General features: G+C 42.6%; 1 long non-coding RNA gene across 1 annotated transcript; it reads right to left on the minus strand.

Moving 5' to 3' along the window:
* Positions 1-19,479: 19,479 nt before the first annotated feature.
* LOC132344324 (uncharacterized) lies at positions 19,480-43,697 on the minus strand. The gene is made up of 3 exons (XR_009493576.1): positions 43,208-43,697; positions 38,510-38,674; positions 19,480-20,276 (listed from the first exon to the last, which is right to left on the minus strand). It is a non-coding gene; the product is annotated as an uncharacterized lncRNA (long non-coding RNA).
* Between the last annotated feature and the right edge of the window lie 28,392 nt (positions 43,698-72,089).

Raw genomic sequence — 72,089 nt, forward strand, 5'->3', positions numbered from 1 at the left:
AACGGGTTGGGGGTGGGGGTGGGGGGTGGGGCTGGGGTCTGGCCCTGGAGAGGCCCTGCAGAATCCTGCTCAGTATCAGAACCAAAGGTTGTCTTTATTATACTTATCAGGTTTTAAGAATGTAAGAGGTAAAGTAGGATAAGAAAGAAGTACAGGCGGTGAATGTGAAGAAAAACAGATGACTATATCATCATGGGGAGACTGATAAAATTCACAGTGTAAGGGACTTTGCATCTTAACAGATGTAGGTTGAAAAAGGGTTCCACCTCTTCCATTGCTTGCTAATCCTCTCTGATCCTCCGTTACCTCATGTGCAAATGGGAACAATAATATTATCTATCATCCCACCCCCAGGAGAAGCCGTTCCTCACCACCTGGGTTCTGGGGTTGTCTCGTCTGTGCTCCCAGCATCTGCTGGCTCTTGCTGGCCATAGCTCTCATCACACTTGTTTCTACACCGTCTTCAGTCTGGCTCCCTGCCCAGCACACTGTGTGCTCTTCGAGAACCGTTTTCCTGCATCAAACATTCCTGTGTGCAGAAAGCCTGCCAAAGCATAGGTCCTGGAGCCTGGTACCCAGCAGGTGCTTAGAACATGTTTGCTGTCTTGTGAGTGATGATAACATGAGGTACACACACAGAGCAGTGTAGCTGCTGCTATGTCGTCAATTTGTTTGTTGCAAACAATATATCAGAAACGAGTGGCTAGAACAAAGCTCTCGGCTCATTCTCTGTAGGTCCAGAGGTTGGTTGTGTCTTTTATCCCCACATTGTCCAGAACCTGACTGTACCAGAGTGACACCCACATTTTCCCCCTTCATAACGTATCTTGGACAATGCAGGTTGGGCCTGCAATTGATGAATTCCCTGAAGCTTTCCTACCTACAGCAGGCTGATGTAGCAACGTGAGCCTTCCATAAATATTTATTGAAATAATGCAACCCTAAAAATCACCTAAAATAAAAGTAGGTTGTTTTACTTTATAGATGGGAGGCCTAGGTGACATATAGGCTTATCTCAGCAGCTTCAAGAAATTGAACCAAATGATCTGTGGACTTGGAAAGTCCAGGTGACCTTTTTCACTTCCACAGCAAGGCCAAGCTCTTTGGTTTTCTCCTGCTTCTTTGGTCACTCCTTCTCAATCTGTTTTCACTGAGTCCCTTCTCCTTGCCCTTAGGTATATATGTAGTCAGGTATTTCAGTACTCTCTAGAGTTCTTACCATCCAGTGTGTCGACTGGGTCCTCCCTCTGACACTCATCAGTGATACCAGCGATATGAAAGTGCAACATCTCCACTCAAGCAAAAGTTTTCAGATATTTCCTGTCTCCCTTCTACATGGTGGCCTAAGAATAGGCTCTAGCCTTTTGCTAGATCATGCCAGAATAGAGATTTATCATTGGTTCAAAATTATACTGAAAAGTGAGAAAGAGGGATCTGGCCTATGCTTGAGAAATAATAGGAAATCCCTGCAATGTGGTGGGCAGAAAGAATTAGATTGACAGAGAAAATCCTAAGCAAAGACTAAACAGGCATAGAAGAGGACAGCTGCAAAAGTGTGGAGTAGCTCAAGCAGGAGTTCTAAACATGAGCTGGGTTCAAAGTCAGGTCAGAAGTCTGGGTACTGAAGTAAGAACAGCATTAGGGACAGCCAGGCAGTGTGGCCCCACTCCCCATTTGGGGAAGCAGTTGGATGCAGAGGTCCCTGCTTACAGATGCGAGCACCTTCACGTTAGCACTGGTGTCCTTTGCTTAAGTGCTCCATGTTCCATTCTTTGGTCTCCAGGGCCCACTCTTGACAAATATGAACAGTGCTCCCATGCCTCTAAGATGGGACCAAGAGCATCCGGTGCTATTTTGAAGTGGTGTCAATGTTTAGATGTGTGTCTTGCCTTTTGTGACATGTAAAGAAAGGACTTGATCTGTTTTCCCTGTAGAGCCCTCTGATAAGAGCCAAATCGGTCACCACAACAGTCTCTCAATGAGAAAATAAATATCGTACTAAGCTGGGAAGATCTGCCTTCAATGATATAACCAGAGCTGTGTTCCAGGAAAACAAAAATCATCAACTTCTTGGGTACCCAGAAGGGACTTCTGAACAGGTAAGTTCATGTGAACTCAGTTTCTCCCTTGGGATCTCAACAGGGACTTTGGGAATTAAAATGACCTGGCATGGCCCTTTCCTTATCTTGGGGAAAGATGGGAAAGACAATGTGCTCATAATTGACAGGCCTAAATTTGAGCAGAGGACTCAGGCTGTGTATATGCTGCAGAGATGTTATTGATCATAATAATAAGTTGCCATAAGCTGAGGAATACTGATTGTGTCCTGTATGCTAGGCACGCTGCAGAGTACTTCACATGCTTTATCTTGTTTAATCATCGCTGACAACTCTATATGAGGCACTCCCAATTGAGGAGTGAGTTTATGAGGCCCAGAGAGGCCACACAGAGACACACAGCTTATGAATGTGGGAGCTGGGTTACAAACCCAGGCTGTGTGGCCCCAGAGCTGGCATCCCCGATGGCCTTCACCCACTGCCTCTTTAAGGAAATAGACGTCAAGTGCTAAGCGAGGTCCTATAAATCAGGTTACATCTGAGACCACCAGCATTTATATTCCTTCTCTCATTACAGTTATCAATACAATGCAAGAGGTGGGGGCATATAATCTATGGTCACTTTGAAGTCAGTCTCAAGATATTACAATGTGGGGAGCTGAGGCTTAGGCTCTGTGGCTGCATGGGATACTTCTCCCAACACCAGGCAGCTCTGTAGGGATCTACCGTGCCACTCTGGAAGCCACACCGTGTCAGACAGCCAACCTTTGTTTATCTCCTCTTCTTTGGACTCAAATGCTTTGTATCTATTCTGCCAGATATTTGTTGGGGCAAAGCCAGAACCAGAAAACAACATGGTCACTGTCCCTGGGATGTAGATATTCTGTTCAGGGGCTGAAAATGAACACATATAAATGAATCAGGGAAATACTTAACTGATCCTTGGTGTGTCACATTCCAGTAGGTCAGAAGAGCTACGTAAAGCACTTAGAATAGTCAAAACTATTAGATGTACTGCTAATTCTGCAGTGAGATTTTATGTCAACTGTTGCATAAAATACTTTCTCTTGGCATTATTCTCCCAAATCAGTCTGGCACCATCCTGTTCTTTCCTATATCCCCCAAAGCCCAAATAATTAAAGCACTTATTTAAATGCATGTCTCCAGCATTGGTATCATCAGAATGTCCCTCTTTTTTGTTGTTCTAATGTGTGTGTGAGTCTGTGTGTGTGTGTTGTGTGTGGTGTGTGTGTGAGAGAGAGAGAGAGAGAGAGACAGAGACAGAGACAGAGAGACAGAGAGACAGAGAAGAAGAAGAAGGGAGGGAGAGAAGAGGGAGAGAAAGGGTGCACCAGTCAACATGTAATGCTGATTAGATCTAATTTTATAATACTCTGTTTTTCTTCACTACTATGGACCTCATTTAACAGTTTTATTAAAATAAGTGAAAAAGCAGCAGATATATAATATTTAAAGAACTAATGTATCTTTAGGTGACAGTTTTTATTGGAGTAGAATACATTCTAGTAGTGGAAATACTCAGTGATCAGGAGTTTGGTAATATCACTGATCTCTTCTCACATTTCAACTATCACATGCCTATACATACAAACGGAGAAGGCAATGGCACCCCACTCCATAGTCTTGCTTGGAAAATTCCCGTGGACGAGGAGCCCGTTAGGCTGCAATCCATGGGGTCGCTAAGAGTCGGACACGACTGGAGCGACCTTCAACTTTCACTTTTCACTTTCGTGCATTGGAGAAGGAAATGGCAACCCACTCCAGTGTTCTTGCCTGGAGAATCCCGGGGACGGCGGAGCCTGGTGGGCTGCCGTCTATGGGGTCGCACAGAGTCGGACATGACTGAAGTGACTTAGCGGTAGCAGCAGCATAGACTTTAAGAATAAGTACAAGCCAGAACAAGGGACTATCTGATACTGAACTGACACCATACTGCCCACAACGGCTCCACAGAACTTCCCATACATATTTTTACTGTCATCATTTTTTAATTAAAAAAAATTAGTTATTACTCCTTTAACTTTCGTTTTTATAGCCTACTATTAGCTTTCAAAAAGAACGCTGTTTTTTAAAACAAATTCCATATATATATGTATGTTTTTAATTTTTGTGATTAATTTTTAAAATTTTTTTGATTTAATTTTTAATACATTGTTCTTGCTCCAAAGGGAACAATTTAATTGATCACACATATCTAGTCTTTAGAGTCTCTTGTGGTTGAGAGAGCTCCATAGTGGATCCTCATCGTAGGGGAAGAAGCGCGCGACAACGGAGATACATTCGGGGTCAGTGGGTCATTCCAGTAGAACGACAACATCCCAGAGAGTGTAGACAGGCCCATTTCATCTCGAGTGGAAGGCACAAAAGTAAGCTACCTGCTTCATGCTATGCTGGAGTTGCGCAGATCGAGGTGATCAATCTGGAGCTCACTTGAGATGGACTCACTGTTAGAAGTCGAGGCCTGCAGGCGTTTGGAGAGGAGAGATCGTCTGTTCGGAGTATTGAGTAGGTCGCAGTTGAGGCTGATGCCATAGCATTGAGAGCTAAGAGTAGAGCCTACATAGTAGCTTCGCGATTGTACGGCGGGTAAGTTATCATTTGGGTTTGTTCTGGAGTGTAGCGGGACCCAAGTGGATGCAGAGTTCATCACACCTCAGGTAGCAGAGCGGCGAGGTCAGATAGAGAAGCTCTTCTCCGTGGGGCCGCCAGGGAGTCGGTTACCATCGCCCGCAGATAGAGTCCGAGGGGGACGCGCGCTCATTAAGCTACTGGCGAAAAGAACAGTAGAGTTAGGGGAAAAGGAAGATCCTGAGCCAATCGAGACGTTTGTTGACGAAGTGTCTCTCGAGGGGCTTCCCGGGTTGAACGCTGGCGGAGGGAACACTCTGGGTTTTTCTCATCGCACTTGTAGTCAAGGTGACCTGCTCAATGGAAGGCATTTACTCACGCATGGTAGGCTCGGAGAAGGTCGAGGAGAAAACTGGACGCGGTGGGAAAGGAAGAAAGAGGGAACGTCTACGGTGACTGTAAACATCCCTAGACTGAGACTTGGTAGCTTTGGAAGAGAGCACTGCATGCTCCAGTTGAGGTCAGGAACTGCAGGGTAAAAGACATATCGGCATTTAACAGACATCCGATCGAGGCGTAGAGGGATACATAGCGAGACCTGGGGACTCAGGCATGACGCAGTCCAGAGTCCTCGACTTGGGTTGAGGGCATGGAACTCAGACGACTGACATTCAGTCAGAGACTGTTCCGAACCAACACAGAGATGGGAGAGAAAGAGAGAGGTGCCAGCTTGTCGAGCTGTATTTTGAACCTGGGGTTTTTTCCGAATGATGGCACAGGTGTAAAAACTGACCACTGTCAGTAGTTGAACTTTGCATTCAAATTCAGAGAGCTGGAGTAGTTCGGCACGTAGGTGTCAGAAAGGACGTTTTCATGCTAGCCGGGTATCATTAGTCAAAGAGAGGGCGACTCGATCTAGCGAGAAGTCACGGGTCTTCTAAGCTGGAATTGGGGTGGAACCCTACCAGACACCAGAGGAAGCCAGCACGTGCATAGGAACGTCTTCGATGGAATGCCATGGTTAGGGCCCTCACAGATGCCTAGGGTGCGCAAGAAAACTCAGGAAGGTGGCACAGAGAGACCACTTCCAGTACAAAGCCAGAAATATTGGGAGGTCGAGCACGCTTGCCCTGATACCGATAGGCCAGAGGGGAAGAAAAGGGCTCAGAAGGAGGCGATGGTGTGCCGGTGTGCGACCACAAGCTTGGACGTGTTCGCTAGCTCACGCCGCGGAGAGAAGACATGGCGACTTGTCGGGGAACTGTTGGTGGAGTCAAGTCGCATCGCGAAGGGTCGCTCTAAAAGTAGCCACTTATCAGCGACAATCCAATTTCTTACCGTGGGACTTCTGTGAGGCGCTGTAATATGAGAGGACAGAGCTAGGGCTGAGCTGTCGAATGTGGAGAGAGTTCCAGGATGGACACAGGTGGCTTTTTACTTCTTGAGTTTACCGAGCGGATCTTGCATACAAGAGAGTTAGACGATAACGGCGGGTGAGAAGTTCGGCGTTGCCGCTGTCTTGTGGCCTCAATATGCCAGCAGGATATGGCTCCAGGTGCGAGACAAACAATCTTTTCAAGCACGTGCAGTGCTTTACGAGAGATACTGCGGAATGGCATAAGCTTCCAACTCTTGCGGGTTAAAGGTTATAGCCTCTACGGGAGTGACAATGCAAAGGCAAATAAGACTGCCCAACACTAACTCAATCTAGGCTTGTGTCCAGAAGAGCAATCGTTCTACTCTCTCTGTCAGACTGGGCGACATGGGATCTCGGGTTTAGCATTCAGGACGCACCGGGGGAGACAGGCATTCCATGCTAGTAAAGCGCTTCGAGTGGGAAGCAAAGCAGCCGCTAATGAACTACTCGATGTCCGTCCCGACGGGTACTACATCTGGGACGCTTCCACATGGGGTGGACCTTAAGGCGAAGTCAAGACTCTCCGTGGAAGAGCGTATTGGAAGAGCAGCGCGTGAGAGAGATTCGGTTCGTCCTATGGGATGTTCAGCTGGTTTTGAATGCCAAAGGTGCACAGGAGGGGGAGCCAGAGGCCCGCACTCATCAAATCTTCTCTGATTGGAGGGGATAACATCGCGGTGTGTTTCTGGCATCATCAATGGGCGGAAAGCAGAGGTCAGACAAACGGCCAGTCTATGTGCTTTGTTGTCTTCTATACGATAGGTACTCGGAGAGTTTTTGCGAGTAGTAGAGCGGCCTAATTAGTCCTTTGAGGGTGGTGCGTCCGCGAGGTCACGAATAGTCACAGGCGTGTGGCGCAAATAATGCGAGTTGCGCGGAGGGGGAGAAAGGCAGGTCATTAGCTTTCCGGGTAATACGAGCATGTGTCAAGGCCACCGGAATCTGCTCGAGCACGTGTTGAAGAAGGTCTCTCGATGGGCTTTATGCCTCTGCGGGCTTGTAGTGGCAGTGAAAACGAATGATGTTCTCGCGCTTCAGAACTTTGGCTAGGCAGGTCTAGGAAGCAGTGCACAACGTCAGTGTAGGGAACTTCTCTCAGGAGTGGCTCCTGAAGTGAGGACAAAAGGGTCAAAGAACGTGGAGGTGGGAGGCGGGCCATAGATCTCAGGGTAGAACTCACACCAGCTGAGTAAGGGCTGTTGAAGGGTGTCGATTGGGGTTAATTGAGCAGGAGCCTTAACATCTCAGTTGAGGCAGGAACGCGGCAGGGTCCTTCTGATTTCAGACTTCCCGATCGCAGGGTCCTGGCAGACTGGGGACAATGGAGAGTCAGGTCGTCTTGGGTTGAGGCCATGGAATTCCGCTTTGTGCTCAACTTTGAGATGTCTTTCCATGCAAGCGAGGGTTGAGCAGAAGAGGCCCATGGCATTAGTCGAGCGTGATATTCTGTGGAACTGGGTGGTAGAGAGAAAGTTTTGATGAACAGAACCGAATGCAACGGAATAAACTACCGGACTATATTCAAGGATGCCTCCGTCTGGAGTATGATAGCATGAAAGTGCTATTCACATGCAGGAACGGGAGTTGAGAGAGTCTGTGTCCTGGAGCATGCGGGTTTTTATGTCAACAAGGGAGAGCCTCTGTGCAGAAAGTTCAGTGCGAGGTGCTTAACGGTGACCACTCGTATCAGCGTAACCAATTTCTAGCGGAGACGTGGCATCTCACTGGTCTGGAATGTGATTGTTTTCTAGATATACCTCATGACGTTAGAGACGAGCTCTCAATCTGATGAGGTGCGGAGCCCGGAAGGTCGGCAAGGAAAAACCTGTCCAGACATATAGGGGTGAAGAATCGAAACTGACACTACTCAACATAGTTCATGCTGTCGTGATATGTCTTCATAAGGTAGGGTAGTATAGAGGATGTGAGTAGAGTGAATGCGCAGCTGTGAATAGGCATGTATAGAGAGATTATATATGTGTGTAGTTTGTGGTCAGTATATCTATGTATTGTGTACAGGATAGATATGTGTTGTATACGGGAATATTCATGTATAAGTGGATCGCATCGAAGGGATGCCGAAGTGCATCGCGCAATCCTGCGAACCTTCATCAACTTACCTCACACGTGGACTTCTCTCACTTGAGGGCGGGTGTAGCGGGAAAAGGTGCTAGATTGCATCGTGTGTATAACAGTGCGATGGTGCGGAGTACGGTGTGCAAGGCACACTGTGGTTTTTTCTCACGAGTTATCTCGGCGGATTTCTCTGATTAGGGGCGCACTGGGGCAAATCTCCAGAAATGATGTGCCTCTTGTATTGGACCAGCAAGTTCTAATCGTCTCCATTCGAGTTGGAAGGAAGAGCTGGGGATTTGTGTCATAGCTTTGTGCACATGGCCCAATATGGCCAAGATAGATACCATTCATTTTCTAGGACTTGTGTCAACAGAAGCGAAATGCTTCTACCTTCTTCTCTGTGTCAAGGTAGGCGACAGGGATCTCAGGGGTTGGCATTCAAAGATCTGCATACTGACCCCTGAGGGAGATCAAGGCATATCATAGCATATTTCATCGGAGTGGAAAAGCAAGAAAAGCACCGCCCATGATGCTCTACTTAGAGTCCGCTGACGGGTATTTTCAACTAATTCTTACTTGAGCTCTCTCGACTTGGGTCTGGATTCTCAAGGTAGAGTCAAGGCTTTGATAGATATGATAATGTGCTGCGTTTTGGGATCTCCTGCGGTATGATGTGAGGTTGGACTGTGAAGAAGTGATGTGCTGAAGAATTGATGCTTTTGAACTGTGGTGTTGGGGCAGACTCTTGAGAGTCCCTTGGACTGCAAGGAGATCCAACCAGTCCATTCTGAAGGAGATCAGCCCTGGGATTTCTTTGGAAGGAATGATGCTGAAGCTGAAACTCCAGTACTTTGGCCACCTCATGCGAAGAGTTGACTCATTGAAAAAGACTCTGATGCTGGCAGGGATTGGGGGCAAGAGGAGAAGGGGACGACAGAGGATGAGATGACTGGATGGCATCACTGCCTCGATAGATGGGAGTCTCAGCGAACTCCGGGAGTTGATGATGGACAGGGAGGCCTGGCATGTTGCAATTCATGGGGTCGCTAAGAGTTGGACACGACTGAGGGCTATCTGATCTGTTCAATTTTGTACCTCTAAAAATCTAATCTTCAGTATCCATTTTCACTTATGGATTTTATTGCTGGCTAGATTGCTCTCTCTCTTTTTGACTCCCCCCTTTTCTCCTCCTGGTCTCCTCTATCTCCCTTCTCCCTCTTCTCTATATAATTCTGTGAACTCTCTATATAACTCTTGAGGAGAAAATAGTTGAAAACTTTCCTAATATGGGGAAGGAAATAGTCACCCAAGTCCAAGAAATCTGGAGAGTCCCAAATAGTCCCTCAAGTATTTTCTCATGCTCCTTCTTTTTGTCTTCTTCTGGGACACCTGTGGGTCGAAAGTTGGGGTGTTTAACATTGTCCCAGAGGTCTCTGAGGTAGTCCTCATTTATTTTATTTTATTTTTTTTACTTTTTTTTTCACTTTTTTCCAGCATTGGGCCTCCAGATCATAGGGGCAGCTTTATTTAGGTCACCATTTCATACTATGAAGTGAAGGAATACCAATATAGTCGAATGCTTGTGCATCAATTCTTATCGAGTTTGTTGCACAAGTCAGTTATCGTGCTGGCATGCCCAGGGTAGAATCATCATATGAGAGCGCAGAATGTGTGCAGGTTAATATGAGTCATGGCGCTCGCATTTCAAGTTGAGGTGCCTATAAGGGGCTACGGAGTTGTTAATCCTTAGGTGGTTAGCTAGTTATGTTGCAGTGGCTGGTGGCGTGTGTAGTACTACGTATATCCGGGAGGAAGGTGGTGTAGTCTCAAGAAAGATCATAGGTACACTAAACAGATGTAGTTCTGATATGCATTCTTACACACTAAAATATTATATAATAATAATTTAGCTCTTAGATCTGCTAAGGTATGCTCTGTCACCAAGTTCGTCGCAGTACACACTGGGATGCTATTTCTATAGTGCCGACCGCGCGCGCATGCTAGAATAGGACGGCAGCCCGCCAGGCTCCCCGTTCCGCTGGGATTCTCCAGGCAAGAAATTACTGTCAAGCGATATGCGATAGGCTGACTCGATATTGTGTCCAGATTCTACACAGCTATAATGAGATCTTACTTTAGAATTAGCGAAGCATGGGTATGAAAGTGGAGAAAGAGGCAAGTATACGCGGTCACGCAGTGCAAAGGTAGTTCATTTTAGTCCGACATACAACTCATAGTGGAGCATACCCATGGACTATTTAGCAGCTAGATTTTTAACAGTTATATGCTGAACAATGCTATGGCACTTTTGTAGTGATAGTTGCCAGGCGCCTACACGCATGTATTGCCTGGAGCAATTGTGGGGGCTCGCTAGATAAAGGTCATTGGGCGCAATATTATTAATTCTCACGCCTTATTGTTCTCCTAGTCTTGAGGTGCATGGCTTTTAAGAACTATAAATTGTTCACAGTTCGCACTAATCTTCTCGGCGTTGAATTCTACTAATGAAATCTCATGAGAGATGACATAGTTTAATGGCTAATGGGTAGATTTCAATATTGGTTTTTCCAGAGCTTTTTGCTTATGCAGACTAACTATTCATTTTTTATCTTTCTGTAGAGGGTATGTAGACTGAGAATTGCATTCCTTGGAGATCTAACAATCCGTATCAAGTCATTGTGTTATGGTTGATTGACGTACTTTGTTAATTCGCACTTCCTACTCTTTTTGGAGGCTCTATGGGTGGGTTTAATTGTGTAGTGTGTGATGCGCTTAATAATATTTGTTTCCTCATTGCATCTTTAGGCTGAATGTTATTCTCGTGAACTCTTTATATTCTAACATGTTTGCTTTAGTATGACTTTCCTGCACTTGCGCAAATTGCTTATGCTGCAGACGGACATTGGTGCCGAGGGGCATTTATCTGTGCATAGTTTTATAGCGACAAGTTCGATGATTGTTTTCTTGCAGCTGGTGAACTATGTGGGATGCATTTAGGTAGTCCTGTTAACGCTCTTATCGGGCTGTTCGTGGACTCGTTAGAGGAATAAATAAAAGAAAAATAAGAAACAGATCACTGCTAAATGAGCTCAATGGAGCTTTGTGTGCAAGTAGTGTGCCGCTATCCACGCTGGTTTTCGCGCTACTGTCTGATGGGAGGTACTTGTGTCTCGATGAACTCAATGAACTTAGGTGAGGTGGATCCGTGGATCTCTCTGGAGTGTCTATCGTAGTAATCTCCATAGTTTCCCAGTTGTGCAACGTCTGTTGGGGTTCTGTAGGGTCTGCGCAATGGGGTGTCGCTTTCCTCATATGCCTTCAGTGGGATGGCCAGATAACCGTCAGATCTCCTTCGGGCCACATTGGGAGGTTGGATTTAATATTTCTTTTGTGACATTCCAGCTGATCGCACAAAGGAAAGCCTATACATAGGCGGTGCTTTAGATTAGTTCTGGTTGTTGTGTGTGGCTTGAGGTTGTGGTAGTCAAAGCTCTAGGCTTTGGGTGTGCTCCATGGTGCAACTGGACGGGTTCTTGATGGCCCTGGGTGGAGCTTTGTTTTCAGTGGTTAGGTGTGGAGGCTTTTTTTGGGTGAACTCTTGTGTTATTAATGTCCTGGAGTCACTGGTCGCACGGGTATCTCGCTTCTTTGTGTGTCCGCATGTAATCTCGTCTCATACACTTTGGCTGCGATGGATTTTTAACGAGCTGTATTTCTGGGCGCAGCCTGGGAAAGTTAAATGCCTTCTCGCCTACTCTAGTCTATGTAGTGATCCTCTGCCTTTTTCGGGTCCTTTTCTTTTAGCAGTAGGCTAAAGACTTACTCCATCATCATATACATACAGCAATAGAAGATATAACAAACCGCATCTAAGGGACATAAATTACGCAGTAAAAAGAGATCTCTCCATGTCACGCGTGAGAGAATGAGATATCAGATTCTCATTCTAACAAACTGAAAGCCAGGAATTTTAGACCACCATGCAGAGAGATTCACAGAGTTATATCGAGAAGAGGGAGAAGGGAGATAGAGTGCCCAAGAAGAAATTGTATAAATAGCATAGGGTGGGAGGGGAGTTCAAAAGGAGTGGATGAAAATTTGAGCCAGGACAAGTATAGAGTAGCTACGGCAGGTAACAGTTAGATAGTAAGCAGGGAATGCGTATGAGTATTCTGCGAGTAGATGTATTGATCTTTCTGTAGTTCTTGAAAGACTCGCATACATGAAGCATTCGATACAACAACACTATCAAACAAATTAAAACTTCACGCTGAACCTTAATATTGGTGAGTTGACCAAGAACTTAGAGGTCAGGAGTCACCTACTCCCATATGTCTAAAGAATTATTAGGGGCTTTGTCTGATAAAAATATGAAGATTAAAGAAAATACAAACATAAAGGCTAATGACAAGCGTGTCTTCTGACAGAGGTCATCCGGATTACATGGAATGAGCTTTGAGTGAGCTGGTGCATTGGGACGACCCCAGAAGAGGAAGCTGTGTAAGAGGGTCGAGTTTGTAGGCCAGGAATGGGTCTAGCACAGCGATGGGGGAATGACTGTAGTTAAGAGCACCTATGCGATGGTGCGAGATTCAGGTCCTTCCTACTGATATTACTTTGTGGTACAAACTAAAAATAAACAAAAATAAACCTTAGAGCGGGAAGATAAAAGTATGGGTAAAGATAAGGAATAATAAATTAATAAAAAAAAAAAAGTAAAAAAAATAAATCACAAAAAATTTTTTAAAAAATTCATCACAAATTAAAAACAATACAATTATAGTATATGGAATTGTGTTCTTTAAAGAAACAGCGGTGGCTTTCCTGATTGTTTAAAATTTAAAGAGCATTAAAGATAGTTGAGAAAAGTGAAGGGCAGCCAATAACAGCTATAGGAATGAAAATTACAGTAAGTGGCATAAAGCAGCATGTAGTCTGACAAATAGATCTTGTTTAGTATTTTGATCTTTTTTAGATTTGAAGAAAAATGCCTGACAGTAACACCAATACTATTGCTAGGTGCCAGGGAAAACGCATCGCCATGGTAAATAAATTTGTGGAGGTATGCTTGAGGTGGGCAGTAATGGGAAGTCTTATTGATAATGCGAGTAAAATCAGAACGCATCACATGTGTAGTCCATATGTCTATGTGGTCTTTCCTCGTCGAAAATAATTTTAATTATCGTTGAAAGTCTATGTTATACTTTAGCTACGGGTAAACGCATCGACAGAGACCCGAAGACTAGAGGCCTGGCTAGCGGTGCACCTTAGCACAAAGTCATCTGGTTGACTATCTTCACAGTCTGCTTCTACCGAACACTAGTGAGTACTGATGTCGAACTCTGTGCGACCCCATAGACGGCAGCCCACCAGGCTCCGCCGTCCCCGGGATTCTCCAGGCAAGAACACTGGAGTGGGTTGCCATTTCCTTCTCCAATGCACGAAAGTGAAGAGTGAAAGTGAAGTCGCTCAGTCGTGTCCGACTCCGCGACCCCATGGACTGCAGCCTATCAGGCTCTTCCGTCCATGGGATTTTCTAGGCAAGAGTACTGGAGTCGGGTGCCATCGCCTTCTCCCTTAAAGTCTATAGGTACACCTAAAGAGCACAGTCTCCAGTATTAAGCACAGGGTTTTAATCTAGTGCACCTGTCACTTCCAGTGTGATTCCCCCTTCTTTGTTTATTTTGGCTATCTCTGTTTGCAAGTCTCTTCAGTGTCTAATTTCCACGCTGACATAGCGGGTGAAGGTGCCCACTTATTTAGGCTCACTAGTTCAGTTGTGATGCGGAGAGTGAGGGACACTGCAAACAAATACTGTTGGCATGTGTGGGGAGTCCTCTCAGTAGATGGACCACACTAGGCTTGCCACAGCCCAAGGCGGCATGTACTTCTCAAATCTACATTGCTCAGTCTCCAGGGTACTCTGCAGGGGCACTGTCCCAAGTGACCCCTGCTATTCATGCAATTCCAAGGACTAAGCCACTCAGGTTCTTGGGTGTTCTGCAGGGGTACAGACCCAGATGGCTGGGGTGGTGTGTGCTCTTCCCAGCTCCGAGCAGCTCAAGCGACCGGGTGCTTGATGAGGGCACCCTCCCAGTGGGCTGTGCATCTTATTCACCTGCCCCGTCCAAGCCACTTTGTTTCCCAGGTGTGCTGCAAGAGCACAGTCCCAGGCATGCCGTGTGTCTCCTCTGAGCAGCTGATCTCAGGCTGTGACACTCCTGGCAGATGTCAACCATTCAGGATCCCAGAAAGATGTGGTTAGCAACTGGGAATTGCTCACACTTTGGTGGAAGATGTGGAGTCTTAGGTCGAGATTGCAGCAGCCTCTTCTTTCTGGCTCTGGTATTTGCAGGCCGGCATTTCTGCATCTGGGGAGGGAGGGTCCTATACAGCAGCAGGCTTGCTCTACTTTGGTATTCATTCAGTCCTTTGTTCTGTGAGTGCACCAGGGGTCACCGTGAAGTGACTTTCATGGGAAAGTTTCTTTCTTTCTTTTTTTTTATCTCTCTGGTGATCCCACGGTTTGGGTTGCTATCTCACATTAGTTCCCTCAGATTGTTCTCATGGCATTCAGGCCCGGTTGTTACCCTAAGGACCAATGATGCTGCCTGCACCTCCCTGCCCAGCCCTTGCTTGCCGGTGGCAGACGAAAGCATCTGGGCCACTTCTCCGCTGGCAGTTATGGTTAGGCATGTATTCTGTGGGCTTTTTTTTTAGGTCATACCTGAATGGTCTAGTGGTTTTCCATACTTTCTTCAATTTAAGTCTGAAGTTGGTAATAAGGAGTTCGTGATCTGAGCCACAGTCAGCTTCTAGTCTTGTTTTTGTTGACTGGATAGAGCTTCTCCATCTTTGGCTGCAAAGAATAGAATCAATCTGATTTCGGTGTTGACCATCTGGTGATGTCCACGTGTAGAGTCTTCTCTTGTGTTGTTGGGAGAGGGTGTTTGCTATGACCAGTGCATTTTCTTGGCAAAACTCTATTAGTCTTTGCCCTGCTTTATTCCGTATTCCAAGGCCAAATTTGCCTGTTACTCCAGGTGTTTCTTGACTTCCTACTTTTGCATTCCAGTCCCCTATAATGAAAAGGACATCTTTTTTGGGTGTTAGTTCTAAAAGGTCTTGTAGGTCTTCATAGAACCGTTCAACTTCAGCTTCTTCAGCACTACTGGTTGGGCCATAGACTTGGATTACTGTGATCTTGAATGGTTTGCCTTGGAAACGAACAGAGATCATTCTGTCGTTTTTGAGATTGCATCCAAGTACTGCATTTCGGACTCTTTTGTTGACCATGACGGCTACTCCATTTCTTCTGAGGGATCCCTGCCCGCAGTAGTAGATATAATGGTCGTCTGAGTTAAACTCACCCATTCCAGTCCATTTTAGTTCGCTGATTCCTAGAATGTCGACATTCGCTCTTGCCATCTCTTGTTTGACCACTTCCAATTTGCCTTGATTCATGGACCTGACATTCCAGGTTCCTATGCAATATTGCTCTTTACAGCATCGGACCTTGCTTCTGTCACCAGTCACATGCACAGCTGGGTATTGCTTTTGCTTTGGCTCCATCCCTTCTTTCTTTCTGGAGTTATTTCTCCATTGATCTCCAGTAGCATACTGGGCACCTACCAACCTGGGGAGTTCCTCTTTCAGTATCCTATCATTTTGCCTTTTCACACTGTTCTCAAGGCAAGAATACTGAAGTGGTTTGCCATTCCCTTCTCCAGTGGACCACATTCAGTCAGATCTCTCCACCATGACCCGCCCGTCTTGGGTTGCCCCACGGGCATGGCTTAGTTTCATTGAGTTAGACAAGGCTGTGGTCCTAGTGTGATTAGACTGACTAGTTTTCTGTGAGTATGGTTTCAGTGTGTCTGCCCTCTGATGCCCTCTTGCAACACCTACCATCTTACTTGGGTATACAGTGGAAGTGAGAAATAGATTTAAGGGCCTAGATCTGATAGATAGAGTGCCTGATGAACTATGGAATGAGGTTCATGACATTGTACAGGAGACAGGGATCAAGACCATCCCCATGGAAAAGAAATGCAAAAAAGCAAAATGGCTGTCTGGGGAGGCCTTACAAATAGCTGTGAAAAGAAGAGAAGTGAAAAGCAAAGGGGAAAAGGAAAGATATAAGCATCTGAATGCAGAGTTCCAAAGAATAGCAAGAAGAGGTAAGAAAGCCTTCCTCAGTGATCAATGCAAAGAAATAGAGGAAAACAACAGAATGGGAAAGACTAGAGAAATGGGAAATGGGAGAAAAAAAAAAAAGAGAGAGAGAGAAATGGGAAAGACTTCAAGAAAATTAGAGATACCAAGGGAACATTTCATGCAAAGGTGGGCTCGATAAAGGAGAGAAATGGTATGGACCTAACAGAAGCAGAAGATATTAAGAACAGGTGGCAAGAATACACAGAAGAACTGTACAAAAAAGAGCTTCACGACCCAGATAATCACGATGATGTGATCACTCACCTAGAGCCAGACATCCTGGAATGTGAAGTCAAGTGGGCCTTAGAAAGCATCACTACGAACAAAGCTAGTGGAGGTGATGGAATCCCAGTTGAACTATTTCAAATCCTGAAAGATGATGCTGTGAAAGTGCTGCACTCAATATGCCAGCAAATTTGGAAAACTCAGCAGTGGCCACAGGACTGGAAAAGGTCAGTTTTCATTCCAATCCCAAAGAAAGACAAGGCCAAAGAATGCTCAAACTACCACACAATTGCACTCATCTCACATGCTAGAAAGTAATGCTCAAAATTCTCCAAGCCAGGCTTCAGCAATACGTGAACCATGAACTTCCTGATGTTCAAGCTGGTTTTAGAAAAGGCAGAGGAACCAGAGATCAAATTGCTAACATCTGCTGGGTCATGGAAAAAGCAAGAGAGTTCCAGAAAACATCTATTTCTGCTTTATTGGCTATGCCAAAGCCTTTGACTGTGTGGATCACAATAAACTGTGGGAAATTCTGAAAGAGATGGGAATACCAGACCACCTGATATGCCTCTTGAGAAATCTGTATGCAGGTCAGGAAGCAACAGTTGGAACTGGACATGGAGCAACAGACTGGTTCCAAATAGGAAAAGGAGTACGTCAAGGCTGTATATTGTCACCCTGCTTATTGAACTTCTATGCAGAGTACATCATGAGAAACGCTGGACTGGAAGAAACACAAGCTGGAATCAAGATTGCGGGGAGAGATATCAATAACCTCAGATATGCAGATGACACCACCCTTATGGCAGAAAGTGAAGACGAACTAAAAAGCTCTTGATGAAAGTGAAAGGGGAGAGTGAAAAAGTTGGCTTAAGGCTCAACATTCAGAAAACGAAGATCATGGCATCTGGTCCCATCACTTCATGGAAATAGATGGGGAAACAGTGGAAACAGTGTCAGACTTTATTTCTCTGGGCTCCAAAATCACTGCAGATGGTGACTGCAGCCATGAAATTAAAAGACGCTTACTCCTTGGAAGGAAAGTTATGACATATTCAAAAGCAGAGACTTTGCCACCTTTGCCAACAAAGGACCGTCTAGTCAAGGCTATGGTTTTTCCAGTGGTCATGTATGGATGTGAGAGTTGGACTGTGAAGAAGGCTGAGTGCTGAAGAATTGATGCTTTTGAACTGTGGTGTTGGGGCAGACTCTTGAGAGTCCCTTGGACTGCAAGGAGATCCAACCAGTCCATTCTGAAGGAGATCAGCCCTGGGATTTCTTTGGAAGGAATGATGCTGAAGCTGAAACTCCAGTACTTTGGCCACCTCATGCGAAGAGTTGACTCATTGAAAAAGACTCTGATGCTGGGAGGGATTGGGGGCAAGAGGAGAAGGGGACGACAGAGGATGAGATGGCTGGATAGCATCACTGACTCAATGGACGTGAGTCTCAGTGAACTCCGGAAGTTGGTGATGGACAGGGAGGCCTGGCGTGCTGCAATTCATGGGGTCGCAACGAGTCGGACACGACTGAGCGACTGAACTGAACTGAACTGAATGTTGCCTCTGGGATTCCAAAACTCCCCACAGACAAGCCTGTGAGAGGGTTTCCTACATTGTGGAAACTTCGCCTCCTTCACGACTCCTTCCCCATGACGGGTCTCCATCCCTAAATCTTTTGTCTCTGTTTTTGTCTTTTATATTTTGTTCTACCTGCTGTTTAAGAGATTGGGCTGCCTTACTGGGTGTCTGGAGTCCTCTGCCAGCGTTGAGAGGTTGTTTTGTGGAGGTTGCTCAACATTCAGATGATCTTTTGATGGACTTCTGGGGGAGAAAGTGGTATCCCCGTCCTATTCTTCTGCCATCTCGGGACTGCTCCTTTTTATATAAATATATTTATGTATTTGTTTTTGACTGTACCGAGTCTTCGTTGCTGCATGGACTTTTCTGTAGTTGCAGAGAGCAGGGACTACTCTCTAGTTGTGGTACATGGGCTTCTCATTGCTGTGGCTTCTCTTATTGCAGAGCACAGGCTCTAGGGCGTGTGGGCTTCAGTAGTTAGACTCGGTAGCAGCACTTAGACTCAGTAGTTGTGGTTCCCGGGCTCCAGGGCACAGACTCAATGGTTGTGGGGCATGGGCTTAGTTGCTCCTCAGCATGTTAGATCTTCCTGGATCAGGGATCAAACCTGTGTGTCTCCTGCATTGGCAGGCAGGTTCTTCACCACCGAGCCACCAGGGAATCCCTGCAGCTTTATCTGTAATAGCAAAAATTTGGAAACCAAAATGTCCACCAACACGTGTATGGCTAAAGGAACTATGGCACATCCATACCACAGACTACTACACAGCAGTAGAAAGGAGTGGACTTTTGATACACACAGCTTGTATGTACCTCAAAGGTATTATGCTGACTGGAAGAATTCCACCTGAATGGTCACATAGTGCATGACTCCTTTTTACGGAATAGTCTCAGTGGAGAACAGTATAATGGCTGCCCAAACTTAGGGATGGTGCCAGGGAGGGCAGTGGGTATGACTATAAAGGGATAACAGGAGGAAGATCTTTGTGGTGATGGAACAGTTTTGCATCTTGATTACAGCAGTGGCTACACAAACCCACACATATGAAAAAATGACATAGAACCATACACATGCTTTGTACCAATGCCAGTTTACTGGTATTGATGTGGTATCTATTAAGCATCTTGAGGGGAGACTGGGTGAAGGGTGCATGGGACCCTCCTGCACTATCTTTGCAACTTCCTGTGCATCCATGATTTAAAAAATGTTAAAAGAAACAGAAACAGAAAAGCAACAGCCATACACACCCACACACATATCCCATCAGATCTAGTGCTTCTTCTGGGATTCAACCAATAAAATTGACAGAAAGCATTTCAAAAACAAGCCAGAAACACCACATAGATGTTTTATACATCATTGGTGACAAGGTAAGGGAGGAAAGGAAACCCAAGGAGGACAAGTGATGGCTTGCACCATGGGGACAGTATTATGCAGAGTACAGAGCCGTTGTTATCTGGTTGCCCTTGCCATGGAGGAACTCCTCCCAGCATGCCCTAAGGTGGCCCTAAAATTACTAGAGGAAAGATTGCTACATTCCTGGAGCTGGATTGGATCACAAGCTGATAGGATTCCCTGTCACAAGGCTGGATCCTGTTCTTCCCCCGACCATGTTCCCAAAAGGATTCTGCCCAAGGGGTTGGCAGTGTTGGCTTTCATGACCCCCTCTATTCTGGATCTAAGATGAAAAGTCTTAGATTTAGTCTTTCCATTCTTTTAGGAGCCTCTGAAACATTCTTTTGTTTTTCTGCTGCCTCTGTTTTGGGCTCTTCTCTTTTTCCTGTGCCCGTTCTTGTAGAAGAGGGGGTTGGATGGAGCCAGAGTTGAGCATCAAGTTACTGAGTTCTTGTATTAGTTCATCCCAGGAGGAAGAATGAGAGGTTGCTTTTCTCCCCGTTGAGATTCCAGAAGTGCTCCCCATATATCTCTGGCAGTAGCAGCATTCACATTTGAACCTCTTCTGATCTATATCACACGAAGAAGAGGTTTTTGCTTTTCTGTCAGTCTGATAAGGTGCCATGGGCTTGACATATCTCCGTTTGGTGTGTTCCACTAACTTCTTTTTATTCTGAGGTAACCTGGAACTTCCCCATTGATGTTCTTCTTCCATCCTGTCAAAGGAAAACACACACACATACACACACACACACACACATGTTAGAAACATAAAGAGAATATTTAAAACATGGCTTGTTATATATCACCTGCTAACACACCGTACACACGTTTCAGAAAGAGTCCCTGACGATTTCAACAACTGAAATCTATGTTTCTAATGTATTGGTTTGGTCATGTCTTTTAGTGGGCACCAACATAAACGATTTAGTCTGAAAAATTAGGATATTGGTTTTAAACCAAATTGCTTCCTAACTGAATTACACATGCCACGAGAAACCTCAGAATCGTATTTCTCCAAGTGGAGAGTACAGATCACAGTTTCTTTTCTTTTCTTTTCTTTTTCTCTTGAAATCATTTAGCTCTTCTCTTATTGTTAATATAGTGAACTTCACTGATCGATGTTTGTGAAAAGAACACTTAGCGTAAGATGTATACTCTTAGCAAACTTTTAAGTATGCAGTACAGTATGGTTACCAATAGACACAGTTGTTGTTTTTTTTAATGTACAAATACCCATATCTGAAGTACCACTACACAAAACAGCCTGCTCTTTATCCTTCCCCCTCCCCCAGTTTAATTGAGGCATAATTGACAAAGCAAAAATGTGTATTTTTAAGATGCACAACATGATGACTTGATATACATGTATATTGTGTTATGATTGCATATCAAACTATATCTTCTTGATTAAATATTATAGTGTGGATTCACGTTCACATATGAAAGATGTTTTCTGTGATTTCTTTGCTTCCTTCACATTGCTTATGTGGAATTTGTACAGTTAAGATTCAAATTATTGGCTCTTGATGGCAATTGTTGTGTATCTTTTTGTTTGAGCTTATCTCCATATGTGAACCTGTACATAGCATATTGCTCCCTGGTAATACCAGGGCTTCCCTGGTAGCTCAGCTGGTAAAGAATCTGCCTGTGATGCAGCAGACCCCAGTTAAATTCCTGGGTGGGGAAGATCTGCTGGAGAAGGGATAGGTTACCCACTCCAGTATTCTTGGGCTTCTCTGGGGGCTCAGCTGGTAAAGAAGCTGCCTGCAATGTGGGAGGCCTGGGTTTGATCCCTGGATTGGGAAGATCCCCTGGAGAAGGGAAAGTTTGCCCACCGCAGTATTCTGGTCTGGAGAATTCCACGGACTGTTTAGTCTATGGGGTCGCAAAGAGTCTGGAACGACTGAGCGACTTTCATTCACTCACTCACACTATATTGCACATTCCATCCCTGCAATGGTGAATGGCCCTGTGGCTTCATGGGTGCTGGATTCCTTGACTGAACTTTATGTTTACACAAACGGCAGTCTGACTAAACAGAATAGTCTTTTGTCATTCCTTTTATTATTGTAGGAATTGCTTCCATGTCTCCTGGAATCAAATATTTCTGGAGGCATCTTAGGAAAACATGCTACAGATTGTATTTGTAAAAACGAATTAAAAAATACATTTTCTTTCTGCTGAATCCAAGGAAAAATAAATTCTTCCAAAAGTTCGAGACCTTACTAGAAATATATCTCAGTGCTGATCGTTCTCTTTTCAAAAAAAAAAAAAAAAATAGAAGAAGAAGAAAGAAAGAAAGAAAGAGAATAATTCATCCATATTTACACAGTTTGTCATCATGGATTTTTTTTTTTTCCTCTAACACTTCCTTTCTGTTTGCACTCTCTATTTTGAGGAAATAAATTATCCTTATGTTCTTGTACTTCTCTCTTCAATAACTATTGTTTTCTCTAAATCCTTTAGATGTTTCCTTCTATTAGTCACTGCATTTATCTCCAGCCTTTAACCTTGGTAGCCATTTAACTATCAGCCCTGTCCCTATTTCTAATATTGATTGAATCTGTATTGATGTGCTCTTGATCACTAGTTTCCCTAGTTCTGCTCTATCCCATTTCAATTCAGGTCACTATGTTTATTTTATATAGTAGAACTTTTGAAAATTATGTCTTTAGTAGTTAGGAGAAACGGTGGAAACCTTTTTGTCCTTGAGTACTTCTCTTTTGAATTAACTCCTAGTAATATTTTCTTTATTTTTAATGTTACAAAGTTGTCCTGCCATTTGTCATTTTGTTTCTTTCCCTCTTAGGCACATCTTTTATCTATTTATTTATTTCTTAATTTTTTATTGGAGTACAGTTGATTTACAATGTTGTGTTATTTTCAGGTGTACAGCAAAGTGAAGCAGTCATACATATACCTACGTCTCCACTCTCTTTTAGATTATTTTCCCATATAGGTCATTACAGAGTACTGAGTAGAGTTCCCTGTACACAGTAGGTCCATATTAGCTATCTATTATATATATATAGTAGTGTGCATATATCAATCCCAATCTCCCAATTTATCCCCCTCCTCCTCACCCCTTGTCCCGCCAGTAGCCACGAGTTAGTTTTCTACATCCGTGACTCTATTTTGTTCTGTAAATAAGTTCATTTGTATCATTTTTTAATATTCCACACACAAACAATTTCATATGACATTTGTCTTTTTCTGTCTGACTTACTTCGCTCAGTATGACAATCTCTAGGTCTATCCACATTGCTGCAAATGGCATTATTTCATTCCATTTTATGGCTGAGTAATATTCCACTATATATACATACCATTCTTCTTTATCCATCTGTCTGCTTCCATGTCCTGGCTATTTAGACAGCACTACAATGAACATTGGCGTGCATGTCGCTTTTTGAATTATGGTTTTCTCCGCATATATGCCCAGGAGTGGGATTGCTGGATCACACGGTAGCTCTATTTTTAGTTTTTTAAGGACCCTCCATACTGTTCTCCATAGTGGCTCTACCAATTTGGATCCCCACCAACAGTGTAGGAGGGTTCCCTTTTCTCCACACCCTCTCCAACATTTATTGTTTACGGATGTTTTGATGACGACCATTCTGACCAGCCGACTCATTGGAAAAGACCCTGATGCAGGGAAAGATTGAAGGCAGAAGGAGAAGAGGGTGACAGAGGATGAGATGGCTGGATGGCATCACCGAAGCAATGGACACGAACTCGGGCAAACTCTAGGAGATGGTGAGGGTCAGGAAGGCCTGGCGTGCTACAGTCCATAGGGTCACAAAGAGCCAGACACGACTGGGTGACTGAACAACGTTTCTGACCAGTGTGAAGTGATACCTCACTGTAGTTTTGAGTCGCATTTCTCTAACAATTAGTGATGTTGAGCATCTTTTTGTGAAGATTTGACCATCTGTATGTCTTCTTTGGAGAAATGTCTACTACGATCTTCTGCCCAATTTTAGGTTGGGTTTTTATTGTTTTGAAACTGAGCTGCATGAGCTGTTTGTGTATTTTGGAAATTAATGCCTTGTCAGTTACTCTGTTTGCAAAGGTTTTCTCCCATTCTGAGGGCTGCCTATTCGTTTTGTTTATGGTTTCCTTTGCTGTACAAAAGCTTTGGGCCTCATTTCTTTGTTTTTGTTTTTATTTTCATTACTCTAGGAGGTGGATTGAAAACGATCTTGCTGTGATTTATGTCAGAGAGTGTTCTGCCTTTGTTTTCCTCTAAGAGTTTTATGGTATTTGGCTTTACATTTAGTTTAAATTTTAATTTTGTGCATGGTGTTAGGGAGTGTTCTCATTTCATTCATTTACATGTAGCTGTCCAGTTTTCCCGGCACCACTTATTGAAGAGACTGTCCCTTCACCATTATAAATTCTTGCCTCCATTGACATAGATTCAGTTCAGTCACTCAGTCGTGCCTGACTCGTTGTGACCCCATGGACTGCAACACGCCAGGCTTCCCTGTCCATCACCAACTCCCGGAGTTCACTCAAACTCGTGTCCATTGAGTCGGTGATGCCATCCAGCCATCTCATTCTCTGTCGTCCCCTTCTCCTGCCTTCAATCTTTCCCAGCATCAGGGTCTTTTCCAGTGAGTCAGTTCTTCTCATCAGATGGCCAAAGTATTGGAGCTTCAGCTTCAGCATCAGTCCTTCCAATGAATATTCAGGACTGATTTCCTTTAGGATGGACTGGTTTGATCTCCTTGCATTCCAAGGGACTCTCACGAGTCTTCTCCAACACCACGGTTCAAAGGCATCAATTCTTCAGCGCTCAGCTTTCTTTATAGTCCAACTCTCACATCCATACATGACTACTGGAAGAAACCATAGTTTTGACTAGTCGGACCTTTGTTGGCAAAGTAATGTCTCTGCTTTTTAATATGCTGTCTAGGCTTGTCATAGCTTTTCTTCCAAGGAGCAAGGATCTTTTAATTTCATGGCTTCAGTCACCATCTACACTGATTTTGGAGCACAAGAAAATAAAGACTCTTGCTGTTTCCATTGTTTCCTCATCTGTTTGCCATGAAGTCATGGGACCAGATCCCATGATCTTAGTTTTCTGAATGTTGAGTTTTAAACCAGCTTTTTCACTCTCCTCTTTCACTTTCATCAAGAGGCTCTTTAATTCTGCTTCGCTTTCTGCCATAAGGGTGGTGTCATCTGCATATCTGAGGTTATTGACATTTCTCCCGGCAAACTTGATTCCAGCTTGTGCTTCATCTAGCCCAGCATTTCGCATGGGGTACTCTTCATATAAGTTAAACAAGAAAGGTGACAATATACAGCCTTGACGAACTCCTTTCCCAATTTGGAACCAGTGCATTGTTCCATGTCCAGTTCTAACTGTTGCTTCTTGACCTGCATTCAGATTTCTCAGCAGGCAGGTAAGGTGGTCTGGTATTCCCGTCTCTTTAAGAATTTTCTTCAGTTTGTTGTGATCCACACAGTCAAAGGCTTTGGCGTAGTCAATAAAGCAAAAGTAAATGCTTTTCTGGAACTCTCTTGCTTTTTCTATGATCCAACGGATGTTGGCAATTTGATCTCTGGTTCCTCTGCCTTTTCTAAATCCAGCTTGAATGTCTCGAAGTTCACGGTTCACATTCTGCTGAAGGCTGGCTTGGAGGATTTTGAGCATTACTTTGCTAGCATGTGAGATGAGTGCAATTGTGTGGTAGTTTGAACATTCTTTGGCATTGCTTTTCTTTGGGACTGGAATGAAAACTGATCTCTTCCACTCCTGTGGCCACTGCTGAGTTTTCCAAATTTGCTGGCATATTGAGTGCAGCACTTTTACAGCATCATCTTTTAGGGTTTGAAATAGCTCCACTGGAATTCCATCACCTCTGCTAGCTTTGTTCATAGTGATGAGTCCTAAGGCCCACTTGACTTCACATTCCAGGATATCTGGCTCTAGGTGAGTGGTCACACCATCGTGGTTATCTGGGTCAGAGAGATCTTTTTTGTGTAGTTCTTCTGTGTATTCTTACCAACTCTTCTTAAAATCTGTCTGCTTCTGTTAGGTCCATACCATTTCTGTCCTTTATTGTGCCCATCTTTGCATTAAACATTCCCTTGGTATCTCTACTTTTCTTAAAGAGATCTCTAGTCTTTCCCATTGTATTGTTTTCCTCTATTTCTTTGCATTGATCACTGAGAAAGGCTTTCTTATCTCTCCTTGCTATTCTTTGGAACTCTGCATTCAGATGGGTATGTCTTTCCTTTTCTCCTTTGCCTTTAGCTTCTCTTCTTTTCTCAGCTATTTATACGGCCTTGTCAGACGACCACTTTGCCTTTTTGCATTTCTTTTTCTTGGTGAACGTCTTGATCACTGCCTCCCGTACAATGTCACGTACCTCTGTCCATAGTTCTTCAGGCACTCTGTCTATCAGATCTAATCCCTTGAATCTACTTGTCACTTCCACTGTATAATTGTAAGGGATTTGATTCAGGTCATACCCAAATGGTCTAGTGGTTTTCCCTAATGTCTTCAATTTCAGTCTGAATTTGGCAATAAGGAGTTCAAGATCTGAGCCACAGTCAGCTCCCAATCTTGTTTCTGCTGACTGCATAGAGCTTCTCCATCTTTGCCTGCAAACAGTATAATCAATCTGACTTTGGTATTGACCATCTGGTGATGTCCATGTGCAGAGTCTTCTCTTGTGTTATTGGCAGACGGTGTTTGCTATGACCAGTGCGTTCTCTTGGCAAAACTCTGTTAACTTTTCTCCTGCTTCATTCTGTACTCCTTGGCGAAATTTGCCTGTTACTCCAGGTATCACTTGACTCCCTACTTTTGCATTCCAGTTCCCTATAGTGAAAAGGGCATCGTTTTGGGGTGTTAATTCTAGAAGGTCTTGTAGGTCTTCATAGAACCGTTCAACTTCAGCTTCTTCAGCATTACTGGTCAGGACATAGACTTGCATTACTGTGATACTGAATGGTTTGCCTTGGAAACGGACTGAGATCATTCTGTCGTTTATGAGATTGCACCCAAGTACTGCATTTCACACTCTTTTGTTGACTATGAGGGCTACTCCATGTCTTCTAAGGGATTCTTGTCCACAGTAGTAGATATAATGGCCATTTGTGTTAAATTCACCATTTCCACTCTATTTTAGTTCCCCGATTCCTAAAATGTCAATGTTCACTCTTGCCATCTTCTTTGTTTGACCACTTCCAATTTACCTTGATTCATGGACCTAACATTCCAGGTTCCTATGGAATACTGTTCCTTACAGCATCAGACTTTACTTCCATCACCAGTCACATCCGCAACTGGGTGTTGTTTTTGCTTTGGCTCAGCCTCTTCATTCCCTCTGGAGCTCTTTCTCCACTGTACTATTTTGGGCACCTACTGACCTGGGGAGGTCATCTTTCATCTTTTTGCTGTTTCACACTGTTCATGGGGTTCTCAAGGCAAGAATACTGAAGTGGTTTGCCATTCCCTTCTCCAGTGGACCACATTTTGTCAGAGCTCTCCACCATGACCCGCCCGTCTTGGGTGGCCCTACACAGCATGGCTCATGGTTTCATTGAATTACACAAGGCTGTCATCCATGTGATCAGTTTGATTAGTTTTCTGTGACTGTGGTTTTCATTCTGTCTGCCCTCTGATGGATAAGGATAAGAGGCTTATGGAAGCTTCCTGATGGGAGAGACTGACTGAGGGGGAACCTGGGTCTTGCTCTGATGGGCAGGGCTATGCTCAGTAAATCTTTAATCCAACTTTCTGATGATGGGCGGGGCTGTGTTCCCTCCATGTTGTTTGACCTGAGGCCAAACTATGGTGGAGGTAATGAAGATAATGGCGACCTCCTTCAAAAGGTCCCATGCACACACTACCACACTCAGTGCCCGGACCCTGCAGCAGGCCACCACCGACCCACACCTCCGCCAGAGACTCCTGGACGCTCACGGCCAAGTCTGGGTCTGTCTCTTGTGGGGTCGCTGCTCCTTTCTCCTGGGTCCTGGTGCACACATGGTTTTGTTTGTGCCCTCCAGGAGTCTGTTTCCCCAGCCGTGTGTAAGTTCTGGCGGCTCTATGGTTGGGTCAATGGTGACCTCCTCCAAGAGCACCTATGCCCTACCCAGGTCTGCTGCACCCAGAGTCCCTGCCCCTGCAGCAGGCCACTGCTGACCCATACCTCCACAGGAGACACTCAAACACTCAAAGGCAGGTCTGGCTCAGTCTCTGAGGAGTCTCCTGGTGTGCACAAGGTTTTGTTTGAGCCCTCCGAGCGTCTCTGGCAGGTATGGAGTTTGTTAACACTCAAAGGCAGGTCTGGCTCAGTCTCTGAGGAGTCTCCTGGTGTGCACAAGGTTTTGATTGAGCCCTCCGAGCGTCTCTGGCAGGTATGGAGTTTGTTTCTAAGCGCAATTTCACCCCTCCTACCGTCTTGCTGGGGTTTCTCCTTTGCCCTTGGACGTGAGGTATAATTTTTTTTGGTGAGATCCAACATTCTCCTGTTGACGGCTCTTCAGTGGCGAGTTGTACTTTTGGAAAAAAATGTGTTTGAGATTCATCTGTGGGGCTGCGCTTTCCCGGCAGCCGGCAGCCAAAGAGGATGAAGGCGTGGTATGCTTTCAAAGTCCAGGTGTTAGGTTAGGTGTCATAGATTAGGTGACCATAGGTGCGTGAGTTCATCTCTGAACTTTCTATCCTGTTCCATTGATCTACACTTCTGCTTTTGTGCCACTACCATAGTGTTTTGATTACTGTAGCTTTGTCATATAGTCTGAAGTCAGGGCGCCTGATTCCTCCAACTCCGTTTTTCTTTCCCAAGATTGCTTTGGCTATTTGGGGTCTTTTGTGTATCCATACCTATTTCAAAAATTTGTATTCTAATTCTGTGAAAAAATGCCACTGGTAGTTTGACAGGAATCCTTTAGATGGTAGAGTCATTTTCACAATATTGATTTTTTCCAATGCAAAAACATGGTATATCTCTCCATATATTTGTGTCATGTTTTATTTCTTTCATCAGAATCTTGTCATTTACTAAGAACAGGTTTTTGCTTCCTTAGGTAGGTTTATTCCTAGGTATTTTATTCTTTTTGATGCGATGGTAAATGGGATTGTTTCCTTAATTTCTCCTTCTGATCTTTTGCTGTTAGTGTATAGTAATACAAAGGATTTCTGTGTATTAATTTTGTATCTTGCAACTTTACCAAATTTGTCAATGAGCTCTAGTAGTTTTCTGCTAGCACATTTAAGATTTTCTATGTATAGTATCACGTCATCTGCAAACAGTGACATTTTTTCTTCTTCTTTTCCACTGTGAATTCCTTGCATTTCTTTTTCTTCTCTGATTGTCATGGCTAGGACTTCCAAAACCATACTGAGTAAAAGTGGCAAGAGTGGACATCCCTGTCTTGTTCCTGATCTTGGAGGAAATTATGTCTGTTTTTCACCTCTGAGAATGATGTTTGCTATGGGTTTGTCATTTATGGCCTTTACTATGTTGAGGTAGTTTCCTTCTATGCCCACATTCTGGAGAAATTTTTTTTTTTTTTTAAACCTAAATGGATAGTGAATTGTCTAAAGCATTTTCTGCATCTATTGAGATGATCACATGTTTTTTGTCCTTCAGTTTGTTAATGCGGTGTCTGATTTGCATATATCGAAGAATTCTTGCATCCCTGGGATAAATCCCACATGATCATGTTGTGTGATCGTTTTACTGTGCTGTTGGCTTTGGTTTGCTAGTATTTTGTTGAGAATTTTGTGTCTATATTCGTCAGTGACACTGGTCTGTAATTTTGATTTTGTGTGAAATTATTGTCTGGTTTTGGTACCAGGGTGATGGTGGCTTCATAGAATGAGGTTGGGAATGGTCCTCCTTCCTCTGCAACTTCCTGGAAGAGTTTCAGAAGGATACATGTTAAACCTCTTCTCTAAATGTTTGATAAAATTTGCCTGTGAAGTCCTCTTTTGTTTGTTGGAAGTTTTAAAATCTGTTTAAATTTCAGATCTTGTAATTGGTCTGTTCATAATTTCCATTTGTTCTGGGGTCAGTCTTGGGAGGTTATACCTTTCTAAGAATTTCCCCATTTCTTCTAGGTTGTTCATTTTATTGGCGTATAGTTGCTTATAGTAGTCCCTTACGATCCTTTGTGCTTCTGCGGTGTCAGTTGTAATTTCTCCTCTTTCATTTCTAATTTTACTGATTTGAGTCCTCTCCTTTTTTTTCTAGACGAGTCTGGCTAAAGCTTTTTCAATTTTGTTTATCATCTCAAAGAACCAGCATTTAGTTTCAGTGACCTTTGCTATTGTTTTCTTTGTCTCCACGTCAGTTACTTCTGCTCTGATCTTTCTTTCTTTCCTTCTACTAATATTGGGTTTTGTTTGTTCTTCTTTCTCTAGTTGCAAGAAAGGTCCCCGTGTAACTGGGCAGGATGAAAGAAAGAAGGTAAAGGAAGAGGAGAGGAAGTGGGATGGGACCAGTGCCCCTGGGGAGGGAGCTGAAGGAGAGGAGAGGTTCACACATCCAGGAAAGTCCCATCACCGGTGGGGCGATCAGCTGGGTCAGAAGGGGAGCAGTGAGGTTTCAGAGGAGAGCACAACAACAGGTCTGTGGCAGGCAGGACAGGGTAAGACCTACACAGCTGGTTCCTCTCTCAGCCCTGTGTGCCCTAGCCTGAGACAGGTGTCCACTGGTGCAAATGGGTGCTGGGGCATGGGGTTTCGAGAGCAGATCCAGGGAGGTGACTGTTATTGGCTGTGAGGAGACGGCCTGAGGGGACAGGAGTGAGGAGCTCTGCAGCCAGGAATTCTCTTGTAAGGAGCCCAGACCACCATGGAAGCAAAACACCACTGTTGAGTGACGTGCAAAGGGCAGGGCCACCATTGCAGCCTCTCATCATGTGCCAGCCCCTGCCTCCCTAAGCACTAGGGAGGTCTCCTGCTGGAGCAGTCTCACATGCCCCCTGCCTGGCTGCTGCCTCCTCCGACCATTCCCTGCCTGGGTGGCCCACTGGCCCCAATCACCACCTCAGCTGCTTCCTGCCTAGGTGGGCTCATGTGCTCTGGCAGTCTCGGGAGCAGACACAGGTAGGTGACTCGCATACAGAGGTGGGGCTTGAAACCACAACTGTGCCCCAGGGGCCATATGACTTAAGGAAGAAGAGCTGAAGTCTCTCCTCATGGCTGCACGAACCATGGATTTACACCTCCGCTGACATCTTTGCAAATTCAGTGCCTGCAGAACATCCAAACAGACAACAACTGTTCTTGCCACTGGGGCAGGTTGGGCTTTAGCAGCTATGGGCTTTGTGGGCACACACACACAGGGGTTGGGCTGGACCAGAGAGTCTAAGCAGCCTCTATAGCTCCCACAGAGGGTCCAGGTGCATGACTACTGCAGTCCTGGGACCTGACCTCAGTGGATCTGCATCAGTGGCCTGGTGAAAACAATGCCTGTGTTTCACCAGGGCAAATTGCCTTCTTACCCACGGTTAAGGTAGGACTGCAAGCAGTGCCAACAACAGTACTTTGTGAGCCTGCACCACAAGGGAATGGGGACACAACAGAGCACACTCATTGGTGAACAGCTCCAGAAGAGGAATACTCAATGGCTTCTCTCCCAGTGGGAGTGCTCCAACCCCACCTACCTTGCACCCATCAGAAACACAGCTAAGAAATGGATCTGCGGGCCTCTATTCCAACAATTAAGAAACAGACCCCCACCCCTGACAAGGCAGTGACAACCATAGAACAAAGGGGAGGCTTTGCTCAATATCCATGGCAGGCTATGGTCCCCACAACACCAGTTAAACCCCCTATCAAGGGGATACCAACCAGCATATACTGAGGAAAGAGGTGACAGTCATCCATACTAAAAACAGCCCTCACATCAAAAAAAAAAAAAAAAAAAAAATCTAAATCTATAAATCTAAAACCAAACAGGCTACGCAGGGAGGTTCTCACATGAAAATAGCCTTCCAATACAGCCTGAGGGTTGAGCATTGAGAGGAAGAATCCCCAGAGTATAAACAGAGACTCCACTCTTAGAGGGTGTGCCCAAGTTCTCACATACACTGGGAGCCAGCACAAAGCCGTACCTCCACAGGAACCTGAGATAAACCTACCTAGGGAGTCTTGGAAGGTCCCTGGGGATGAAGGGTTTGGCTGTAGCTCACTATGGGGGCAAGGAAACTGGTAGCAACAACCCCAGGGAATATTAATTGGTGTGAGCTCTCCTGGAGGTCCCCATTTTGGCACCAAGACCCAGTCCCACCTAACAGTCTACAGGCTCCAGTGATGGAATGCCTCAGGCCAAACAATCAGTAAGACAGGAACACAGCCACACCTGCCATCAAACAGGCTGCCTAAAGTCATACTAGGCTCACAGCCACCCCAAATCACACCCCCTGACACCAGAGGGACAACACCCAGCTCCACCCACTGTAGGGCAGGCACCAACCTTTCTTTTCTTTTCTTTTTCTTTTTTAGACTCTTAATTCTCTTCATCAGTTTCATGTAATGTAATAGGAGACAGCTCTATCTCAAAAAACACCTTGAGAGTCTCAGGCCCCACAACTACATTAACCCCCGATTCTAGGAGGTAAGGTGTTAAGGACACTTGTTTGGGTGGGACGAACAGAACCAATAAAAGTGAGTTTCCTTAGCTTAACCCCTCATGATCCCTCTTTCTCCTAAGCTACGGTCACTCACTCCAGATGGAAAAACAAATGTGCTTAAGTTTTCCACCACCTCGGGTTTTCTTCACCAACTCACATCCTGGTGGTGTGTGGTGGTGAAAGTAAAGTCCGATGGTGTAAAGAACAATATTGCACAGGAACCTGGAATGCTGGGTCCACGAATCAAGGTAAATTAGAAGTGGTCAAACAGGAGATGGCAAGAGTGAACATTGACGTTTTAGGAACCAGCGAACTAAAATGACCTGGAAAGGGCAAATTTAATTCAGATGACCATTATATCCACCACCTTGGGCAAGAATCCCTTAGAAGAAATGGAGTATCCCTCATAGTCAACAAAAGAGCTCAGAATGCAGTACTTGGGTGCAATCTGAAAAACGACAGAATGAACTCTGGTCGTTTCCATGGCAAACCACTCGATATCACGGTAACCCAAGTCTACGTCCCAACCACTAATGCTGAAGAAGCTGAAGTTGAACTGTTCTATGCAGACCTACAAGACCTTCTAGCTAACATCCAAAAAAGATGTCCTTTTCATCATAGGGTACTGGAATGCAAAAGTAGGAAGTCAAGAGATACCTGGAGTAACAGGCAAGTTTGGCCTTGGAGTACAAAGTGAAGCTGGGAAAAAGCGAACAGAGTTTTGCCAAGAGAATGCACTTAGCACATAGAAAACATCCTCTTCCAACAAGACAAGAGACGACACTAAACATGGACATCACCAGATGGCCAATACCGAAATCAGATTGATTATATTCTTTGCAGCTGAAGATGGAGAAGCTCTATACAGTCAGCAAAAACAAGACCAGGAGCTGACTGTGGCTCAGACCATGAATTCTTTATTGCCAAATTCAGACTTAACTTGAAGAAAGTAGGGAAAACCACTAGGCCATTCAGGTTTGACCTAAATCAAATCCCTTATGATTATACAGTAGAAGTGACAAATAGATTCAAGGGATTAGATCTGATAGACAGAGTGCCTGAAGAACTATGGATGGAGGTTTGTAGCATTGTATGGGAGGGGGTGATCAAAACCATCCCTAAGAAAAAGAAATGCAAAAAGGCAAAATGGTTGTCTGAGGAGGCCTTACAAATAGCTGAGAAAAGAAGAGAAGTGAAATGCAAAGGAGAAAAGGAGAGAGATGCCCATCTGAATGCAGAGTTCCAAAGAACAGCAAGGAGCGATAAGATAGTCTTCCTAAGAGATCAAAGCAAAGAAAAGGAGGAAAAGAATAGAATGGGAAATATTAGAGATCTCTTCAACAAAACTAGAGTTATCAAGGGAATATTTCATGCAAAGATGGGCACAAGAAAGGACAGAAATGGTATGGGCCTAACAGAAGCAGAAAGTATTAAGCAGTGGCAAGAATACACAGAAGAACTATACAAAGAGATCTTAATGTCCCAGATAACCACGAGAGTGTGATCACTCACCTAGAGCCAGATATCCTGGAGTGCAAAGTCAAGTGGGCCTTAGGAAGCTGCACTATGAACAAAAATAGTGGAGGTGATGGAATTCCAGCTGAGCTATTTCAAGTCCTAAATGATGATGCTACGAAAGTGCTGCACTCAATATGCCAGCAAATTTGGAAAACTCAGCAGTGGCCACAGGACTGGAAGAGGTCAGTTTTCATTCCAATCCCAAAGAAAGGCAATGCCAAAGAATGTTCAAGCTCCTGCACAATTGCACTCACCTCACACACTAGCAAAGTAATGCTCAAAATTCTCCCAGTGAGGCTTCAACAGTACGTGAAGTGAGAACTTCCAGATGTTCAAGCTGGATTTAGGAAAGGCAGAGGAACCAGAGATCAAATTGCCAACTTCCACTGGATCGTACAAAAGGCAAGAGAATTCCAGAAAAACATCTACTTCTGCTTAACCGACTACAGTAAAGCCTTTGGCTGTATGGATCACCACAAACTGGAAAAATTCTTAAAGAGGTGGGAATACCAGTCCACCTTACCTGCCTGCTGAGAAATCTGTATGCAGGTCAAGAAGCAACAGTTAGAACCGGACATGGAACAACAGACTGGTTCCAAATTGGGAAAGGAGTGCACCAAGGTTGTATATTGTCACCCCGCTTATTTAACTTATATGCAGAGTATTCCATGCAAAATGCCGGGCTGGATGAATCACAAGCTTGAATCAAGATTGCCAGGAGAAGTGGCAATAACCTCAGATATGCAGGTGACACCACCCTTTTGGCAGGAAGTGAAGAGGAACTAAGGAGCCTCTTGATGAAGGTGAAAGAGGAGAGTGAAAAAGCTGACTTCAGACTCAACATTCAAAAAACGAAGATCATGGCACACAGTCCCATCACTTCATAGCAAAGAGATAGGAAAACGAAATAGTGACGGACTTTATTTTCTTGGGCTCCAAAATCACTGCAGATGGTAAGTGCAGCCATGAAACTAAAAGATGCTTGCTCCTTGGAAGAAAGGCTATGACAAACCTAGACAGCGTATTAAAAAATCAGAGACATTACTTTGCCAACAAAGATCCATCTAGTCAAAGCTATGATTTTTCCAGTAGTCATGTATGGATGTGAGAGTTGGACCATAAAGACAGCTGAGTGCCAAAGAATTGATGCTTTTGAACTGTGGCATTGGACAAGATTCTTGAGAGTCCCTTGGACTGCAAGGAGATCAAACCAGTCAATCTGAAAGGAAATGAGTCCTGAATATTCACTGGAAGGACTGATGCTGAAGCTGAAGCGCCAATACTTTGGCCACCTGATGGGAAGAGCTGACTCATTAGAAAAGACCCTGATGCTGGGAAAGATTGAAGACGGGAGGAGAAGCGGATGGCCAAGGGCGAGCTGGTTGGATGGCATCACTGACTCAGTGGACATGAGCTTGAGCAAGCTCCTGGAGAGCCTGGCATGTTGCAGTCCATGGGGTCACAAAGAGTCAGACGCGAGTGAACGACTGAACAGCAGCACATCCTTTTCCTTTCTTTCTTTCTTTTTTTAAGACAAGGAAAGAACCTTATTTAGAGAGGAGAAAGGAACCTCAATAAAAAGTTATTGGCCACTGATTCAGTCTGGTAGGTGATTTCCTGTGTGTTACTCTCCCAACTTTGGCAAGATTTCTCTCTAATCCAATCCTGAACATGTTTACTGAGTGCCTGTTGCATGGCCTCCCTTGTGCCAGGTGATACAGACACAGAGATTATGTGACAGGTAACAGTCACCACTTACATATTTGCAGTGAAATGTTGTGGGTTTAAAGCTCTGAGTGTACTTTCAAATTTTCCAGTCAAACCCAAGATGTGACATCTGGCTTCTGTCAAAAAAGGGTGAAGATAACCATCTGTGTTATCTGCATTACTCCCAGGACATTACATATGCTGTTCCATCCTTCTTGAGGCTTCCCCATCACCTTCCCCATCACCACCACTCTCCCCCACACACATCTGGCAAAGCCCTAGTCACACTTCAGGTCTCAACTCACATGGCACTTCCTCTGGCCAGCTTTCCCTGATCCCACTAGAGGTCATTCACTATACCATACCGTAGGTACTATTTATCATTTGGCTGTAGTTGCTTGCATAGTCATCTGTCTTCCTCATTAGGTTATTAGTCTCCCTGCATAGCACAGTGTTGTTGGGATGTCCTGGCACAGAATCCAGGCACATTCCCACCTCACATGTTTATGCTGCCTGGTCCCACTGTTCCTCCAAATACCCCTATGCCTTGATCGCTCTGTCTTCAAGTACCTGTTCAAATGTCTTCTTCTCAGTGAGACTGACTGTGAACATCCCATTTAAGCCTGTATATTCACCAATTAGCACTGCCAATCCCGCCTTCCTGCTCTATTCTTCCAGACTTGGGCCAGACATCCAACCAAGGAAATAAGGCCTTCTGGGGCACTGGCAGAAAGCAAGTGGAGCATGAATTAAGCAAGGGCTGAGGATACTACTAGGACAATCTAAGTCTGAGATCCACCACCCAGTAGACAATTTGAGGGTTGTTCTTCGATGTGCACAGTCTTTCTACCCACACCGTGACTATGTCGATTCTTAACAAAAACTCAAATTGCCTCTTCCTGCAGCAAATCCCCTCCTTGTTGTCTCCATCCATCCCTGAACACTTCTTGACTTTCTTTCTTCTGTGGGCCCTGGAATCTCAGAATGGAACTCCTACATGTTCTCTCACTCTTTTAAGCGGTATATTTTCTGGTCCTCGATGGAAGCGTTGCACCGTCAAACAGAGGGACTACATTGAATTCTACCTCTCTCAAACATCTGGCAAAATAGAACTGGGTGCGCCTATCATAGGACACTTTATTTACAAATTTTGAGGTGATACAAAGTTTATTTTCATCTCTTTCTAATTGCTGGTACCCTGAGAGGTACAGGTGTGCAAGGCCATTAATAATCGCTTTTAGAAAAGACTTACCCAACATAGGGTTTTGTGTGTATGCTATGCTATGCTAAGTCACTTCAGTCGTGTCCGACTCTGTGCGACTCCATAGACGGCAGCCCACCAGGCTCCCCCGTCCCTGGGATTCTCCAGGCAAGAACACTGGAGTGGGCTGCCATTTCCTTCTCCAATGCATGAAAGTGAAAAGTGAAAGTGAAGTCGCTCAGTCGTGTCCGACTCTTAGCGACCCCATGGATTGCAGCCTAACGGGCTCCTCGGTCCACGGGATTTTCCAAGCAAGACTACTGGAGTGGGGTGCCATTGCCTTCTCCGTTTGTATGTATAGGCATGTGATAGTTGAAATGTGAGAAGAGATCAGTGATATTACCAAACTCCTGATCACTGAGTATTTCCACTACTAGAATGTATTCTACTCCAATAAAAACTGTCACCTAAAGATACATTAGTTCTTTAAATATTATATATGCTGCTGCTTTTTCACTTATTTTAATAAAACTGTTTAAATGAGTCCATAGTAGTGAAGAAAACAGAGTATTATAAAATTAGATCTAATCAGCATTACATGTTGACTGGTGCACCCTTTCTCTCCCTCTTTCTCTCCCTCCCTTCTTCTTCTTCTCTGTCTCTCTGTCTCTCTGTCTCTGTCTCTGTCTCTCTCTCTCTCTCTCTCTCACACACACACACACACACACACACACACAGACTCACACACACATTAGAACAACAAAAAAGAGGGACATTCTGATGATACCAATGCTGGAGACATGCATTTAAATAAGTGCTTTAATTATTTGGGCTTTGGGGGATATAGGAAAGAACAGGATGGTGCCAGACTGATTTGGGAGAATAATGCCAAGAGAAAGTATTTTATGCAACAGTTGACATAAAATCTCACTGCAGAATTAGCAGTACATCTAATAGTTTTGACTATTCTAAGTGCTTTACGTAGCTCTTCTGACCTACTGGAATGTGACACACCAAGGATCAGTTAAGTATTTCCCTGATTCATTTATATGTGTTCATTTTCAGCCCCTGAACAGAATATCTACATCCCAGGGACAGTGACCATGTTGTTTTCTGGTTCTGGCTTTGCCCCAACAAATATCTGGCAGAATAGATACAAAGCATTTGAGTCCAAAGAAGAGGAGATAAACAAAGGTTGGCTGTCTGACACGGTGTGGCTTCCAGAGTGGCACCGTAGATCCCTACAGAGCTGCCTGGTGTTGGGAGAAGTATCCATGCAGCCCAGAGCCTAAGCCTCAGCTCCCCACATTAGTATCTTGAGACCTGACTTCAAAGTGACCATAGATTATATGCCCCCACCTCTTGCATTGTATTGATAACTGTATGAGAGAAGGAATATAAATGCTGGTGGTCTCAGATGTAACCCTGATTTATAGGACCCTCGCTTAGCACTTGACGTCTATTCCTTAAAGAGGCAGTGGGTGAAGGCCATCGGGGATGCCAGCTCTGGGGCCACACAGCCTGGGTTTGTAACCCAGCTCCCACATTCATAAGCTGTGTGTCTCTGTGTGGCCTCTCTGGGCCTCATAAACTCACTCCTCAATTGGGAGTGCCTCATATAGAGTTGTCAGCGATGATTAAACAAGATAAAGCATGTGAAGTACTCTGCAGCGTGCCTAGCATACAGGACACAATCAGTATTCCTCAGCTTATGGCAACTTATTATTATGATCAATAACATCTCTGCAGCATATACACAGCCTGAGTCCTCTGCTCAAATTTAGGCCTGTCAATTATGAGCACATTGTCTTTCCCATCTTTCCCCAAGATAAGGAAAGGGCCATGCCAGGTCATTTTAATTCCCAAAGTCCCTGTTGAGATCCCAAGGGAGAAACTGAGTTCACATGAACTTACCTGTTCAGAAGTCCCTTCTGGGTACCCAAGAAGTTGATGATTTTTGTTTTCCTGGAACACAGCTCTGGTTATATCATTGAAGGCAGATCTTCCCAGCTTAGTACGATATTTATTTTCTCATTGAGAGACTGTTGTGGTGACCGATTTGGCTCTTATCAGAGGGCTCTACAGGGAAAACAGATCAAGTCCTTTCTTTACATGTCACAAAAGGCAAGACACACATCTAAACATTGACACCACTTCAAAATAGCACCGGGATGCTCTTGGTCCCATCTTAGAGGCATGGGAGCACTGTTCATATTTGTCAAGAGTGGGCCCTGGAGACCAAAGAATGGAACATGGAGCACTTAAGCAAAGGACACCAGTGCTAACGTGAAGGTGCTCGCATCTGTAAGCAGGGACCTCTGCATCCAACTGCTTCCCCAAATGGGGAGTGGGGCCACACTGCCTGGCTGTCCCTAATGCTGTTCTTACTTCAGTACCCAGACTTCTGACCTGACTTTGAACCCAGCTCATGTTTAGAACTCCTGCTTGAGCTACTCCACACTTTTGCAGCTGTCCTCTTCTATGCCTGTTTAGTCTTTGCTTAGGATTTTCTCTGTCAATCTAATTCTTTCTGCCCACCACATTGCAGGGATTTCCTATTATTTCTCAAGCATAGGCCAGATCCCTCTTTCTCACTTTTCAGTATAATTTTGAACCAATGATAAATCTCTATTCTGGCATGATCTAGCAAAAGGCTAGAGCCTATTCTTAGGCCACCATGTAGAAGGGAGACAGGAAATATCTGAAAACTTTTGCTTGAGTGGAGATGTTGCACTTTCATATCGCTGGTATCACTGATGAGTGTCAGAGGGAGGACCCAGTCGACACACTGGATGGTAAGAACTCTAGAGAGTACTGAAATACCTGACTACATATATACCTAAGGGCAAGGAGAAGGGACTCAGTGAAAACAGATTGAGAAGGAGTGACCAAAGAAGCAGGAGAAAACCAAAGAGCTTGGCCTTGCTGTGGAAGTGAAAAAGGTCACCTGGACTTTCCAAGTCCACAGATCATTTGGTTCAATTTCTTGAAGCTGCTGAGATAAGCCTATATGTCACCTAGGCCTCCCATCTATAAAGTAAAGCAACCTACTTTTATTTTAGGTGATTTTTAGGGTTGCATTATTTCAATAAATATTTATGGAAGGCTCACGTTGCTACATCAGCCTGCTGTAGGTAGGAAAGCTTCAGGGAATTCATCAATTGCAGGCCCAACCTGCATTGTCCAAGATACGTTATGAAGGGGGAAAATGTGGGTGTCACTCTGGTACAGTCAGGTTCTGGACAATGTGGGGATAAAAGACACAACCAACCTCTGGACCTACAGAGAATGAGCCGAGAGCTTTGTTCTAGCCACTCGTTTCTGATATATTGTTTGCAACAAACAAATTGACGACATAGCAGCAGCTACACTGCTCTGTGTGTGTACCTCATGTTATCATCACTCACAAGACAGCAAACATGTTCTAAGCACCTGCTGGGTACCAGGCTCCAGGACCTATGCTTTGGCAGGCTTTCTGCACACAGGAATGTTTGATGCAGGAAAACGGTTCTCGAAGAGCACACAGTGTGCTGGGCAGGGAGCCAGACTGAAGACGGTGTAGAAACAAGTGTGATGAGAGCTATGGCCAGCAAGAGCCAGCAGATGCTGGGAGCACAGACGAGACAACCCCAGAACCCAGGTGGTGAGGAACGGCTTCTCCTGGGGGTGGGATGATAGATAATATTATTGTTCCCATTTGCACATGAGGTAACGGAGGATCAGAGAGGATTAGCAAGCAATGGAAGAGGTGGAACCCTTTTTCAACCTACATCTGTTAAGATGCAAAGTCCCTTACACTGTGAATTTTATCAGTCTCCCCATGATGATATAGTCATCTGTTTTTCTTCACATTCACCGCCTGTACTTCTTTCTTATCCTACTTTACCTCTTACATTCTTAAAACCTGATAAGTATAATAAAGACAACCTTTGGTTCTGATACTGAGCAGGATTCTGCAGGGCCTCTCCAGGGCCAGACCCCAGCCCCACCCCCCACCCCCACCCCCAACCCGTTTGTCCACTGCTTCTGGTTTGTAGAAAAGCTTTACTCTCCTCGGCCTTCCCCAAGTCCCAAAGAGCCAGTTTAATCAGAGAAGTGAAAAAAAAAAAAAAATGCAGAAGCAAAGGAAACCAGTCAAGAAACACTAAATAATAATGGTTTAGCCATGAAATAAAGTTGAAGACCATTAGTTCCTCTTTTAGAACTATAGATCATACCCTGAGCTATATTCTTGAGTTGTTTTGCAGAAACTAAAACCCTCAGCAGGTGGAGGAAGCTGACTGCATGCTGACCACCAGCATGTAGACCCCAGACCAGTTGGAGCCACAAAACTGATAACTGAGATTCCTGAAATACCACCCTGTTACCTCACCACCAACCAATCAGAAGAATGTCTATGAGCTGATCTCATGCACCTTGCAGCCTTCACTGCTACTGTTACCTTTAAAAACCCTTCCCTGAAAGACAGTAGAGAGTTAAGGTCTTTGGAGCATTAGTTGCTCATTCTCCTTGCTTTACACCCTGCAAATAAACACCATATTTTCCTTCACCACAACCTGGTGTCAGAGCAGACTGGAGTTCAGCCCTGTAACAGTTCTACAAGGCCTTTATTCTTTTCTAGAGTGAGTTGTTACATCTTGGCACAATCTAAAACTGAATACTAAACTTAAATTTGTGTTCTATCCACAGAAAGGGTTAATGATAAATGGATCGCTGTTGGGAAAGGGTTAGCCGTCCTGTTACGCTGAATATCAAACACAGCTTTAAAACTCGATCCGCGTGCGAAATTATCACCTGGGAAACCACTGCTCCTCTCTGAAGCTATTCACAACATCGCACAATAGTGGATTTTATCAAATGCTGGGAGTCTCCATGCAGGTGATTATATGTCTTTGATTTTTCCACATTCAAGTGCACCAGTCACTGGGCATTGCTCAATGTGCTGCTCATTACTATAGAGCAATTCTTTCTTTAAAAAAAAAAAATTAAATATTTTATTATTTTTGGCTGCATCGGTTCTTAGTCGTGGCATGCGGGCTCTCTTGTTGAGGTGCACAGGCTCAGTAATTGTGGCATGTAGGCTTAGTTTCCCCAGGGCATGTGGGATCTTAGCTCCCCGACCAGGGATCAAACCCGAGTCCCTTGTGTTGGAAGATGAATTTTTAGCCAGCGGACCACCAGAGAAGTCCTGAACAATCCTTTATTATTTTTTTCTTTCTCTGTCACTGATTAACTGTGGGCGACTGATCCAAGGAAAGCCATGAACACTTACTTCAACATAGTAACCCTATGATCACATATCTAATAATGGTGTAACTCTAATGCCCACAATCGCTCCACTCCAGCAAACTGGTTATCCAAGGAGTCATTTGCTCTAGATATTCTTGACAAACTGATTTAAATAAGTATAAACGAATGCAAGAAACATTATAAAAAATAATATCTAATGATCTTTGCATATTGCAGAGAGGTTTATCAATTACTTCAATATGGGAGGTGTAGGTTTCTATGAGCTGATCTCAACCTTTCCATCACTGCCCAACCAATGTACCACAGACTTCATGGTTTCAAATGACACTAAGTCCAGGTGGGGTTGGCTGGGTCTTTTGCTTGAGTCTTTTGGTCTTGTAAGACCAAAATCAAGATGTCTGCTGGGCTGTGCTCCTTACTGGAGGCTCTGAGGTAGGTTCATTCAGATTGTTGGCAGATATCAGCTCCTTGCAGCTACAGGAGTGAGGTCCCTGTTTCCCTGCTGGCTGTCAGCTGAGGGCTGAGCTTTGCTCCTAGAGCCTGCCCACATTTCTTCTCATGCTTTCCAATTGGATTTCTCCAGCAGTAACCACTCTAGTTCCTCTCTCACACTTTGAAACTATCTGCCTTCCCTTGCTGCCACATCTCTCTGACCAACTCTTCTGGCTTTTCTCTTCGGCTTTTAAGGGATCATGTGATTGCATCGGACCCACTCAGATAACCCAGAATAACCTCCTTATTTTAAGGTCAACTGAATTGTAGCTGCAAAGTCCCTTCACGACAGTACCTAGATATGTGCTCAACTGAATAACCAGGGGACAGAAGTCTTGGAGAAGCATCTTTAGAATTCTGCCTACCACATATATATTATCTACGCACTTAAATTATTTTTATCTTTTGTGAAGGAAAGTGGTGAATTGTGTGAGTACCTCAGCTGGTAAAGAATCTGACTGTAACGCAGGAGACCCCAGTTTGATTCCTTGGTCAGGAAGATCCCCTGGAGAAGGGCTTGACAACCCACTCCAGTATTCTTGCCTGGAGAATCCCCATGGACAGAAGAGCCAGGCAGGCTGCAGTCCATGGAGTAGCAAAGAGTTGGACACGACTGAGTGACTAAGCATGCCAAAGAATGGGTCTCTGACACTGATTCAAAACCCAATTAGTTCCTGAATGCCATAAAAAGTCTGAAAATCCTGTTTCTCCAACCAGTAAAAGACAGACTGTTCCACACACTGTGTTTTAAATGAAAAGTCTTAGATTGGAGACAGAGCATCTGAGGAATACAATTGTTCACTTAGAAAGCCCATGGTTAACGATAAAGATTACACTCACACATGGTGTTACAGAAACAGTGACTCTCACCTGACCTATTTTTAGGAGATCCTCTTTCTCTCTCTCTCTGGATCACCTTCACGGCATCTCAGTGCCAAGCGGTGCCTCAGATCTTCTGGTCATGAAATGAAGTGCTGCCCTTGGAGAAGATAGGAGTTAGATCACCCAGAGCAGAAGTCCTCCTGAGATTTTAGAAACAGCATCCACCAGGAGCCATCCCTCAGGTAGTGGTGATTGGATGTGGCAAGTGAGTCTCAGGGCAAAAAGCAGGACTCTCTCAAAGAGTTGAACTTTCCTTATAGAGGTGAGACAAATTAGATAAACAGGGTCCTAAATTCCCTCCCTTCAGTCTGGGGATGACTGGAGGAGGAAGGGCTAAGGGCTTAATGGTGATCAGCTTCTCCGTGTTGACAAGCCAGTTAGGTCTTTCTTTCTTTCTTCCTTTCTCTTCCCCCCGCCCCCCTTTTCATGTGAAGTAAATCACTAATCCCTGCTTGAGACCCCCTGAAACCAACACCCCCCACCCCCACCCCTCACTGGACAGCAGTAGCACTGGTGGGGCCCTCCCCCAGGTTTTGATTGTTTGCTGGGACAAGTGACCCCTGGTGACAAAAGAAAAGTTTCCAAGGCGCTGGAGGTGATGTTAGCAGTGAAGTAATAGAGAAACAGGTCATAAACTCCATCCCTCTGGTGGAAGGGGTGGCGCTGGAGGGGAGAGTAGGGTGAGTCCAGGCAGATGATGGGTAGAGAGATTGAAGGGAGGGTATTATTTCTTTTAGTGTACACATCAAAGAATAAATTTTGTATTTATTTGTATCTCTTTCTGATAGGAACACATACACATGTTAAAATCCTCAACATATCTTATATGCATACTTAAGCAGATAAAAACGATTCATTCATTCCCCTTTTGTCGATGGGATAACTAACACGTGAACAGCCATTTAAAGTTTACAAAATGGAGCATTATGTTATGCTAACTGGTCACAGCAGACCTAAGTGACTACTGAAAACAATTATGTTATCCTCAGATTATGAAACTGAGACACAGAGGGCTTGAGTACACTACACAAAGTAACAGAAGTACTAAGTGTTGGAGCCTAGATTCAGGATCATTCTGTACCTTAACCACTATGCTGTGCTGCCATTCACTGATGACTCTCATATCCATATCTTCAGCTCAGTCGCTCCTTGGTGACAGTCCTGAGTATCTATCCAGTGGCCTCTTAGGCATCTTTATCTGACACCTGACACTCACCTGAATTTATCATCTCCCACCACTGGCAAATGTGTGCCTTCTCTGATGTGTGAAAGATGTGCCTCTCTGAAAGACACCACCATCTTTGCAGCTGCTCAAGCCATCTCAGTCTTCTCCACTGTTCTCACACCCTAACACATCCAATCAATCACATGGCCTGCCAATTCAACTTTACCCCACTCTACCCCTTCTCTTCACCTGCCTAACTTGTACTGACCTTAGGTGAGTTTTCCTGGCTAAACTCTCTCAGAGCCCTCTCAGTGGCCCTGTGATAAACCTCTTCTCAGGTTGTGTCATTGCTTGTTTCCTTTTCTTTTTAAAAAATTAATTATTAAAAAAATTGAAGTGACGTTGGTTTATAATATTCTATAGTTTAATGTGTATAACAGTATATTTTTACTTTTGTGTATATACTCTAGAGTGTGCTCACCCGAAATGTAGTTTTCACCCATCGCCATACAGTTGACCCCCTTTAATGCTTTCTGCCCTCCTCCCACCCCACCCCTTCCCCTCTGGTAACCACTACTCTGCTCTTGGCATCTATATGTTTGTTTTTGCTTAGTTTGGTTTGGTTATTTATTTTGTTTCTTTGTCTGGGATTTGTTTTTGTGTGTTACACATATGAGTGTAATCATACAGTATTTGTCTTTCTCTGTCTGACTTATTTCATTATGCATAGTACCCTCAAGGTCCATCCACGTCGTTGCAAATGATAGATCTACCTATCTGGTATCTATATTCTTTACCCATTCACCTATCAGTGGGCACTTGGGTTGTTTCTGTATTGTGGCTATTGTAAATAATGCTGCAATGTACCTAAGGTTGCATGTATCAGTTCCAATTCATGTTTTTGTATTTTGTATAAATACGCAGAGGTAGAATAGCTGGATCACATATGGTAGTTCTAGTCTTAAAATTTTTGAGGAATCTCCATACTGTTTTCCATAGTGGCTGCACCAATTTACACTCCCACCAACATTGTAGGAAGGTTTCCTTTTCTCCACATCCCCACCAACACTTTCTATTTCTTGCCTTTTTAATAGTGAGTGCTTGTTTCCTTGACATAGTCTCCAACAGTTTATGAGCTCCATGAGGGCAGGATCTCTGAATCCCAAGAGACCAGTATAGGATCTGGCACCCTGTTTGGAATAAATGGAATCACAGGTGAAGATCAAGATGTTGGGATGGGGATAGTGGGCAGATATGAAAACAAATATCAGTTTCCTAATCCTCCAATGAAGGCTATATCTGCATGAAGAGGCAATGGGGAAGGATATGAAACTTCCACTGAATGGAACGTGATGGAAGCTCTTTATACATTTCCCAACTGGACTGGTGTATTATTCAGTCTCAGAATAAGCTCAGTGGAAACACACTCTGAAAGAGCAGGTTGATTCTAGGAAAGGATTCTTAGCTCTTAACAGGAAATACATGGGACGAATCTGCTCTGTATTTTTCACTGTAAATTGTTATTTTTGAGACTGTATCCTGGAATCGCCCAATGAAGATAAAAGAGCAGCAATATGGAAATAGCTTGGTCCCTTTACAATGTCATAGGGATGGTGACTTAAATAGTCTTTTAAAAATTATATCCTCAGGATTTATTTACTTTGTAACTGGATGTTTGTACCTTTTGACCACCTTCACCCATTTCACCACTACCCCGGAGGAACACCCACCTCGCTGCCTCCTGGTGACTAACAACCTGTTCTCTGTGTCTAACGAGCTCACTTTTGTTTTATTTTGTTTTACATCCTACATATCAGTGAGATCATAGGGCATTGGTCTTTCTCTGTCTGACTTATTTCACCTTAGCATAATGCCCTCAAGGTGGAGAAGGCAATGGCACCCCACTCCAGTACTCTTGCCTGGAGAATCCCATGGATGGAGGAGCCTGGTGGGCTGCAGTCCATGGGGTCGCTACAAATCGGACAGGACTGAGCGACTTCACTTTCACTTTTCACTTTCATGCGTTGGAGAAGGATATGGCAACCCACTCCAGTGTTCTTGCCTGAAGAATCCCAGGGACGGGGGAGCCTGGTGGGCTGCCATCTATGGGGTCGCACAGAGTCGGATACGACTGAAGCGACTTAGCAGCAGCAGCAGCAGCAGCAATGCCCTCAAGGAGGTCTATCCATGTCATTGAAAACGGCAGGGTTTCCATTTTTTATGACTGAATAATGTTCCATTGCTCATGTACATGCACTCGTGTGTGTGTGTGTGTGTGTGTGTGTGTGTGTGTAAATATAACTCTTTCTTTATCCATTCACCCATCAATGGACACTTAGATTGATTCCATGTCTTGGCTATTGTAAATAAGGCTACAATGAACATGAGAGGGCAGATAACTTTTTGAGTTAGTGTCTTCATTTCCTTCAGCTAAATACCCAGAGTAGAATTGCTTGATCATATGGTAGTTCTAGTATTAGTTTTTTTAAGGAATCTCTATCTGTCTTCACAGTGGCTGCAGCAATTTACATTCCCACCAACAGTGCATGAGGGTTTCCTATTCTCCACATCCTTGTCAACACTTTTTATCTCTTATCTTTGTTTGAGGCGGTCTCTCATCATGGGTTTGATTTGCATTTTCCTGATGATTATGAGAGGGTAACAGGCAGGAAGGCCAGGGGTCTCCAAACGGAGGACATAGGCTGCAAGTGTCAGACATTTTTTCTCTCTCTCTTAAGTGGCAGGAGGAAACAAACAAACGACAAGTGTTAGATTTATTCCCCCCTCTCTATACAAATGTAAAAAGGGGTTTCTTTTAAAATTCTGTGTTGACATGATGACACCTGGCTCCACCTGAACTTAACTTTTTCTTAAGCCTTGAGCTAACCAATGCGTTTTTCTTATGGAAATGTTTGTCTTAAGCTATGTTAATGAACTATGTATTTACCCTAGACCCTTGTCTTCAAGTCAAACCAGTATGTTTTACTCATGCAAATGTTCTTAAGCTATGTTAATGAGACTGTATTTGCTTGAAAACCTGCCTTTCTTCAAGATCCATGTCAATCATTTTATGGCCCAGGATAACTCACCTTGTGCCAATGTTATCTCAAAATGCATGTTGTGGGTGAGGGGCCTGGTGCCAGTTTCTGAGTTTTGAGACATCTCCTTTCTCTAATTAGCAGCCTGCTAGTAGCTATATAACATCTGGCTAAAGACTAGCAGGGGGGCACTCTTTCTGCCCCCCTTCTGATGTCTATGTCAGAAGCTTGCTCTATCTCTTTTATACTTTAATCAAACTTTATTACACAAAAGCTCTGAGCAATCAAGCCTTGTCATTGGCCCCAGATTGAATTCTTCTCCTCTGGAGGCCAAGAATCCCGACGTCCTTCACGGCTGAGCAACAACCTTCCAATTAGTGATGGTTCAGTTCATTTCAGTTCAGTTGCTCAGTCGTGTCTGACTCTTTGCGGCCTCATGAATTGCAGCAGGCCAGGCCTCCCTGTCCATCACCAACTCCCAGAGTTCACTCAAACTCGTGTCCATCGAGTCGGTGATGCCATCCAGCCATCTCATCCTCTGTCGTCCCCTTCTCCTCCTGTCCCCAATCCCTCCCAGCATCAGAGTCTTTTCCAATGGGTCAACTCTTTGCATGAGGTGGCCAAAGTATTGGAGTTTCAGCTTTAGCATCAGTCCTTCCAAAGAACACCCAGGACTGATCTCCTTTAGAATGGACTGGTTGGATCTCCTTGCAGTCCAAGGGACTGCCAAGAGTCTTCTCCAACACCACAGTTCAAAAGCATCAATTCTTCAGCACTCAGCTTTCTTCAGAATCCAACTCTCACATCCATACATGACCACTGGAAAAACCATAGCCTTGACTAGACTGGCATGCTGCGATTCATGGGGTCGCAAAGAGTCAGACACTACTGAGCAACTGAACTAAACTGAATGAACTTAAGTACCAGATAGAGTGTCAGAGGTTGTGCAGCCACTTACCTCATAGAATGCAAAACAACTCATCCCATCATTCACAGTCAACAGATCAGGAAACAATGGCACACAGAGTTACAGCAACTTGGTGGCTCAGACGGCAAAGAATCCGCCTGCAGTACAGGAGACCTGGGTTCTATCCCTGGGTTGGGAAGACCCCCTGGAGGAGGGCATGGCAACCCACTCCAGTATTCTTGCCTGGAGAATCCCCATGGAGAGAGGAGCCTGGCAGGCCGCCGTCCATGGGGTCACAAAAAGGCAGACACGACTGGGCAAATAAACATGCACACATGCCCAAGTTCACACAACTAGTAAGTGCTAGAGGTCAGATTCTAATTCAAATCTGCTTCATTCCCAAGCCAGTGTTATTAACCCCTGTGCCCTAAGGTCTTATTTCCTAGAATGCTAAACTGTGTTAGAAGATTCTAGTGCTTGATTCTGGGGACCTGAACAACGAACGGCACTTTCTGACTCATTATTATATGTACCACCTAAAACCTAAACAGTAGGATTGCCTGGGTTTCATTTCTCTTATAGACAATGCATAAGAGACATTGTACACACAGGTTAAAATCTGATCCTCCTTTTTTAAAATTTCTAATTGGAAATAATTGCTTTACAATGTTGTGTTGGTCTCTGCCATACATTGTGAATCAGCCATAAGTGTACATATGTCCCCTCCCCAGAGTACCTCGCTCCCACTCCCATCCCCACCTCCCCCCACCACATCATCTCACCCCTCTAGGTTGTCACAGAGCACTGGGTTGAGCTCCCTGTGTTATACAGCAGCTTCCCTTCCCACTACCTCTGTGCTTTAAACAGGTAATGTATATGTTTCAATACCACTCTCTCAATTCGTCCCACCCTCTCCTTCCCATGTTGCACCTACAAGTTTCTTCTCTATGTCTGTGTCTCTATTCCTGCCCTGAAAATAGGTTCATCAGTACCATTTTTCTAGACTCCATATATATGCATTAATAATAATATTAATATTTGCTTTTCTCTTTCTGACCCACTGCACTACTCACTATACCCTCTGTTTAACAAGCTCTAGGTTCATCCACCTCACTAGCACTGACTCAGATTCGTTCCTTTTTATGGCTGAATAATATTCCAATGTATATATGTACCACAACTTCCACATCCTAGCTATTGTAAATAGTGCTGTAATGAACATTGGGGCATATGTGCCTTTTTGAATTATGGATTTTTCAAGTTATATGCCCAGTTGTGGGATTGCTGGGTGATATGTTAGTTTTATTCCTAGTTTTTTTAGGCAATCTCCATACTGCTCTCCATAGTGACTGTATCAATTTACATTCCCACCAACTGTGCAAGAAGGTTCCCTCTTTTCCACATTCTCACCAGCATTTATTATTTGTACATCTTTTAATGATGGCCAGTCTGACCAGTGTGAGGTAATACCTCATGGTATTGATAGTGTTGATTTGCATTTATCTAATAAAGAGCAATATTGAGCTTTTTTTTTTTTCATGTGTTTATTGGCCTTCTGTATGTCTTCATTGGAGAAATGTCTGTTTATGTCCTCTGCCCATTTTTTTTCATTGGATTGTTTGTTTTTCTGAAACCGAGCTTCATGAGCTGCTTGTATATTCTGGAGATTAATCCTTTGTCAATTACTTGATTTGCAATTATTTTCTCCCATTCTGTGGGTTGTCTTTTCATCTTTTTTATGGTTTCTTTTGCTGTGCAAAAGCTTTTAAGTGTAATTAGGTCCCATTTGTATATTTTTGGTTTTATTTCCATCAGTCTAGGAGGTGGGTCATAGAGGATCTTGCTGTGATTTATATCAAAGGGTTTGACATAACTGCCTGTTTTCCTCTAAGAGTTGTGTATTTTCTGGCCTTACATTTGGGTCTTTAATCCAGTTTGAGTTTATTTTTGTGTATGGTGTTAGGGAGTGTTCTAAGTTCATCCTTTTAGACACAGCTGTGCAGTTTCTCAGCACCAGTTATTATAGAGACTGTCTTTTCTTCATTGTATATTCTTGCCTCCTTTGTCAAAGATAAGATGTCCAAAGGTGCCCTGATTTATCTCTGGACTTTCCATCTTGTTCCATTGGACTATATTTCTGTTTTTGTGTCACTACCCTACTGTATTGATGACTGTAGCTTTCTAGTATAGTCTGAAATCAGCAAGGTTGATTCCTCCAGCTTCATTTTTCTTTCTGAAGATTGCTTTTGCACTTCGGGGTCTTTTGTGTTTCCGTACAAATTGTGAATTTTTTTTTTTTGTTCCAGTTCTGTGAAAAAAAATTTTTTTTTTTCATTTGACATTACATTACATTTGACATTACCTTATCAAATGTAATTTGATAGTGATCACATTGAATCTGTAGATTGCTTTGGGTAGTATAGTCATTTTCACAATATTAATTCTTCCAGTCCAAAAGCATGATACGTCTCTTCATCTGTTTGTGTTGTCTTTGACTTCTTTCATGAGTGTCTTAGAGTTTTCTGTATACAGGTCTTTTGTCTCCTTAAGTAGGTTTATTCCTAGATATTTAATCATTTTTGTTGCAATGGTGAATGGGATTGATTACTTAATTTCCCTTTCTGATTTTTCCTTACTATTAATAGGAATGCAAGGGATTTCTGAGTATTGATTTTGTCTCTATCCTAGGACGTTACTAAATGCTTCCATTAGCTCTAGTAGTTCTGCTGGCATCTTTAGGGCTTTCTAAGTAGAGTATCATGTTTTGCATCTTCTTTTCCAATCTGGATTCTTTTTATTTCTTTTTCTTCTCTGATTGCCATGGCTAGGACTTGCAAAACTATGTTGAATAATAGTGGTGAGAGTGGGCACCCTTGTCTTGTTCCTGATCTTAGAAAAAAAATGCTTTCAATTTTTTACCATTGAGAATCACGTTTGCTGTGACTTTCTCATATATGGCCTTTATTATGTTGAGATAGGTTTCCTATGCGCATTTTTGGAAGAGCTTTTTTTTTAATCATTAATGGGTGCTGAATTTTGTCAAAAGCTTTTTCTGCATTTATTGAGATCATTGTATGATTTTTATCTTTCAGTTTCTTACTATGGTGTATCACAGTAATCAATTTGCATACATTGATGAATCCTTGCATCCCTGGGATGAACTCAACTTGATCATGGCATATAATCCTCTTCATGTCTTGTTGGATTCTATTTGCTAGGATTATTTTGAGGAGTTTTGCATCCATGTTCTTCGGTGATATTAGCCTATAATTTTCTCTTTTGTGATGTTTTTGTCTGGTTTTGGTACCAGGGTAATGATGGTCTCACGGAATGAGTGAGAAAGTGTTCCTTTCTCTACAATTTTTGAAAGAGTTTGACAAGGATATGCATTAGCTCGTCTCTAAATGTTTGATAGAATTTCCCCATGAAGCCATCTGGCCCTGGGATTTTGTTTTTGGGGAGATTTTTTTTTTATCACAGTTCCGATTTCAGTGTTTGTGATTGGTCTGTTCATAATTTCTATTTCTTCCCGGTTCGGTCTTGGAATGTTGAACTTTTCTAAGAATTTGTCCATTTCTTCCACCTTGCCCATTTTATTGGCATATAGTTGCTCATATTAGTCTCTTATGAGCCTTTGTGTTTCTCTGTTGTCTGTTGCAACCTCTCCTTTTCCACTTTTAATTCTGTTGATTTGTGTCTTCTCTCTTTTTTCCTGACGAGTCTGGCTAATGGTTTGTCAATTCTTTTTTAATCTTTTCAAAGAACCAGCTTTTAGTTTTATTCATCTTTGCTATTGTTTCTTTGATTTCTTTTACATTTCTGCTCTGATCTTTATGATGTCTTTTCTTCTGCTCATTTTGAGTTTTTTTTTTTTTTCTTTCTCTCTCTCCTTTTTCCAGTTGCTTTATGTGTAAGGTTAAGCTGTCTATTTGATGATTTTCTTGTTTCTTGAGGTAGCATTTTACTGCTGTCAACTTCTCTCTTAGAACTGCTTTTGCTGCATCCCATAGGTTTTGAGTCATTGTGTTTTCATTGTCATTTGTTTCTAGGCATTTTTTATTTCTTCTTTGATTTCTTCAGTAACTTGCTGGTTATTTAGAAGAGTATTGTTTGACTTCCATGTGTTTGTGTTGTTTTAGGTTTTTCCCTGTAACTGATATCTAAGCTCATAGCAGCATAGTCAGAAAAGATGCTCAATACAATTTCAATGTTCTTAAATTTGCCAAGGCTTGAATTGTGACCCAAATGTGATCTATCCTGGAGAACGTTCCATGTGCACTTGAGAAGGAAGTGTATTCTTCTGCATTTGGATGTAATGTCCTGTAGATATCAGTTAGGTCTATCTGATCTAATGTGTCACTTAAGGCTTGTGTTTCCTCATGAATTTTCTGTCTGGGTGATCTGTCCATTGGTGTAAGTGGGGTGTTAAAGTCCCGTACCACTATTGTGTTACTGTCAGCTTCCCCTTTTAGGTCTGTTAGTGTTTGCCTTATGAATTGAGGTGCTCTGATGTCAGGTTCATAAATATTTACAACTGTTATGTCTTATTTGATTGATCCCTTGATCATTTTGTAGTGTCCTTCCTAATCTCTTGTAATATTCTTTATTTTAAGGTCTATTTGGTCTGATATGATAATTGCTATCCATCTTTCTTTTCATTTCCATTTGCACAGGGTATCTTTTTCTCATCCTCTCACCTCCAGTCTGTATGTGTCTCTAGGTCTGAAGGAGGTCTCTTGTAGGCATGGTATATATGGGTCTTGTTTTATATTCATCCAGCAGACATGGGTGGAATTAAGTCGTCTTATGTCCTATGCTTGGAAGGAAAATACATCACTTCTGCTACATTCTGTTGTGCAAACACAGCCTCTATTTGGGGGAGGTGGGGTGCGTTAGACTCCTTCGTGTGGTATGAGGATCAACATGTGCATAGAGTCAGGGAAGCTACTGACGGTGGCTATGTTTAGAGAATGCCTGCCACCTACCACAGTGAGGATGCTGTGAACCAGCAGGATACCCTTGCAGGTAAGACTGACTGTACAGGCTGGGAATAAGCTTCAACAGTAAAAACATGCAAACCTCAGATACAGAAGCTTTCTTTCAATAAACTTATTCCTAGGAAGTAGCTGGACAGATATACAAAGATTTATGAACAAGAGTATTACCTTGGCTCTACGGTAACAACAGAAAACTGGAAATGACAGAAGTGCCCATTAGGAAGAACTTGGTTGAACACACTGAATCACATACATGCACTGGAATTTAACATATTTAAAACTCTGCATGGGCCTTGAGATCTTCAGGTCATATCCAAGAAATGAAACATGGCCCTTGCTGAGGAGGGGTTAAGAGCACTGAGACCACCAGGCCTTCTGTGCTGCCTTTGGCTCCCACAACCTCGCTCATCTAGTTCCAGCTTTCTTTAATATTCCCCCTCTCAAACTCCCACTCTGCCTTCCCCTGAGAATCTCCTGGTCATCCCTCAAGTCTCGGCTTGCTGTGCAATTCTTCAGGCAAGGTTTGTCTGACTCCCCACAACTGGGTTACGTTTTCCCTACCAGGTTCTTTCTTGGCCCACCTTCATTCTCCTAAAGCACATGTTAGTAGGGCACATCAGTTTGTTGTAATTACTTGCATAACTATCTGACTCTCCAGCACTACACAACTGGGAGCTCACACTTTTGCTCTATCCCCTACCTAAAGTAGTGTTTTTGGATCCTAGAATTTACTTGATCTCTATTCATTTCCAAGGCAGACTATTCAACATCACAGCAATCCAAGTCTATGCCCCAACGACTAATGCCGAAGAAGATGAAATTGAACGGTCCTATGAAGACTTGCAAAACCTTCTAGAACTGACAACAACAGCAACAAAAGATACCCTTTTCATCATAAGGGATTGGAATGTGAAAGTAAGAAATCAAGAGATACCTGAAGTAATAGGCAAGTTTGGCTGTGAAGTAGAAAATGAAGCAGGGCAAAGGTGAACAGAGTTTTGCCAAGAGAACACACTCGTCATAGCAAATACCCTCTTTCAACAACACAGGAGACAACTCTACACAAGGACATGACCAGAGGGCCAATACCAAAATCAGACTGATGATATTCTAAGCAGCAGAAGATGGAGAAGCTCTACACAGTCAGGAAAAGCAAGACCAGGACCTGACTGTGGCTCAGATCATGAACTTCTGATTGCAAAATTCAGACTTAAAAGGAAGAAAGTAGGGAAAACCACTAGGCCATTCAGGTATGACCTAAATCAAATCCTTTACGATTATACACTTGAAATGACAAATAGATTCGAGGGATTAGACCTGATAGACAGAGTGCCTGAAGAAATATGGACAGAGGTTCGTAACATTGTACAGGAGGCAGTGATCAAGACCATCACCAAGAAAAAGAAATGCAAAAAGGCAAAATGGTTGTCTGAGAAGGCCTTACAAACAGCTGAGCAAAGAAGAAAGCTGAAAGGCAAAGAAGCAAAGGAAAGATTTACCCATCTGAATGCAGAATTCCGAAGACTAGCAAGGAGAGATAAGAAAGGCTTCCTAAGTGAACAATGCAAAGAATCAGAAGAAAACAATAGAATGGGAAAGACTAGAGATTTCTTTAGGAAAGTTAGAGATGCCAAGGGAATATTTCATGCAAAACGGACACAATAAACAACAAACGGTATGGACCTAACAGAAGCAGACAATATTAAGAAGTGGCAAGAATACACAGAAGCTGCTGCTGCTAAGTCACTTCAGTCATGTCCGACTCTGTGCGACCCCACAGGCTCCCCCGTCCCTGGGATTCTTCAGGCAAGAACACTGGAGTGGGTTGCCATTTCCTTCAATGCATGAAAGTGAAAAGTGAAAGTGAAGTCACTCAAGTCCTGTCCGACCCTCAGTGACTCCATGGACTGCAGCCTACCAGGCTCCTCCATCCGTGGGATTTTCCAGGCAAGAGTACTGGAGTGGGGTTCCATTGCCTTCTCCGATACACAGAAGAACTATCCGTAAAGGATGTTAATGACCCAGATAACCCCAATGGTGTCATCACTCACCTAGAGAGAGACATCTTGGAGTGTGAAATCATGTGGACCTTAGCAAGCATCACTACGAACAAAGCTAGTGGAGGTGATGGAATTCCAGTTGAGATATTTCAAATCCTAAATGATGATGCTATGAAAGTAGTGCACTCAATATGCCAGCAAATTTGGAAAACTCAGCAGCGGCCACAGGACTGGAAGAGGTCAGTGTTCATTCTAATCCCAAAGGAGGGCAAGGCAAAAGAATGTTCAAACTACTGCACATTTGCACTTATTTCACCTGCTGGCAAAGAATGCTCACAATTCTCCAAGACAGATTTCAACAGTATGTGAACCGAGAGCTTCCAGATGTTCAAGCTGGATTTAGGAAAGGCAGAGGAACCAGAGATCAAATTGTCCACATGCATTGGATCATAGAAAAAGAAAGAGAATTCCAGAAAAACATCTACTTCTGTTTCATTGACTATGCTAAAGCCTTTGACTGTGTGGATCACAACAAGCTGTGGAAAATTCTTAAAGAGATGGGAATATCAGCCCACCTGACCTGCCTCCTGCGAAACCTGTATGCAGGTCAAGAAGCAACAGTAAGAACCGGACATGCAACAACAGACTGGTTCCACACTGGGAAAGTAGTACATCAAGGCTGTATATTGTCACCCTGCTTATATCACTCTGTGCTGAGCCCATCATGCAAAAGCCTGGGCTGGATGAAGCACAAGCTGGACTCAAAACTGTCGTCACCTTCTCTTCCTCTCACAAATCTTTCCCAGCCTTGAGGTCTGTTCTAATGTGTCAGGTCTTCGGACCAGGTAGCCAAAGTGTTGGAGCTTCAGTTTCAGCATCAGTCCTTCCAATAAATAATCAAGGTTGATTTCTTTGACGACTGACTGGCTTGATCTCTTTGCAGTCCAAGGGACTCTCAAGAGTCTTCTCCAACACCATAGTTCAAAAGCATCAGTTCTTTGGTGCTCAGCCTTCTTTATGGTTCAGCTCTCACATGCATACTTGACTATTGGAAAAACCATAGTTTTGACTAGACAGAACTCTGTCAGCAAAGTAATGTCTCTGCTTTTTAAACACTGTCTAGGTTTGTCATAGCTTGTCTTCCAAGGAGCAAGCGTCTTTAATTTCATGGCTGCAGTTACCATCTGCAGTGATATTGGAGAGAAGGAAAATAAAGTCTGTCACTGTTTCCGTTGTTTCCCCATCTATTTGCCATGAAGTGATGGGACCAGATGCCATGATCTTAGTTTTTTGTATGTTTAGTTTGAAGCCAGCTTTTCTCACTCTCCTCTTTAACCCTCATCAAGAGACTCTTTATAGTTTCTCTCCACTTTCTGCCATAAGGATGGTGTCACCTGCCTATCTGAGGTTATCAATATTTCTCCCAGCAATCTTGATTCTGCGTGTGTGCTTTACCCAGCCCAGAATTTCACATGATGTGCTTGGCATATAAGTTAAATGATCAGGGAGACAACATACAGCCTTGACATACTCCTTTCCCAATTTGGAACCAGTCCGTTGTTCCATGTCCAGTTCTAACTGTTGTCTCTCGACCTGCATACATATGTCTCAGCAGGCAGGTAAGGTAGTCTGGTATTCCCATCTCTTTAAGAATTTTCCACAGTTTCTTGTGTTCCTCACAGTCAAATGCAAAAAGGCAAAATGGTTGTCTGAGGAGGCCTTACACATAGCTGAGAAAAGAAGAGATGCTAAAGGCAAAGAAGAAAAGGAAAGATATACCCATCTGAATGCAGAGTTCCAAAGAATAGCAAGGAGAGATAAGCAAGCCTTCTTCAGTGATCTATGCAAAGAAATAGAGGAAAACAGTAGAATGGGAAAGACTAGAGATTTCTTCAGGAAAGTTAGAGGTGCCAAGGGAGCATGTCATGCAGAGATGGGGATTATAAAGGACAGAAACGGTATGGACCTAACAGAAGCAGAAGATATTAAGAAAAGGTGTCAAGTATACACAGAAGAACTATACAGAAAAGATCCTAATGACCCACATAACCACGACGGTGTCACCACTCACCTAAAGACAGACATCCTGGAGTCTGAAGTCAGGTGGGCCTTAGGAAGCATCACGATGACAAAGCTAATGGAGGTGATGGGATTCCAGTTGAGCTATTTCACGTTCTAAAAGATGATGCTATAAAAGTGCTGCATTCAACATGCCAGCATATTTGGAAAAGTCAGCAGTGGCCACAGGACTGGAAGAGGTCATTTTTCATTCCTATCTCAAAGAAAGGCAATGCCAAAGGATGTTCAAACTACTGCACAATTGCATTCATCTTGCATGCTAGCAAAGTATTGCTCAAAATTCTCCAACCAAGGCTTCAACCATAGGTGAACCAAGAACTTCCAGATGTTCAAGCTGGATTTAGAAAAGGCAGAGGAACCAGAGATCAAATTGCCAACATCCGTTGGATCATAGAGAAAGCAAGAGAGTTCCAGAAAAACACCGACTTCTGCTTCATTGACTACGCCAAAGCCTTTGACTGTGTGGATCACAACAAACTGTGGAAAATTCTTCAAGAGATGGGAATGCCAGATCACCTTATCTGCCTGCTGAGAAATCTGTATGCAGGTCAAGAAGCAACAGTTAGAAGCAGACACGGAACAACAAACTCGTTCCAAATTGGGAAAGAAATGTGTCAAGGCTGTATATTGTCACCCTGCTTATATCACTTCTATGCAGAGCCCGTCATGTGAAATACTGGACTGGATGAAGCACAAGCTGGAATCAAGATTGCTGGGAGAAATATCAATAACCACAGATATACAGATGACACCACCATTATGGCAGAAAGTGAAGAAGAACTAAAGAGCTTCGTGATGAGAGTGAAAGAGGAGAGTGAAAAAGCGGGCTTCAAACTCAACATTCAAAAAACTGGGATCATGGCATCTGGTTCCGTCAGTGGGAAACATGGCAAATAGATGGAGGAAACAAAGGAAACAGTGACAGACTTTATTTTCTTGGTCTCCAAAATCACCATAGATGGTGACCATAGTCATGAAATTAAAAGACGCTTGCTCCTTGGAAGAAAATCTATGGCCAACCTAGTCAGCATATTAAAAAGCAGAGGCATTACTATGCTAATAAAAGTCCATCTAATCAGAGCTTTGTGATGCTCCTTCACCCAATCATGGAGTTTCCACTTCTTCTACTGAGCATAACAAGCACTCAGAGACTGAGTCAAACGTAAGTGTCCATCCCCCGCCAGAAGCCAAGGTCTTTGCAAATAGCAAGAAGTTAATCCTTGTTCATCTTCCACCACCTCCCACCAAGCAACTCAATTTGTTCTTCAGTCATTAAGTCGTGTCTGAGTCTTTATGACCCCACAGACTGCAGCACTCCAGGCTTCCCTGTCCTTCACTATCTCCTGTAGTTTGCTCAAACTTATGTCCAGTGAGTTGGTGATGCCATCTAACCATCTCATCTTCTGTCACCCCCTTCTCCTCCTGCCCTCAATCTTTCCCAGCATCAGGGTCTTTTCCAATGAGTCGGCTCTTTGCATCAGGTGGCCAAAGCCTTGTTGTTTCAGCTTCGGCATCAGTCCTTCCAATGAAATAGTCAGGGTTGATTTCCTTTAGGATTGACTGGTTTGATCTTGCTATCCAAGGGACTCTTGAGAGTCTTCTCCAGCACCACAATTCAAAAGCATTGATTCTTCATCTCTCAGCCTTCTTTATGATCCAACTCTCACATCTGTACATGCCTACTGGAAAAACCATAGCTTTGACCAGATGCACATTTGTGGGCAGTGATGTCCCCACTGCTTAATATGCTGTCTGCGTTTGTCATGGCTCCTCTTCCAAGGAGCAAGCATCTTTTAATTTCATGGCTTCAGTTACTGTCTGTAGTGATTTTAGAGCACAAGAAAATAAAATCTGTCACTCTTTTCACTTTTCCCCCTTCTGTTTGTTGTAAATTGATAAGGCTGAATGCCATGATCTTAGTTTTCTGAATGTTGAGCTTTAAGCCAACTTTTTCACTCTCCTCTTTCACTTGAATCAAGAGGCTCTTTAGTTTCTCTTTTCTTTCTGCCATAATGGTAGTATCATCTGTGCATCTAAGTTTGTTGATATTTCTCTCAGCAATCTTGATTCCAGCTTGTGCTTCATCCAGCCCAGCATGATGTACTTTATCCAGCCTGCCATCATTTCACATGATGTACTCTGCATGTAAGTTAAATAAGCTGGGTGACAATATACAGCCTTGATGTACTCCTTTCCCAATTTGGAACCATTCCATTATTTCATGTCTGGTTATAATGATTGCTTCTTGACCTGCATACAGATTTCTCATGTGGCTTGTATGGTCTGGTATGCCCATCTCTTCAAGAATTTTCCACAGTTTGCTGCCATCCACACAGTCAAAGGCTTTAGCATAACCAATGAAGCAGAATATATATTTTTCTGAAATTCTCTTGCTTTTACTGTGATCCAATGGATGTTGGCAATTTGATCTCTGGTTCTTCTGCCTTTTCTAAATCCAGATTGAACACCTGGAAGTTCTTGGTTCATGTACTCTTGAAGCCTAGCTTGGACAATTTTCAGCACTACTTTGCTAGCATGTGAGATGAGTGCAATTGTGTTATAATTTGAACATTCTTTGGCATTGCTTTTCTTTGAGATTGGAATGAAAACAGAACTTTTCCAGTCCTGTGGCCACTGCTGAGTTTTCCAAATTTGCTGGCATATTGAGTGCAGCACTTTCACAGCATCATCTTGCAGGATGACAATATTCAGCCTTGTCATACTCCTTTCCCAATTTTGAACCAGTCCATTGTTCCATGTCTGGTTCTAATTGTTGTTCTTGACCAGCATACAGTTTTCTCAGGAGACAGATAAGGTGGTTTGCTACTCCTATCTCTTTAAGAATTTTCCACAGTTCATTGTGATTCACATAGTCAAAGGCTTTAGCATAGTCAATGAAGTTGAAGTAGAAGTTTTTCTGGAACTCCCTTACTTTCTCCATGATCCAACCAATGTTGGCAATTTGATCTCTGGTTCCTCTGCCTCTTCAAACCTCACTTGTCCATCTGGAAGTTTTCAGTTTATGTACTACTGAAGCCTAGTTTTATGGATTTTGACCATAACCTTGCAAGCATGTGAAATAAGCACAACTGTACAGTAGTTGGAACATTCTTGGCACTGCCTTCTTTGGGATTGGGATGAAAATTGACCTTTTCTAGTTCTGTGGCCATTGTGGAGTTTTTAAAATTTGTTGACATATAGAGTGTAGCATTTTTAGCAAGATAATCTTTTAGATTTTAAATAGCTCAGCAGGATTTCCATTCACCTAGACTAGCTTTGTTCATAATATTTCCTAAGGCCCAGTTGACTTCACACTCCAGGATGTCTGATTCTTGGTGAATGACAACACCATCGTGATTATCCAGGTCTTTAAGACCTTCCTTCTATAGTTCTATGTATTCTTGCCACCTCTTCTTAATCTCTTCTGCTTATGTTAAGTCCTTACTGTTTCTATCCTTTGTCATACTCATCCTCGCATGAAATATTCTCTTAATATCTCCAGTTTTATTGTAGGATTTCTATTCTTTCCCACTCTATTGTTTTCCTCTATTTCTTTGCATTGTTTATGTAAGAAAGCCTGCTTATCTCTCCTTGCTATTGTCTGAGTCAGAAGAGCCTGATAGGCTGCAGTCCATGGAGTCGCTAAGAGTCAGACATGACTGAGTGACTTCACTTTCACTTTCGTGCACTGGAGAAGGAAATGGCAACCCACTCCAGTGTTCTTGCCTGGAGAATCCCAGGGACGGGGGAGCCTGGTGGGCTTCCGTCTATGGGGTTGCACAGAGTCGGACATGACTGAAGCGACTTAGCAGCAGCAGCAGCAGAAATGGAAGCAACTTAAGTGTCTATCGACAAATGAGTAGATAAAGAAGATGCAGTGTATATACACAAAGGAATATTACTCAGCCATAAAAAATAATGAAAGAATGTCATTTGAAGCAACATGAATGGCCTTAGTGATTTGCACAAGTAAGTGAAGTAATCCAGAAAGAGAAACCCAAATATCATATGCTATCACTTATATGTGGAATTTAAAATATCATACCAATGAACTTATTTAAAAAACAGAAATAGACTCACAAACATAGAGAAACAGCTTATTGCCAACAAAGGGGAAGGGGGAGAGAGACCAATTAAGAGTTTGGGATTAAAATATACACCCGGATCTCTCTCATTGTAGATAGACACTTTACCATCTGAGCCACCAGGGAAGTCCTTAAAATATACACACTACCATATAAAATATAGACAACTAAGAAGAACCTACTATATAGCACAGGGAACTGTCCTCAACATCTTGTAATAACCTATAATGAAATAGAATGTAAAAAAAATCTGATATATTTTGTTGTTGTTCAGTAGATAAGTCATATTCAACACTTTGTGGCCCCATGAAGTGTAGCATTCCACTGGGGACAGGCTCCTCTGTCCTCTACTATCTCTTGGAATATGCTTAAATTCATGTCAATAGATGCAATGATGCTATCTAACTTCGGAATCTCTTTTCTGTTCACCTGAAACTACTACAACATTGTAAATCAACTATTTTCCAACTAGCTCCATTTCCCTTCAGCCATGTGAGGGCACAGCAAGAAGACAGCTATCTATGAATCATAAAGCCAATCTCACCAGACTCAGATCTGCTGTCACCTTGACCTTGAGCATCCCTGCCTCCAGGACTGTGAGAAATAAATTTCCATTTTTATTAAAACAACAAATAAAATTATACTATGGATATGAATATAGACATCTCTTCAAGGTGTTCTCTTCAATTATTTTAGGTGCACACCCAGACATGAAATTGCTGGGTAATATCGTAATTCTAGCTTTAATTTTTCAAGGAACTACCATATACATTTTTTTAATTGGGAGTGTAGTTGCTTTACAATATTCTTTTAGTTTATGCTGTACAATGAAGGGAATCAGCTATATGTATACATATATCCCCTCCCTCTTGAACCCCTCTCACACAACCCCCATCCCAGCCATCTGGGTCACCACAGAGCAGGTAGTTCTATTTTTTTCAATTAACTCATTTTAACTGGAGGATAATTACTTTACAATATTGTGATGGTTTTTGAGAAACATCCATACAATTCTCCATATTGTCTGTATCAATTTATATTCCCACAAACAGTGCAAAAGTGTTCCCTTTTATCCACACTTTCTCCAGCATTTATTTTTTGATGTTGGTCATTCTGACCAGTGTAAGGTGGTACTTCATTGTAGCTTTGCTTTCTTGAATAATCAGTGATGTTGGGCATTTGCATCTTTTCACATCTTTGTTGCTCATCTATGTGTCTTCTTTGGAGAAATATTTGTTCAGGTCTTCTACCCATTTCTTGGTTGGCTTGTTTGTTTTCTTGGTATTCAGCTGCATAAGTGGTTTGTATATTTTGGAGATTAATCTCTCGTTGGTCACTTCATTTGTAAATATATTATCCCATTCTGAGAGTTGTCTTTTCATCTCATTTATGGTTTTGTTTGCTGTGTCAAAGCTTGTAAGTTTAATTAGGTCCTATTTTTTTTTTTTTTTTTTTACTTCCATTACTCTAGGTGGTGGTCAGAAAAAATCTTTCAGTGATGATGTTTTGCACAGCATTAAGTATTTTACATTTCTACAAACGGGGCATAAGAGTTGCAATTTCTAAACATCATCTCCAAAACTTGTTTTCTTATTTTTAAGGTATACTTGACATGTAAACATATTATGTATTGCAATTGTTACAATATATAACAATTTAGGTGAGCAATATTATAATTAGATACTTGTATATGTTGCAAAATGTTTGTCACAAAGTCTGATCAGCACCTGTCATCATACATAGTTGCAATTTTTTCCTGTAATGAAAACTTATACGATCTACTGTCTTCTGCTGTTTTGGGGGTGAAGTTCTAATGGTGTAAGATTGTCCTTCATTGTGATTTTGATATGCATTGCACTAATGATTAGTGATGCTGAGCTTCCTTTTATGTGTGTATTGGCCATTTGAGTGTCTCCTTTAGAGAAATATCTATTCAAGTCCTTTGAAGATGTTATTTATATATTCTAGATATTACCTGATTATCAGATATATGATTTGCATGTCTATTCTCCCAGGTTATGGGTTGCATTTTCAGTCTGTTGACTGTGTACTTTGATGTATAGAAGTTTAAATTTTCCTTTTTTTCTTTTTTATTGAAGTATGGTTGATTTATAATGTGATAATAGTTTCAGGTGTATAACATATTGATTCACTATTTTATAGACTATAATCTAAATTTATTATATTATATTAGCTGCATTCCCTGTGCTGTACATTACATATTTATATAAATTGTATTATGCATAGCAGTTTGTACCTCTTGAATTCCTTTGCCTATTTTGTCCCTCCCCCTCCCCTTTTCCCAGGGCTTCCCTGATAGCTCAACTGGTAAAGAATCCACCTGCAATGCAGGAGACCCTGGTTGGATTCCTGGGTTGAGAAGATCCCCTGGAGAAGGGATAGGCTACCCACTCCAGTATTCTTGGGCTTCCCTTGTGGCTCAGCTGGTAAAGAATCTGCCTGCAATGTGGGAGACCTGGGTTCAATCCCTGGGTTGGGAAGATCCCCTGAAGAAGGGAAAGGCTACCCACTCCAGTATTCTGGCCTGGAGAATTCCATGGACTGTATAGTACATGGGGTCACAAAGAATTGGATACGACTGAGTGACTTTAATTTTCACTTTCACCTCCCCTTCTCCCTACTGGTAATCACTAGGCCATGCTTTGTATCTGTTAATTTGTTTCTGTTCTGTTATATTTCTTAGCTGGCTTCATTTGTAAATTACACAGCTAAGTGAAGACATACAGTGTTCAGCTTTCTCTGTCTGATTTATTTCACTAAGCATAGTATACTCCAGGTCCATTCATGTTGTTGCAAATGGGAACTTTTCATTTTTATGGATGAATAATATTATACTGTGTGTTTGTATCACATCTTCTTATCAATATGTATTCTTTATCAAGTTATCTGTTCATGAGACCTTAAGTTACTTCCATATACTGGCAATTCTAAATAATGCTGTTGTTGTTCAGTTGCTAAATTGTTTCCAATTCTTTGCCACTCCATGGGCTGCAGCATGCCAGGCTTCCCTGTCCTTCACTATTTCCCAGGGTTTTCTCAAACTTATGTCCATTTAGTTGGTAATGCCATCCAATCATCTCATCCTCTGGTGCCCCCTTCTCCTTCTGCCTTCAGTATTTCCCAGCATCAGGGCTTTTTCCAATGAATCATCTCTTTGCATCAGGTGGCCAAAGTATTGGAGCTTCAGCACCAGGCCTTCCAATGTGAATATTGGGGTGCATGTATCTTTTCAGATTATGGTTTTCATGTTCTATAGATATATTCCCAGGAATGGAGTTGCTGGAGCATGTGGTAGTTCTATTTTTATGTTTTTGAGGAACCTCTGTCTGGTTTTCCATAGTGGCTGCACCAATTTACATTCCCATCAACAGTGTACTAAGGTTCCTTTTTGTCCACATCTTCATCAGTATGTGTTATTTATTGTCTTTTTACAATACCCATTCTTACAGTTGTGAAGTGATATCTCTTCATGGTTTTGCAGTTCCCTGATGATTAGTAATGTTGAGCATCTTTATACATTATGTCCCTTTTGGAAATCTGTATGTCTTCTTTGGAAAAATGTCTATTCAGATCTTCTGCTCATTTTTAAATACCAGGTTGTTTGCTTATTTGATATTGAATTGTATGATCTCTTTATAACTTTTGGATATTAATCCCTTATCAGTCATATCATTTGCAGATATCTTCTCCCATTCACTAGGCTGTCTTTTTTGTCGATAATTTCCTTTGCTGTGCAAAAGTTTTTAAGTTTAATTTAGTCATTTTGTTTATTTTTGTTTTTCTTTCCCTTTGCTAAGGAGACAGATTCAAAAAAAAATTTAAGACTTTTGTAAAAGAGTGTATAGCCTGTGCTTTATTTTACAAGTTTTATAGTTCCCAGTGTTGCATTTAGATCTTTAAATCATTGGGGTTTATTTTCATACATAGCCTGAGAAAATGCTCTAATTCATTCTTTGACACATAGCTGTCCAGTTTTCCCAAGACAACTTGTTGAAGAGATTATCTTTATCCCATTTTATATATTTACCTGCTGTATCATAGATTAATTGACCATATGTGCATGGGTTAGTTTCTGGTATATATATTCTCTTCCATTAATCTATATGTCTGTTTTTGTAACACTACCATACTGTTTTGATTGCTGTAATTTGTAGTATAGTCTGAAGATGTGGACTGTGGTATCTCTAGATCTGTTCTTTTCTTCTCAAGATTGCCTTGACTATTTGGAATCTTCTGTGATTCCATAAAAATGTTAGGATAGCTTGTTCAAGTTCTGTGAAAAATGCTATAGGTATTTTAATAGGGATTGTATTAAATCTGAGATTTCTTTGGATAATATGGACATTTTAATAGTAACCCAATCCATGAACACATTATCATTCAATTTACCTGTATAATCTTTAGTTTCCCCTTCATCTGTATCTTCTAATTTTCAGCATACAGTTCTATCACCTCCTTGGTTTAGTTTATTCCCAGGTATTTTATTCTTTTGGATGTGATTGTAAATGTAATCATTTTCTTGATCTTTCTTTCTGATAGTCACTAGTTTATTATTAGTGTATAGAAAAGCAATTGATGTCTGTATATTAGTCTTGCATCTTGAAAAATTTCTGAATTCATTTAGTAGTTTTATGGTTTTTCACAGAGACTTTAGGGTTCTCTCTATATAGTGTCATGTCATCTGCAAATGGTGACACTGTTACTCTTCTCTTCTAATTTGGAAGTTTTTTCTTTCTTTTTCTTATAGGATTGCTGTGGCTAGGACTTCTAATACTGTTAAATAGAAAGGAGAGAGTGGACATCCTTGTGTAGTTCCTGATTTTAGAGGAAAAGCTTCCAGTTTTTCACCACTGAGTATGATGTTAGTTGTGGATTTGTCATATATTGTCTTTATTATGTTGAGATATGTTCCCTCTACACCAAAATTCTTCTGAGATTTTTTTCAAGAGTAGATGCTTAGTTGTGTCAAACTCTTTTTCTGTGTCTATTGAGATGATCATGTAATATTTATTATTTGTTTTGTTAATGTAGTGCCTCACATTGATTGATTTGGGGATATTGAACAATCCTTGCATCCCTAGAATAAATCCCACTTGATTATAGTGCATGATCTTTCCTATATATTGGTGAATTTTGTCTTCATCTAAATTTGTCAGAGATGTTGGATTGTAGTTTTCTTTTTTGTAGTGTCTCTGTCTGGTTTTTGTATTAGTGAAAGAGTAGCCACTGAATGAATTTGGGAATGTTCACCACTCATTAGCATAGAAACTTGTTAAGGTGGCTTCCATTATGTTAGTCTTTATTATTTTAGCCCATTCAGCCATAATTTCACATATATTTCTTAACTTAATCACATTCGAAAAATGATTACTTTCTAGTTAGAGTTTTACTATGCACCTGGTGTTTGCTTCTCAGAGGAAACGCTCCCTAATACTCCCTTCCTCTGTGAGCATACTTCATTCAGAAATGACACAGTGTGATAACCTCAAGGGTGACTGGAAACCTCCCAGGACTGCCTGACATCAACTTTGACAATGTTGAAATTTTCCTGGAGGAAAGAATACAAGCTTGCCCTAATCTTTGTGGCACTTCCTTCCACTCTTTAACTATAAAGTCCCTTCCTATTTTTCTCCCAAAGGAGGGCACAGTCTTTGAGGGTGGTAGTCCACTGTGGCCTCCTTTGCCTGGCAAACCAATGAAGGCTGTTATTCTCTACGTCACCCAAAAAGTGGTTCCATGCTTCTATTCTGCATCAATGAACAGAGGTTAAGTTTTGCCAATACTCTTCAATTTTTTTTCAATAGTGTCTTAAGGATAGGTTTTAAATATTCTTTATATGTTTGGTAGAATTAATTTGTGAAGTTGTTCAGTTCTGAACTATTCTTAAGAATTTTTGGCTAATGATTTCATTTTAACACTTGTAATTATTTCATACAGATGATCTATTTATTCCCAATTCAGTATTGGAGATTATATGTTAACAATAATTTATCCATTTCTTATAGTTTTCCAGTTTGTTGACATGTAACTATTTGTAGTATGCTTTTATGATTGTATTTCTGTTATATGGACTGTAATCTCTTCTGTTTTATTACATAATTTGTTTATTTGAGTCTCTGTTCTTTATTAATGAGCCTCATTAAAGTAAATTTTGCTTATATTAAAAAAAACTTCTTGTGGTTTTACTGACCTTTTCTATTGTTTTCTGTGAGAGTTTTCTTTATCTCTTATTTATTTCTGTTCTGATATTATTATTCCAGTCCTTCTGCTGACTTTGACCTTGTTTGTTCTTCTTTTTCTAATTCCATTAAATGGTTGATGAGGTTGGTTTTTGAGATTTTTTTTCTTGCTTCTTGAGGTAGGCTTGTGATGCTATAAACTTCTCTCTTAGACCTGGTTTGCTGCATCTTAAAAAATTTGGAAAAGTTATGTTTTAATTTTCATTTGTCTCAAGTTATTTCCTGATTTTTCTTTTGATTTCTTGGATGACCTCTTGGTTTTTCAGTAGCATGTCATTTTGTCTCCTGTCTGTGTTTTTCCCTTTTTCCATCCTGTAACTGATACTGGATGATACTGTTTCATACTCTTATGGTTAAAAAAATGCTTAATATAATTTCTATCCTCATAAACTTGATGTGACTTATTTTGAGGTCTAATAAGTGATCAATTCTGCAGATTGTTCCATGTGTACTTTAAGAAAAAGTGTATTCTACTGGGTTTGGATTGGATGTTTTGTAGATATCTAATAAGTCATCTGTTCTAATGTGTCATTTGAGGCCACTGAGTCCTTATTTATTTTCAGCCTGAATAATCTGTCCATTGATCTAAGGAGAGGTGTTAAAATCCCTATTATTATTGTATTATTGTCAATGTCTATTTTCATCTCTATATTGGCTTTATATATTTAGGTATCCTATTTTAGCTGTACACATGTTTACAAATATTATATGCCCTTCTTGAATTGCTTCCTTTATAATTGTGTAATGTCCTTCTTTGTCTTTTTTTAGTGCTCTTTGTTTTAAAATCTCCATTGTTTGCTATGAGTATTGCTACTTCAGCTTTATTTTCTTTTAAATATACAATCACTGTCTATGTGTCTTTAGCTCAGAAGTGAGTCTCATAGGCAGCATGTAGATGGGTCTTTTTTTTTTAATTCAATAAGGTAACCTATGCCTATTGATTAGAGCATTAGTCTTCTTGTTGTTGTCCAGTCACTAAGTTGTGTCTGCCTCTTTGTGACCTCATGGACTGCAGCCTGCTAGGCTCCTCTGTTCTCCACTATCTCCAAGAGTTTGCTCAAATTCAGGTCTATTCAGTCAGTGATGCTATCTAGCTATCTCTTCCTCTGCCTCTCCCTTCTACTTTTGCCTTCAATCTTTCCCAGTATCGGAGTCTTTTCCAATGAGTTGGCTCTCCCCATCAGGTGGCCAAAGTATTGGAGCTTCAACTTCAGCATCAGTCCTTCCAATGAATATTCAGGGTTGATTTCTTTTATGATTCACTGGTTTGATCTCCTTGCAGTATAAGGGACTCTGAAGTGTCTTCTCCAACACCCATTCTTCAGCATTCAGCTTTCTTTATGATCCAACTCTCACATCTGTACACGACTAGTGGAGAAACCATAGCTTTGACCATATGGATCATTGTCAGCACAGTGATGTGTCTGCTTTTTAATAATTAGTCTATTGGCATTTAAAGTGATTATTTATGGTTGTATACTTAATACCATTTGTTACTTGTTTTCCAGTTGTTTTCATAGTTCTCCTCTGTTCTTTTTTTCTTCCTCTCTTCCCTTGTAGTTTGATGATCATGTTTCAGTTCCTTTCTCTGAAGTTCTCATGTATTTGTTGGATGTTTTGATTTATTGTTACCATGGAGCTTATATATTCTAACCTATCTTTATATCTGTTTTAAACTGAAAGTCATTTAGATTCAAACACATTCTGAACACTACATTTTTACCCATCACACACTGGTTTTGTGTTGCTAATGTCATACTTTTGATCTTCTTATCTACCCCTTGACTGCTTATTATAGCTATACTTGATTTTATAATTTATGTCTTTTAACTATCCTACTAGCTTATTTAAGTGGTTGATCCACAGCCATTACTATATATTTCCTTTTAGTATTGGTGTGTTTCCCTTTGTGTAATTTGTTTATTTCTTTTTGTAGCCACTTTTTCACTTAAACAGGGCTCCCAGGTGGTGCTAGTGGTAAAGAATCTGGGCGCCAATGAAGGAGACACAAGAAATGTGGGTTCAATCTCTGGATCAGGAAGATCTCCTGGAGTAGGAAATGGCATCCCACTCCAGTACTCTTTCCTGGAAAATTCTGTGGGCAGTGGAACCAGAAGGCTACACTCCATGGGGCTGCAAAGAGTCAGACATGACTGAGTGATTGAGCACACATACACATAAACCCTTTAACACTTCTTATAAAATCAGTTTAGAGGTGGTCCTAAGATGGTGGAGGAATAGGACGGGGAGACCACTTTCTCCCCCACAAATTCATCAAAAGAACATTTGAACACTGAGTAAATTTCATAAAACAACTTCTGAATGCTGGCAGAGGACATCAGGCCCACAGAAAAGCAGCCCATTGCCTTCAAAAGGAGGTAGGAAAAAATATAAAAGACAAAAAGAGAGACAAAAGAGGTAGGGACGGACCTCCATCCCGGGAAGGGAGTCTTTAAAAAGAGAGAAGTTTCCAAACACCAGGAAACACTCACTACCGAGTCTGTGGTGAGCCTTGGAACCACAGAAGGAAACATAACAGGGAGGAAAAAAAAACAAATAATTAAAACCCAAAGATTACATGCCCAATGGTAACTCCCCCAGTGGAGAAGCAGCGCAGACGCCTGCATCTGCCACTAGCAAGCGGGGTTTGAGCAGGGAGGCGCGGGCTGCATTGCTTAGAATAAGGACCGGGCCTGAATGCCCTGAGGGCAATCTGAGGGAACTAACTTGGGCTAGCAAACCAGACTGTGGGATAGCTACCATGCAAAAAGCCCTAACCTAAGACACCTCCAGACCTGCTCACAGAAGGACTGAGAAGAGCTAGCCGGCTGCAGACCATCCCCCTCTGGTGACAGGCAGCCAGAGCCAGAAGGGGGCAATTGCGGCCCCAGAGAGGCATTATCTACCAAACTGCAAGCAGCCTCATTGCTAACTAGGACTTCTTGGGATTCCAGACGGTCAACATCCACCTGAGAAGGTGTGCCAGTTGTACACCCAGAAAACCAGGCAGCAAGGACTGGGGAGGTGATAAGTCGCAGTGACCGTGCTCGCCAAACACCTGGTCACCTGAGTTGCTTGGACCTGGGAAGGGCACAAAACAGAGGCCCAACTGAGTCTGTGCCTCTGAGGACTACCCGAGTACCTGAACCTAATCGGCTTAGACCTGGGAAGTGTACACAACCCAGGGCCAGCCTCAGACAGTTCCCAGCAGAGCAACCTACAGCCTAAGCAGTGTAGACAGGGAAAGCACACACACTGTGAGCAGGGGCAGGGGCAAACCCAGTGTGGCTGAGTCACTGTGAGCACACACCAGTGTTATCTGTTGGCAGTGTCCCTCCCTCCCCACAGCAAGACTGAACAAGTGAGCCTAAAAAAGTGTCCACCACCGCCTCCTTGTGTCAGGGCAGAAATTAGACACTGAAGAGACCAGCAAACAGAAGAAGCTAAAACAGAGGGAACCTCCTTGGAAGTGACAGGTGCAATAGATTAAAACCCTGTGTTAGTACTGACTACATAGGAAGGGGCCTATAGATCTTGAGAAATATAAGCTGGATCAAGGAACTATCCAAAACTGAACTGACCCCACACTGCCCACAACACCAGAGAAAGTCCTAGATATATTTTTACTATCATTCTTTATTTTAGAAATTTTTTTTTAATTTTTAAGTCATCTATTACTCCTTTAATTTTCATTTTTATTACCTACCATTACATTGCAAAAAAAAAAAAAAAAGAGAGAGAGAGAGAGACCCTATTTTTTAAAGCAAACTTCATAAAATATATATATTTTATAATTTTGGTGACTTTTTTTTTCTTTAATACTGTATTTTTGAAAATCCAACCTCTACTCTAGATTTTTAATCTTTGATTTTTGGTATTGGTTATCAATTTTGTACCTTTAAGAATCCAATCTCTAGTACCCATTTTTACTTGGGAGCAAGATTACTGGCTTGACTGCTCTCTCCCCCTTTGGACTCTCCTTTTTCTCCACCATGTCCCCTCTATCTCCTCCCTCCCACTTCTCTTCCCTACCCAACTCTGTGAATCTTTTTGTGTGTTCCAGATGGTGGAGAACACTTAGGGAACTCATTACTGGCTGGATCTGTCTCTCTCCTTTTGATTCCCCCCTTCATCCTTCTGGCCACCTCTGTCTCCTTCCTTCCTCTTCTCTTCTCTGTGTAACTCCGTGAACATCTCTGAGCAGTTAAGACTGTGGAGCACACAAAAGGAAGTGATTACTGGCTAGCTTGTTCCCTCCTCTTTTGATTCCACCTTATCTCATCCGAGTCACCTCTATATCCTTCTTCCCTCTTCTCTTCTCCATGGAACCCTGTGTACC

The sequence above is a fragment of the Bos taurus genome, chromosome X, assembly GCF_002263795.3.
Source record: "Bos taurus isolate L1 Dominette 01449 registration number 42190680 breed Hereford chromosome X, ARS-UCD2.0, whole genome shotgun sequence".
NCBI lineage: Eukaryota > Metazoa > Chordata > Mammalia > Artiodactyla > Bovidae > Bos > Bos taurus.